Genomic DNA, 60,948 nt, shown 5'->3' on the forward strand with positions numbered 1-60,948 from the left:
TTGGCTCCTGCGTGAGCTTCGGGAGCTTCCACTAGCATAAGTGGAGCTAGAAGAGAAGGCCGTCTTCGACCTTGGTGGTGGCTCACGCTTGTCGCTCTTGCCCCTGGATCTGCCAGGTCTCACATCTCTCAGGTGGATCGGAGCAGATGCTGGCTGTGTAGCTGGCTGTGGAGCGGGCAGTGGAGCGGGCAGGGGAGCGGGCAGTGGAGCGGGCTGAAGAGCTGCTGATTCAAGCTGGACATAGTCGTGGGTAACTTCATAGTCCTCTTCTTCTTCCTCCTCGACTGTCGTCTCTTCCTCCTCCACTCCTCGTTCCTCAGCGGCTGTGTTCTCTCTCAGCGTCTGATCAGGGTTTTCATGGTCATCCGCCTGGACATCAACAGCACCTGGGGGTGGAGGCGGCAGTACGGCTGCTTGGCTGTGACGAGGGAGGCTTTTGGGCTGGCTGGAGAGTTTCCCATCAGGATCCAGGAAGCCATAGCGGTCAGGTGGACGTCTCTCTCGTGTAGGTCTGGATACCGTCCCCTCACTTCTGGTTCCAGCTTGGGGGGCCTTCTCTGGCAACGTCAACTCTCTTGACTCCTTACCGTTGCCTGCCATAATATCACTCACTCAGTATCCGGCTCGAAGGACCATTGAAGGAACTGTAGGGGTGATTTGGTTCGGGGAGAGTGAGTGTGGCGAGCAGACAGGGTCTCGGTCAGAAGACCCAAAGGGCAAGGATGCAATGAGGCAAGGAGAAGGCAGGGTTTAATGCAAGAACCAGTATTTATTTTCCCTTTTGGTCTTGATTATTTTGTGTGCTGCATGAGAAAACAAAGAAACAATACAACTACAATTAAATAACGAAGTGGTCAATCAAACAGAGAAACCAACAATCATGTGCAAATACACAATTCAGAACTAAACAGCAAAGGCAACGAACAAGCAACAATCATGTGTGAATACGCAATCCACAACTAAACAGCAAAGTAACAAACAAGCAACAAACAATTCCCACATGGCTCCTAGCACATGTCTGAGAACAAAGGGATCAGCAAAACTACCACAAAGGCATACAAATGAAACAATAAACAATGAATTGACCACTCACGTTAACTTGAAGACGCACACTTCAGGATATGTGGAGGAAACTCAGGACACAGGGTTAAATTGGTGTGCTGGCAGGGAGTGCAAAGGATGAACTAAAGGGTGAGCAGGCTATTTATAGTCTCCGCCCCTTAGCTGGCAGGTGGAGTGGGATTCAGTTTGGCAGATTCACCATATTAGAAAGATAACTGAAAAAAAAGGACGAAAATCCAGGGAGTCTTTTCAAAAGGTGTAGGTTAATAAAATGATGATATCTGTTTTTTTATGGCTGCCAAAATACAGAGAAGACAATGTTGATGAAAATGTTTTGATGATCATCTCGATCACTTACAAGTATATCTTTATCTTCACATGACTTTTTACGGTGCTTATGTTTTTATCCGTACATTTTTATTAGGATAGAATTAATTTTAGAAGCCCGGAAAACCAGTTCAATTATCATATGCTAATTGCAACATTGATATAAAAGTTTAGTAACTGGAAATAGCACCCACATTAAGTTTGTTTCATTGAATCTGGCCTTTGTCATTTACAGGCCTTGGTTCCCTAAAAAATATTTTCGTAAATAAAACATTGATTGCAATGGGGTCAACCCCTTCCTTGAAATTTTCCCCGTCACTTTATCAACGTAATAAAAGCAATAATGTAAATGTAAGCAACATTTTTTAACTGAACTATAAAGCTTTGTTGTCTAAACATAGCCACATGTTTATTATTTATTAAGATTTACAACATTTTTTCAAAACTTTAACCTTAATGACTGAAAAAAATGCATTTTCCTTGAAATGTAATTGACAGTGCAGTTGAGTTGTGCTTCCCAATTTAATTTAGATGGAGATGACTGCAATTACAGAAAGTAAATTTAACTTTTAATTTAACTTTATGGCACATTTTCACAAAAGCACAACTCTTTCATTATAAGTTAATTTAAGATGAACAGTCATTCTTCATTCAACCCCTCCAAGTCAATATTTGGGAGAGTCACCTTTGACAGCAATTACAGCGCAGAGCCTGTGTTAATCAGCCTGTATCAGCTTTGCACATCTGGACGATTTTTTGCCCCATTCTTTCCTTGTCCTCTCTAAAAATGGATTCAATCCAGAGAAAGTCTGAGGCTGTCTGCTGTCGATAGCAAATCTAAAAGCCTCAATAAGGACATGGGGAGATTAAAACCAAAGGGCTGTGACCATCGTGGTCGACGTGTGTGAGACAACTGAGTCCAAGGTCAAAGTAGAACAGATGAGAAGCCAGTCAGGGGCAGATCACCTCAGATACTAGTTGCACCTGTAGAGCTGAAGGCTGTCAGGATCAAAGCAGCACGGAGAGCAATAAAAGCATGAAGAATCATCAGGTCACTGCACAAAAGAGTGGTGTCAATCACACAAGGAAAATCGAGCCAGGTACTGTCATGCAATTTTCACTGGATTTCTCAGATTTTTGCAAGCAAAAAATAGAACACAGCAAGAGCCAATGGTCAAACATCCCAACTGATTTAGAAGTAATCCAGAGAACATAAACAAACATAACACCAAATGTACGTGTTTATAAATTCACATTTATAAGGCTAAAGGAATATACTGTAGGATCAACTTATCGACAGCTAAACCTGTTGTTGTGTGAATGATTTATAAGACGCTGTTAAGTGCTTAAGTGTTAAATAAATGACTCCTCATAGAACCTTGATTACTTTAGATTGGGACTTACTTCATCAGACTGAGAAGTCTCTCTGCCTGGAGGATGGTGAGGGTGACGTGATTGAACACTGTAAGCACCACACACTGCAACTCTGTGCCAAACACCACTTTCAGAGCTCTTATAATTCAACTCTTGTTTTGATTTTAGCAGATGTATTTAAAAAAACAAATGTACTCCATATTGTACCTGTGATGTGCAAACCTGCTGATTCTGAAACAGAAGTGACTTGTGTGTTTTTTTCGGTTGTTTTTCTGTCACATAACTGTATCCCATTCTCCCGCCTTTATGTAAAGCATTTTGTTTCTTCCTCTGCTGAAAATGTATATTTTACTGTTCTATATTTTTCAGTTATGTAATTTCCTTAGTACCAATCAGTTTGTTAACTGCGCATCTCATTCATGCATAATTTATATTCTCATTTATGTTTCCACCACTGCAGGGAAGGAAACATGAGGTCGTTCACTCCGGCAGCCTTCAGACTGCACTGTCAGTGATGCGGTGATATGTGTTGCTTTCTTTATGTGCAAATGTTACTCTTTATCTGCGTTTGTCACAACCACATATCTCATAGTTACAAATAACATGATGCATCTTGAGAACTTTACACATTGCTCTTTACCTGTTATTTATTGACTTGTCCAGGCATCGAATAGGTGTAATTTTACAGATGAATGATTGAACTGATAGTGGCCTTGCTTAGTGGACTCTCATGGCTTAACTTCATAAATTAGTTCCCAGCTATTTTTATGTTTTAATTTTAGTTGAAAGTCTGTTTCCGCCAGTCAAAATGCAATTATGATTGTTAGATTGCCTTAATTATTTTAATGAAAACACCCACATTTATAACTGCTTTTGAAATATTCTAAAAAGGACATATTATGCAAATTTGTAGTGTTAATATTAGTATTTTTTGCCTCGACTCTGATATTTTTAAATGCATTAATGATCATAAAGGTTTTTCTTTTACTCATCCTGCCTGCGCTACAGCAACTCTTTTCACCCTCTGTCTGAAACCAGAGCCCAGTTTGCTCTGATTGGTTTGATGGCCGTCTCTGGTGATCGGTGAATCGCTTAGAGATGTGTCATTAATGTCAGACCCATTAGCGCATCACATACAATGTGTTGGAGCGTTAGCCTAGCGTGAATGTTATGTTTTACCATTGACATTTATAAATCATTCATGTTATGTTTGTATTAAATTAGTATGAAATGTGTCGTACTTTATGTTTGGGTAACTTTTGCATTCATTTAAAAATATACATGATATTGGCCTCAAGGTAAATGTATATTCTATTTGTTGACAGTTTGATATAGGAGGAAATTATGTTTTCTCATGTTCCATTCACTGCTTATCAAATTTCACTGTGGGGCAAAAAGAAAATTGTATCGTTTTTCAAAATGTTTATTGATATCATTATGTTTTCATGAATTGGACAGTCCCCTTAAACTGCCACCCATTTTGTGGCATTGAGTCATTGACACAACATCAGCTTTTCTTTCTCCTTCCGTGTTGGTATTTCACAATCTGTGTCCACCCTGTTGTGACATTTTGATATTTTTAGCAATAGCAATTCAGCCATAACATTCAATGTCCGGTGAATTGAAATTGTATCTATGGATATGGTAAGCAAATACAAACTTAAAAAAAAAAAAGAAGCCAAAACAAATCATTATTAATACACATAGGAAAGCATGTTTTGCATACGAATAATGTATTTGTGTGATGAGATGTATTTCCAGTAAATGCAATACTTTGTCAGCACAAAAAAGCATGTCGTTGAGACTAAGCGTCATTGAGCATGCTCCTCTGGGGCTTTTATGTTTAGCATCAGCAGATGTGATTCATTCTCATTCCCAAGGTCAGACCGTTTAATCAACCTGCATCAGGAGTTTACCATTTACATTTTTTTTTTTACAAAATGCCAGTAGTCGCAAGCTATGAATCTGCATCACTGTTATAAAAACCGGAGCCCAAGCTTCTTGGTGTTTGTTAATAATAATACCCAACATTTCCATGAAATTACCAAATCAGGATGCCAGATGTACAGTCGTAACAGTGATTATTGTCAATTTGGAATATTTGAGCACCAAGTAATGCCTGGTCAACAACTGTTACATTTTTGGACACATATTTATAAACCCACATAATTTTGGAATAACCCGTGATGGAAAGAATTACCTCTCGCGCATCATCAGCATCAGTTAGACAGGCAAAGAAGGCTGTCGATTCTTGAAACTCAGATCACTTTTTTGAAGAGATACGGGTCAGTGAAGAAGTTGTAACTCATCGTTATTCTAAAAAAAGATGTTCTCTATGAGCATCCTCCAGCAAGCATTTAATCGATTAAAAGATTTGACAAAAACAATGTAATAACAAACAAAGCAAATATCTAGAGGACTGTATTGAGTTTGTGGAGTCAAATAGTTTCTTTAATTAATGATTTAAAAGTTGAACTCAAATGACCAAAACTTGTAGTCAGAATGAAGATGAAACACATTGTTGTTAACGTGTTAACAATGATGTATTGGAACCCTTGACTGAACACACCGTAGAAGTGGCCCAATTGGGATATCTTCTATTCTGATATGGGCCATCCTTATTTATGGTCATAATCAGACACAGGTCTGATTTATAGAGATGTGACCTCGGTCATATCGTAAGTCATAATGTATGCAATGTACAGTATGTCTCTGACTCTGCACACTCGTGCTTTATAAAGTAGCAGCCATTGCTCCAAATATTTTTTTAATTGGCTCCCCCTCTCTCCCCATCCTCGTTATCATCGGCTCCAGATTTAGCTGGCTTCTACCGCACACCGACTATCAATTTTGTGATAAACGCTGGCACTGTAGTGGCCTCAAGGTTTTATTTCTGCACATATGTTTTTTTGTTCTTTGAGTGCATGTCAGTCAAACACCTTGAGAGATGAATCTGATATTGGCTTCATTCAAAAAAAAAAAGTTCTAATTTGCACATAAATTACTCACCTTTTTAGTGGAACTATGAATACAAGATGGGCACATTATTAATATCACATGGTGAGATTTTATTTTCTAACAGATTGATGACGCAGCATAAACATGAAGGTCACCCTCCAAGAAATATAACACATTGTCAGATGGTTTATACAAAGCATTAATTGCTGTCATCCAAATGTGCAATTTATTTTGGTGCCTCTCAGCCTTGGCAAATTTCCAATTCACTCTCCCTGTCCAGTCCTATTTTTCATCCTCATTTCACAGCTGTGGCATCAAAGATACGTTTTCTGTGTCCATTAAGCTTTTAATGCTGAGGAAACAATCCATTCTCTTGCAGCAATGTCCCCTTCACTGTGCATTACCTTTGGACCCTCTCTCGCCGGACAGCTCTCCTGCTGTGATTTTCCAAGTTGAAAGGTAGCGGACTTAACAGGCTCTATGTCGAGACAAAAAAGGGCATTGGTGGATATGACACATTGGTCCTGATAAAAGATAACTACTCCCCTAGCAGTGGGCAGGATTTGATCCACACATTGTTTTGATCTGGCTGCTCTTTATTTGCCTTTAAAAGCATCCAAAGAGATGTGTTTTTGTTTAAAAAGAAGCAAAGAAGAAGCTTTCATTTGTCACCAAGGGTTTTGTTGAAATGTCATGATTGTATGACATGTTGATAATTCCATTTGTGTTATGAAATCTCAGCAAACTAATCAGCAATCAGCAAACATTGTTGTTGGCATTAAAAAGAACAAAACATATTCCATCAGCCTAGTTAACAAGAACACTGAAAGAGAAGGGCAGAGTTTTTTTTTTAGTTCAAGCTTTTATTCACAAAGAGGTGACAAATCTGTTTTTCAAAATTCAACCAAAAACAAAATGTTGCAGCGGGGCGAACCAACAGATTCTCAAGTGAAAGCGTAATTACATCAAATAATGTGCAATCATGCCAAGCTTCTCTCTCTCCCTCTCCCTTAAAACCATTGCGAATCAGTTTTGTATAAATGTGTAATTACTTTTGCTGCACAGTGAAGAAAAAAAAACAAAAACAATTGGCACGCTGTAATATGCTTCCTTGTTTGGAGGCAGAGAACATCTAAAAGTGGGGTTTGTGTCGGCAGCCAGCATTGTCGCCAAACAGTAAAAAAAACCAAGCTGGCACTTTGTTGTATTTCTTCTCCCCGTGCTCACTTCTGTGGGTCTCCAGTGCTTCACTTAACAAAGAGCATTTTGGAAGAATGTGAGTGAAAGATAACAAAATTGGCTTTTCGCTTAATACAAAGTGTGTGTTCTGCTATGTGGCAATCAATTTGAAATAATTAAAGTTTTACTGAGACGAGGTGCTGCTTATGGGTGTTGACTATGTGCTTGTTCATTATAACAGCGCTCTTGACTTCAGTAGAACCTGAAGTGTGAAAGTGTACATGGCTATACGAGAGGATAAATGTGCCTTTTCACCGAGTAATTTGTCAAGTCTGTATTTTACCATTATATAGCTTTCAGGGTCCTTAACACACATCATACAATCCTACCAAGTTCATGGCAATTTTTCGATAAGGTTCTCATCCAAGGCTCACTGACGAGATATGGGCATGTGTGAGGAGGAAATCTGTAACAGCCAGACAGGATCTGTATGGGTCTCGTGGAAAGATGCGACAGGGAACCATGTGGTGTGGATCAAATAGAATCAAATGAAATCCTGTCACCAAAAGTGTCATGTATCAATCCCATAAGGTAGAAGATAAAATAAAGTTATTAATAAAACCTGCCCTGTACAAATGGGGAGGAAAAGTAGCTTTAGACTTTTCTATTTTATTTCTTTGATTTCATTTTCAGTGTGGTACGCATTGATATGTTAATTGTATGTTTATAACATTATTCTTAGTGGACCAAAAATAAAGTCATGGTCTAGAACTTTAAAAGTTCTGAGCAGCAACATCTCGTGTTGTTCCTGTGATCTTTCTTTTAAATGAAATGTTGTGTCTTTGCTGTTTACTGTATGGTGTGGTAGACATATTGCTATCCCTTGTACTGCCAAAGGACAACTTTTGGAGGCATTTTCACAATTCAAAAGTCCAACCTTTAAAATGTTTTCTTAATTTTTTTCTGGAGGTGTTTTTTTCCCATCATAAGTTGTTTTCCAGCTGTATGCACCTTTTTTCCTCTCTGCAGAACATACAGTGGTATGCAAAAGTTTGGGCACCCCTCTGAGATTTCATGACAATTTGCTTTTCCTTTATAATAGAAGATCACAGCAACAACATTTGTTTTCCTACAAAGATGTAGACGTTTTAGTGTTTTCCAGACCAAAATTCTTAGGGTAACATTACATAGTTTTATTATAATAAAATAAAATGCAAAAAATGGGATGTGCAAAAGTTTGGGCACCCTTATAAATAGCATTCATTTCAACACCTGTACGGATTTATAGCTGACAGGTTGCTGCACAAAATTGCTTTGATTAGCTCATTAGACCTTCAATTACAAAGACAGGTGGAACCAATCATGAAAAAGGCTATTTAACATAGGTAATAGCTGGCTGTGCCTGGCCTAGGTTCTTTCTTAGGGAGTGGCAAGATGGGGACCTCAAAACAACTCTCCACTGACCTGAAAGCTAAGATAATCCAACATTATAAATTAGGAGAAGGGTACAAAAAATTATCTGACAGGTTTAAACTGTCTGTCTCCACAGTCAGAAACGTAGTTGTGAAATGGAAGGCCACAGGAACAGTCCGTGTGAAGGAAAGATGTGGTAGGCCGACAAAAATAGGGGAAAGGCACAGGCGAAGGATGGTGAAAATGGTCACAGAGAAGCCACAGACCACCTCCAGAGAACTACAACAACATCTGGCTGCTGATGGTGTAGTTGTTCACCGTTCCACAATCCAGCGTACTTTGCACCAGGAAGAGCTCATTGGAAGGGTGATGTGCAAAAAGCCTTTCCTGAGTGTTAATCACAAGAAGAGTCGCATGAGGTATGCAAAAGCACATCTGGACAAGCCAGAAGCATTTTGGAACAAAATACTGTGGTCAGATGAGACCAAGATTGAGTTATTTGGTCATAACATGAACAGGTATGCATGGCGAAAAAAACACACTGCATTCAATGAAAAGAACTTGTTGCCCACTGTAAAATTTGGTGGAGGATCTATCATGTTATGGGGCTGTGTGGCTAGCACAGGTACTGGAAAACTTGTTAAAGTTGAGGGCCACATGAATTCCTTACAGTACCAGGAGATTCTTGACAAGAATGTTCTAGAGTCAGTCACAAAGTTGAAGCTACGCCGGGGTTGGATTTTTCAGCAGGACAATGATCCTAAGCACCGATCAAAATCCACCAAGGAATTCATGCAGAAGCACAGGTACAATGTTCTGGAATGGCCATCCCAGTCCCCAGACCTTAACATCATTGAAAATGTATGGATTTATTTGAAGAAGGCTGTCCATGCACGGAGGCCAAGAAACCTGACTGAACTGGAGACGTTTTGTGTGGAAGAATGGGCCAAAATACCACCTGCCAGGCTTAAGGGACTTGGCTGTGGCTACAGGAGGCGTCTACAGGCCGTTATTGCAGCAAAAGGAGGCAATACTAAATATTAATGGAATTATTTCTTAGGGGTGCCCAAATTTATGCACATGCCTATTTTTGTTTGAATGCACATAAACATGTTTCTGTTTGACCAATAAAAGTTATTTCACTACTGAGATGTTTCTGTTACCATAAGGTATAACATATGTTAAAATGAAGTTGCTGCTTCAAAAGCTCAGCAAGTGACAAACTGATGCAGTGGTTTTCCTAAGGGGTGCCCAAACTTTTGCATACCACTGTATATGGATACAAATCCATTAGCGATACACACAATGAAGGGTCTTTAATGTGCATACACATCATTTCAGGCATACATTATTTTGAAATGTTCCATGTATGAACACACACAGTATAGACTCCAATATGATGTTGCAAAGTGACATATCTGATCATTTAGTTCATAAAGCTGCTAATACTTCTGCCAATGCACATTATTAATAAAATTGGACCTAGATAGCCCATCAGCATTTTAAATTGTCACTAGTACATTATACTGGAAATGCTTGGTGAAGTGTTATGGTAGTATGACAAGGTGATTTTTTGTATTGTTGTTATGTCTGCACTGTATTCAGTTGATTTGAGACAAGCCGGGGTTTAAAAGAAAAAAAGAGCATGACCTTGAGGAGGCTTCTCTTTTACTGAGAAACCAGATGAATGAAGGGTAGTTAATGTGTTTAATAGTTTTTGAAAAAATAAGAAAATCTCTCTAATATTATATGCTTCCTCAACCTGGAGAGCAACAGTTCTTTATACAAAGAAGCATTTTACCACAAAACATATATAATATGCTTTATCTTTTCTTGATGAAAGATGCCACCACCTTTTTTTGTGTTTTTTCAACAAATGGTATTTAACAGGTTCCCAGCTTTTAATTATTACGTCCCTTAATGATTGGCCGTTAATGTATGCATGCATGGCAGCATACAGAGACACAGCCTAATCCCGCGTTCTCTGATACACATGATCAGGCCATCTGGCAATCCTGGCAAATGTCAAAAGGCTTGCTCAAGGCCATGGCTTGCAGTAAATCTGTTGGCAAATTGATAACATAGGCAAAGAATGTGAAAGCTGCAGGTTCCGGCGATTTTACTGTCAACAACATCATCTAATGTTCAGCTCAATTAAACCAACTTGTGGTCACAAGGTAATAAATGATAGTGAGGTTTTGTTTTTTTGTATGGAAAAAATGTTTTTTAAAAAGGCATTGGCGACCCAAACTGAAAATTGAGCAACAGTTTGAAGGTGACAGCGATTAACACTTTGAAAAGACCAAACAAAAAAATAAAGGTTGAAAAGACGGTCATTGTCCTTCATGTATTTATCTTTTGAGTTTCAAGAACTACATTGAAATTCCTCATCTTGTTTTGATGATATAAAATACCTTTCTAAAATGTTTTAAATTAACTTCAGGGATTGTACTTGAACTGCACATGTTTGTGTCAGTTGTTTGTCGACTTTTTATTTTACTTTTTTGCTGATAAAAGTAATGGTAGTCTTCACTGTTCATTGGCTTGAACTGTGTCACTTTCTGAATGCTTCACGGGATTTCTGCTGTCAAAAACACAGTTATCGAACTGATGAGTGAAAGAGGTGTTTCCACAAAGTATCTGATGTTTCAAGCTCAAGAAAATTACAGACAAATAAAAAGCACCATGGCAAGAACCTCCTGCAACCCTGTTTCGTCTTATGGGCCACTGTGGGAGCAATGGATTTTGGTCTTCTATCAACCAGAAGGTTGTTGGTTTGATCCAAGATCCGTGCATGTCAATGTATCTTTGGCTAAGATACTTATCCCTCAATTGCTCCCAATGGCACGGCCAATGGTGTGAAAATGGTAAACGATTTGTGGTAGGTAAAAACACTTTAAAGGGTCATAAAGACCTGAGCAAAAGTGCTACAGTACATAAGAACAGTCCATTTACCATTTCCATTTTAGGTTTGCTGCACCTTTAAATAATTCTGCTGAACATGTGGTGCATGTATTGGTGTGTTGGGAACAAGTTTGTTTGGACTTCTACGTCAGAAATATCAACGAGCCAGTTTTTTCGACTGGGAAAGTCAGAAGAACCTCACCAACAACTCAAAATCCAAGATGACTGCGCTACTACTGTTTATTAGCACTGCTTTCTTATTTGTAAATAGGTCAAAAAGCACTATCCAACTTCTCTCTGGGGAAGTGTTACCATACATACTGTCAAGGGTGGGGGAAATAGGACCCAAGTGCAGCAACAAAGGGAGGCAGCTATAGGTCCAAACAAAAGGTGAGCTTTATTCCAAAAAGCTGTTAAACAAAAATACAAAGTTTAGGAAATTCAGGACATGAAAAACACCTGACTTGACACATGAAGGACGACAACAAACTGACAAAGAACACAAGGGAAAGCAGGACAAAATACAAAGACACTAATCACAACACAAGCCACCGCTGGGGAGGGGAGTAAGAAACACAGGGCAACAGGTGACAACAATGAAACAATCAGACACAAGGAAAACCAAAAGACAGGAAGTAAATCTACACATGACACAGCAGAGGGAAACATTTCAAAATAAAACAGGAAACAGACACAAAACAAGGATCATGACACATACAATACATCAGAATGCGCTGTTCATCATGTTTGTTATTAAAAAGTTTTGTTGCAGTGGTTAACAAAGCTAACGGTTTTGGTTCAGGAACGCGGTACAAAAGAACATCTAACATAGGAAGTGAAACTAACAACAACTAATGAAATTCATTTGAGCCCAGGAAATGCCCCCAAAAAACACATCCTTCAATTCATTTCCCATTAATATTCAAAATAATGCAGCATGGGCTCCAACCTTTTAATGCCTATGTTCTTTATTGGAGGTCTGGAAGTTTATTTCCTCCGCAAAAGTTACATGTTTTTACAACCTTATTATTTCAGACTGTTCAGTTGATGGATACAATAATAAAGGAAAACATTTACAGAAAATACAATTTAAAAACATATATTCAAATTAAATATGTATATGTTTACAACTTTGGATATGGTTCTTCCCAAAAGGCTTCTGAGAGTAATAGAAGACATAAAAGTTGTTTGTGTTTCAGTATTTATAGAATCAATAATTGTTCTTTTTACAAATGTGTTTTTCACAAACAGAGAGTTAGGAAAGCTTTTGTGCATCCCTTAGAATAAATTGAAGCCTTGCAAAGTGAAGCTAGTCATCCTGATAAAACATATTAAAAATATTGAATATTTCACTGCTGGTTTCTCACCAACAGTGTGGAAATATCAATGGATTAAGAGCAGTTTGATAACGTTAAACAAGCACAGACAGGCAAATTCTACAACATGACGACGATTTATCACAAGAAACTAATTATTCCCTCATTATATTCAGTTTTCAAATCTGAAAACCCAAGTGATAAGTTGCCAAACGTTCCCTCCGTAGGGATACTGGTGAGATGTTATGACAGTTTCAGCAGGGTATTGAAATGGCGCGAAATTGATTAGGAATTCATATTTGTATACTTTCAGTAACTGTGGATGATGGAGTTCATCTTACTTGAAGTTTGGAAAAAGCCAAGAAAGAGAGAAACACTGAAGAGTAGAGACCGGAAGGAAAACGAAGTATCTTTTCTGCATTCCCCGGTGAGCAAGACAAATTGATTGTATTATTCCTGGCTGTTGGCAGTCACTGTAAAATAACGCTATAAAACAAAATACAGCCAGAAGCAGCAGGGAGTTTATGCATCACAAGAAGAAAGTTGATGATTATCATTTTGTGAAGCACATTATACTCTGATCTACCATTCAGTCCACAGTAGCCCTCCTTCCACAAAGGAAAGAAAGGCGTGAATGCAAAAAGAGAATGACTAAGTTGTATTTTTGAAAAAGTGTAAAACTTCTAATTAATGTGATTACAACATGGAAATAACTTCTCGTTGGACTTAAACTTCAATGAACAAAATAAACCTTTCAACTTTTCCCAAAGAAGACAATAATTATAGTCATTATTGTCGCGTTTTTGAAATTTGAATGGATAACTGTGTGAAAGGGTGGCTGGGGTTAACTTTTAAAAAGTAAACTAAACTAAAGTAAAGTAACTAAAGGACTTTATTTATATATTTATTTATTTTTAATAGAGTGAAGCCAGCCAACAAAAACATCTAAAATGTTCTAAATTCTATCATAATTGTTTCTCTTTGATGATTTTACATTATTTGTGTGCTTTGTCAGTTGTAATATTCTGTAATTATTTTTGAATAAAATGATTTAAAAGCAAACCAGAAATAAAGAAAGAGTTTACAAACAGTTTTTCACAATAAAATAAATATATATATATATATATATATATATATTATTATATATTTTATAAATATATGATTAAAAGGTTCATATAACATTAAATAGATAATGTAAAGTAACCATCAATGACTAGGAAAACACATCAAATATCTTCTGTAGATGTAGACATTTATATTGAATTCCTGAGAGTGTCTGCATTGGAAAAATACAGAAACAGGCTGAAATGTTAGGAGATGTCATCAGTAACCTAGCCCCCTTCCCACCGGAGCCCACTTTTGCAGTCATACAGTGACTATATCACACCCTATTAACCAGAATGACCCAGAACCCAGGTGGTGGGGTACTTATTCATCTCACTGCTTCTTATGCAGCATGGTGTAAACTCTGCAAAAAACTGTTATTAAAACACTTCCTGGGGACATCATTTACCATAGGCTGGTGAGCGTGGATAAAGGCCAACGCATTTAGAATCCATTCGCTGCCGGGAAGCCACTGCGAAAAAAGCAACTTTGGGTTGCTGGTAATTGCTACAACAACCTATGAACCTCTTTAATTTTCATACATCCTGAAGGGATCAAATGGCTGCCCTAAGTATAGCGTTAGCGCAAGGGTTTAATGTGTGTGTGAGCATGTTTCTGTGTTTGTCGAACAATCTGTGTTGTCCCTGGTTCTTGTCAAGGGTTGCCATTGTGCAAACATCAGCCCCTGGGAGTCAGCTGGACTCAGGCAGTATGTGGGAGGTGTCGTGGATGAAATATGATTTGAATGCTCATGCTGAAATGGAAAATATCACATTAGAGGCTTACAGTATGTTTCCATGCCCTAAAGATATTATTCATTCCTCATTACGCAGCAGCTCTGATGTATCTGAGAGGATTTCAATGTTTATCGTCTTGGTCTTTCCCTTCCCCGTGACATGTGCATTAATATCACACGGCCTCACTTTTGTTTTTTCCCTCTGAACTCAGCATGCAGAATGGATAACTGTGGCCTCATTTGTCTGCCACTGCTGCTTTCCGGGTCAAAAGTGAAAACAGCGGGTAAATTGTGTCAGTGTGGGATTTTGTCTAATTTAAAAAACACAGGGAATCAATGTTTTTTCTCTATTTTGAGAGCCCAGATGATCTTCCACAATAGACCTGTCGCTAAGTGAGTAGTGTCATTAGAAGGTGGTGAAAAAGATTAGCATTGTGGGTTTCACCTCGTGTATTTTTCAGAGCGTGATAGGTCCAATCAGGGCAGCTTAAGGGGGGCTTACGCTCTCAACGCACCATTGGTACTCCATCAGTGATGAGAAGAGAGAGAGAGAGTCGGGGAGACACAATAGCCTTTTAAAATGCTTTAAAAGCAAGTCTACACAGCATACTGATCAGCCCCAGAACAAAGGGAAGTATTCATCCATTTGGTCACATCCTGAGTCAGGAACTTCTCTGCCATACCTCTCTCAAATCCAATTAAAAATACATCGAAACGGCTTCACTGTCACAGACACTTCTCACCTTAAAAACATTGTACCATTTGATTCCAGAACCTCTTGACAGCCGGTTTAAAAAGCAGGTTTCCTTGTACGCATTATGATCAGCAGAGGATTTGCCGTGGCTAGAATGGTTTCAGTCTCTTTAGAGGTTGCAAAGCTGGAGCACATGCTGGCTATGCCATCAATTTGCTTCGGTCAGTATAACCGTTACAAACCTGACAATTTTTGTTCCCACACTTTGGGCTTCTCCCCTGACACCAAACCTCACTTCCTCTTAGAAACTTATCTCCCATGCCTCATACTATCACAACCCACATGTGAGGCATATATCTGCATGTGTCATCCATGATTTCTAGTGGGAATCTTTATACTGAACATACTTTGCTGGGGCACATATAAAACGCTTTGTCAATATTCATTTCAGACTGCTATCCTGATTATATTTAAAAGGGGCTCTATTATGGTCATTTCTAGCTTGATATTTTATTTTATACTGGAACATGTTTACCTGAAAAACACTCTGGCGTGAACTTTGGGATTGGGAGGAACTGAAGATGACTTTTTGTAATGTTATTTTTCAATTTCTCAAAGGTTAGGTTTTGCAATTATATTATTATGGTGAATTATATTGGTCACAATATTCAGGTAGTGAAGATCTGATCGGCTTACAGCTCTATATGGCAGCAGGGTAGGCCTATAGATATTTTTCAGGAAACAATCGGCATGATTAATAAAGATGAATAAGTGTTTAGGAACTCTGTATGATTAAATTAGTGTTTAAGGAGACTTTTTTTGTTAAAACGTGGTCAAAGATGATTAGATTAAAGCTACAGTATTCAACCATGCTGAATCAGGATTAATTTAGGACAAGTTACATAGCATATAAAGGTCTGGTAGCATATCCTCAGAATTATACATAACATGTAGGGTTAAAAAAGCAATAAATCAGTAATGACATTATAACGCTTGAAAATACCTCTTCACTGGTGGGTCATTTAAGGCAGTGGTTCTCAACTGGTGGGTCGCGGACCCTTTTTGAGTGGGTCGCAGACACACAAGTGAAAAAAAAAAGAAAACACGGAAAAAAATAAAACCCGCTAGGTCTACCCCTCGGTCCCTTCCCAGCTGGATGTGCCTGGAACACCTCCCTAGGGAGGCGCCCAGGTGGCATCCTCACTAGGTCCCCAAACCACCACAACTGGCTCCTTTCAACGCGAAGGAGCAGCGGTTCTACTGCGAGTCCCTCCCGGATCCCAGCCACCCTGCGGAGAAATCCCATTTCGGCCGCTTGTATCCGCAATCTCGTTCTTTCGGTCATGACCCATCCTTCATGACCATAGGTGAGGGTAGGAACAAAGATGGCCCGGTAGACAGAGAGCTTTGCCTTCTGGCTCAGCTCTCTTTTCATCACAACGGTGCAGTAAAGAGACTGCAGTACCGCTCCCGCTGCTTCGATTCTCCGGCCCATCTCACGCTCCATTGTTCCCTCACTCGAGAACAAGACCCGGAGATACTTGAACTCTTTCACTTGGGGTAAGGCTTCATTCCCTACCTGGAGTGGACAGTCCATCGGTTTCCTGCTGAGAACCATGGCCTCAGATTTGAAGGTGCTGATCCTCATCCCAGCCGCTTCACACTCAGTCGCGAACCGATCCAGTGAGTGCTGAAGGTCACAGACTGATGAAGCCATTAGGACCACATCATCTGCAAAAAGCAGTGGTGTAATCCTTAGCCCACCGAACTGCAAACCCCCTCCCCCGCAACTATGCCTCGAAATCCTGTCCATGAATATCACAAACAGGATTGGTGACAAAGCGCAGCCCTGGCGGAGGCCAACCCTCACCGGAAATCGGTCCGACGTGCTACCGAGGACCCGGACACAGCTCTCGCTTTGAGAGTACAGAGATTGGATGGCCCTGAGTAGAGACCCCCTCACCCCATACTCCCGCAGCACCTCCCACAGTATCTCCCTGGGAACCCGGTCATACGCCTTCTCCAAATCCACAAAGCACATGTAGACCGGATGAGCGTACTCCCAGGCCCCCTCCAGGATCCTTGCGAGAGTGAAAACATTTACATTAACAGCAGTTAACATTTTGGCCATTCTATTTTAGACAAAATAAACAAAAAAGGCCAAGAACTTTTGTTTTCTGTGCTTACAAAGATGTAATAAATATGCATTACTTTGCTAGTATGTGATTCATTTATTTCATCCAAAAACTGTGGGTGACATTCAGACATAGACGGCAATGTTCCACCACTACAAATAAGATTTCAGGGCGTATAAAAAAAACATCTTAATCACTCTGAAAAAAATAGCAGGAAGAAAAGAAAAGCCTCAATGAGCAAGCACTTGGCTACTAACTTTTTGATGGTTTTATAGCTGAGTAATTTCATTTAGCTTCATGTACAGTGCTGTTGCAGACTCTCAGTTTTCTGGTTTCTGTAGTTGATTGCGCTCCATAATAAAGTCCAAGTACTCCTGCATGTTTGGGTCCCCACATGTAGCTATTAATAGGCTTGAATCAGGAAAGCCATCCAATTCAGCGCGTTCAATTTAAAATCCACAGTCTCTGGAGCCAAATCTATAGAAGACATAACAGCATTTACTTACATTTAAGTTAAAAATAAGACAGACATTTTAAGATCAAAATCTTTTTTAAGATCAGAATCTCCTTTCATGACAAGCGGCCAAAAAGTTCTCACGGCGTAATGGAAGAGGGAGGCTACATGATTAAGGCCAAGAATAAACGCCCATTTTAAAGAACCGACCTGTGTCTGCGTGGTGAAAGCAGCTACATGTAGTTTACATGTTAGTATTTCAAAAAATCTCAGCCGTTGGGTTTTCAACTTGTCACATTTTTCACATGTGGTGAGTTTCCAGGATTGGCTCTAAGTGGTCTTTTTATTTATTACAACAAACATGTGCCTTTTTTATTTCATAAAGTTCAATTCTGATTCTAGAAACATGGTGACATCACGTATACTTAAAAGTAAAATTATACTTAAGTTCTGTGAACGGATATAATCTGCCTTGCAAGGCATATACTGTATATGTATATACACATATACTGTACATACATATACTGTACATATACATACATATATATATATATATATATATATATATATATATATATATACATACAGTATATGTATATATTACTGCAGTGGTTCAAAACTTTAGGTCATGATTTATTGACAAAGGAAGAAGTGGGTCATGAGGCCTGACCACTTGAGAACCACTGATTTAAGGTAATGTCCTTATTTTTTTTTAAAGAAAAATTGTAGCACTGACAGCCTCTATTTTCTTTTATAATTGAAAGATTTTGTATTCAACCCGATATGTTGAAGTTACCTCTGGGTTTATCATTTTAATTGTTTACATTATTTCTCCTGTAGCTTGTTAGGCGCTTTGCTGCACAGAAATTGAAAGCCTGTGTACACATAAATGACTGCAGTAACATGTTTTGAAACATTTGGGACGCTTTCATTAATGAAGACAGCATGGTGAACTTATAGCCGGTGTATCAGAGGGAGTTGGGCAATCACTCTCCTATCAGGGGGAGATCTAGCCACCGTGACCAGATTACATGGTGGGGGGAACCCAAGAGGCTGCCTTTATAATTACTTTGCTGATTGGAAAAATAAAAGCCTTTAACAAGCTCTGTCAATCAAGAATGTACTGTTTTCCACGGCAACTAGGTAGGGAAAAATACTGAGCCTTTTTCTGTATTATTATACAGCTGGCAGATCTTGCTGATACCCAAGGCCAATTTACCAGTTTCACAAACAAAATAATGGAAATACGTAAACCCTGTCGATTCATGAACAGCTTCAGTGACTCTTTCACCCAACGCTCAGGTTGAGGAGTTGTGTGGTGAAATGCATGAGCCATTGTATGTGTTTTTAGCCTGTGTGTCCAACACAAATCCAATAGAAAGTGTTTGTTTATTCCTTTTACCCTCATTGAGGTTCACTCTCACACTAATTCCTATCTGAGGACTTATTCTGGTCTGTTGTTCCGGTGAGACTCCAACTTGATCGCAAAGCTTGGCAGGCAGGAAGGAAGCCTCTCTGTCTCCTGCTGGCAAGTCATTGCTGCATGCCATTAGGCGCAATGTGTCACAGTCTTCAACTAGCACATGCACGTTTTTTTTTTTAGAAAAGGCGACAAACAATGCAGTGCAAATAAGGGCCATCCTGTGGGATTGCAATCCGGGGGAGATAACAAGGACAACATTCACAGAGGGTAAAGTTTAGCAGTGAACTTAAATGAGATGGTGTGTACAGCATCCATGCAGCTATCAATTCACTGTCAGCAGCAAACAGCTAATTTGTCAACTAGAAATGATACCAGTATTTACCATGATAGCAAAGTGAAAGCTAGATGAATCATGGCATGCTATGTTTACCCAAAGACAACCGGGTATTATGTGTATTTAACATAAATTGCATGGCTTTTTTTCATTCCTCCTCTCCATTTCATCTTCATTAAATGACAAATCAATACATCAATTCAGCCTACAAAGCACACACATGTATAAGCTCTTATATCTCCCTCTGGAGTGCTAAAAATAGCAGCACAAGGATGTTATACCCTTGTAAAAGAGGGTCTTCAGCAGTGACAAAAGGAAAAAAAAAAGTTGCCATCTTCAAATGTTGTCGGAAAGTAATAGAAGCAACCTGGCCCCCTCTGCAAAATTCATATTGTTTTGCGTAAGGCTATAACACCATGGCAAATAAACAAATCAAAAGAAGACAAAATGAGTGGGTGTGATGAAATTGGGCTGCAATGACACGTAATTTAGCCCGAGTGGAGCACTGAGAGATGTGGAAGGGACTGCTCACCCCTACATTTTCTTCTTCTGAGACAGCTGCTGCTGCAGTTCTTACTCTGTGTAGTGTGTGTAGATAAGAGAAGGAAAAAAGGTGCACAAAAGAAAGCAGAGCCTGACTTATTCATGGACAGCCATCAATTACTTTATGTGTGAGAACCAGCAGAAGACACTGAATGTGTAAATATACTGAATTTTCCTTCCAATATGTAAAGAACATTATCATCATTGTCATGGCTACCTGTGCAGGCATGTGGTAAAACTTCAATTCTTTCCTACTAGTTGGACTTCCTAGTTGGCATTTAATTGTTTGGGAAGAGTGACTGGCACATTTTCACTGATGCTGGCTTCCAATGTGAATATACTAAAGGAAAACAAACGTTCGAAAGACTGGAAAGTAGGGTTAGAAGAACTTGAGAACCAAATCTTCAAATGATTATAAAATGTAACATTACAATCTATAGCTAAAATGATTAAACGTAACTGGGAAATAAGATGATGTGTTGAGAAGTTTGTGCAGAGTATATTATCATATGTTTAGGAATAACTGGAAATGGACATAATGTGGAGAAAAGTATAATATTCCGTATAATATGTATGGTATAATGTCTTGTTATCATTTAATGTGAACTAATGTGATGAAAAATGGATACCATCAGGTACTAAAGATCATTGGCTGTGTTCTAGGGGAAGGTGGAAACATTTATATATCTCACAATACATACCTTTTTACTTTAAGTTCAGTGGACGATATATTCAGTATATATTGGTACTTACTTACATTCAACCAGGAAACTGTCAATATACAGAGAACTTCATCAAACACAATTTAATACCTGAAAAATGAAGGCGCTGAATCACATGGCAAAATGCTGTAAATGCAATATTCCATTATTGGTTTGTGCCTTCAAACCCCAATTAAAATAAACAAAAAAAGCTGTCATTTGAAATGGTTTCCACTCAGATGTCACCCTCGAACCAAACATTTTATTCAATTTAATCTGGATTTCGTTTTGCTTAATGTTATAGATGTAATCAAATGTCAGTTGATATTTACATCTGTTTGAAGATCCTACTTGTTGTATGAAAATGCTGGTGTGTGTTGTATGTGTTTTCATCAATGTTCACAGGGGAAAAAAAGCAATATGTAAAAGTGTTAACTCCGGTCAGTGGGTTTCACTTTATGTCCCTACACATGCTGTCAAAGACACCAGGCTTTCTTGCCTGTATTATGCCTCTGATAATGGAAAGGGAAGAAAGTAATGGGGTGAATCTAGATGTGTACATGTGCATAATGTATATTTACCACAACGTACAGGCTTACATTTTAACTGCATGCAAATTGACCAATCCACTGAGCATAATGAGACTACTCAAACAATAGCCTCCATTTATTATAAATAATGTTCCGTGTTAATACAAGCTGCTCAAGCCATTAAAACTTCCAATTAAACTGTACAAAACATTTCACAGTATTTGGACTTACATTTTAATATTTTTAATAAGCCAGTCTGGAATTGCTTCCAGTTGTGAGCTCTTCATTCTTCTGCATGACCTCCATTAGGAAAGAGGATGAAAAAATGGAATTTCTTTATTTTATTTCCACTATCTCTTTTATGGGGAACTAAAACATGTGGGCTCTCTCAGGGAGTCTGGATTCAAGTCCATTTGTGAAAACTCAACTATTCTTCACAACTACAAAATTATTGCAGGGTGTTTGAACAGTAGTGTAAGTAAGTCTGAGCCTAAAGGCAGAATAAATAAATCATGAGGAAAACTGACATTAAAAAACATTTATGAATGTATTAATGCCCGCAGGTTAAACAACACGTTATCAGTACATATTTTCTAATGATAAATATGTTGGCTTTTGATGAAATACTCACAGTTGGGTATTGTTTTCTAATTTATATTCTACTTCTGTTATGTAATCTTACTCCAATCTAGCCTTGTGATTGCCTGCTTTCAGTTGTGTAATAAAAAATTATCTGAGAGATGAGATTACATTAAATCAATTTATGAAGAAGTCAGAGCTTACATTGCTAAAGTCGTGTTCATACAAGCCTTGTTTGGTACGGTTGAAACAAACCCTAGAGTGTTTAACTTGCTGCGGTTCATTTCGGTTGGTGTAGTCCGAGACTTCTGATCTGAACTAAACAACTGGACTCTGGTCCACCTAAAAGAGGTGGTCTCGAACCACTTGCTAGTAAACTCTGGAGCGTTTCATCGCTGGTGTGAATGCAGTCCGCACCAAAACATAGGAAGTGTAGTATTTACGCATCAACAGAACGCGGTGGTCTTAAAAATCTTTTACAAAAGAATGAAGCAGAGTGGATCCCCTGTGTACAACAAAAAGGCCTGTCGTCGGGGAAAAATCGTGCTTACTGCAGAACGTCTCTCATCAGGGCCGGTCATGGGCATAGGCAGTATAGGCGAATGCTAAGGGCGCATCCATCCATGGGGGAAAATAACCTGCCGATGCTCCATGTTGGAAGCTAGAACTTGCCGGGATTTGTGAACAGGATTTCTGTGCACATGACTTTTGTTTACAGTTGAACCAGTGAACCAAGCCGAACCTTCTGAAAAATGAAACAAAGTAACAAACTTGCGTCTATAAGAAGCGCACTATTAAGTGTGAACGGGACCTAATACAGCCCATTATTTTGGCAAAACTAAGGCTGCAGTGGATGATTCTGGTAGCATCATTACCTTATATATAGTATATAGTAGTCAAAGAAAACTATAAATATTGTTGTTGTTGTTTGAGTCTTTTTTTTGGTAATCTGATTATTTAGAAGATGTCTGATTTGTATGCATGTAAATAATCTGCAAAGGCTCAATATCCCGAAGTTCACACCAGAGTTTCTGTCCCACACACTCCCCCCTGGCTCTGAAAAGCCTCCAACGGACTCCTTTGTGTACTTATGTAACAGTGACATCACTATGTAACACTCCCACTTCAATTGGCTTGCACTCCAACACATTGTATGAGATAAGGGGATGGACCTATTCTAAGCAGTTGACTAATCACAACAGAGCTGGCCAGTGAACCAATTAGAGCAGTCTAGGCTCTGGTTTCAGACAGAGGGTGAAAACAGGTGCTGCAGCACAGGCAGTATGAGAAAAATAAAGACCTTGTTGAACATTACAGCATGCAAACATGTCACATTTTGCAAATAGAGGCACACAATACAAATATGAATCTGAACATGAGCATCATTGGGCCCCTTTGAACAATGTGGCATATCAATATTGTCAACAACAATGCTGTATGGTCATCAACTCTTACTCATGAAAAGAAAGTTTGTTGAGGAACATATTCAGTTATATATTGTGTTAATGAAATTAAAACTGCTTCAGAATAAAAGCCCTGCTTTGTCTCTACTCCTTGTTCAGTTGTTACTGCAATAATTGTCTATTCTCATATCGGGGGAAAAGTTGTAGGATGGCAGGGCGGTACAAAGGTTTTAATGGTGAAAGTGCCAGCAGCAAATTGCGACATGATTCACTGGAGTCTGCGAGAGTCTTTGTGAGAGATTAGACTACCATCAAATTTAAAAAAAGAGGGAATAGACCGTTTCAAGTCAGGCGACAGTTTGTAGTGAGAAGAAAATGATTTTCAGGAAAGAAATGAAAATAAATGTTGGCGAGTTATTAAATAAAAAGTCTGAGGCAAATTAAATTGTGTCTTTAATGATTCCAGGGGGGATTTTATTAAATGTTTGAACATTCTATTTTGTTTTTAAATCTACCAAACCTCCACAAGGGTTTTATATCATTTATGCTGCTTTATTATTCATGTGCCTGATAATTGAATTAGTTTAATTAATGCAGAGTCAGGCCTTTTTCTCAAAGACATCCATCAAACTCATGCAGAAGATGAGCAAGACAAATGGACAGCCTAACATCAACTATACACCTTCAACGCATATTTACGCGTGGCACCGTTAGATAAACAGTTGCCTAATTGCACTATTCCACAGCTCATAAAGACTCTCTGTATCCATTAACGTGTGGTAATTATCCTAATTTGCATCATTAAAGACAAAACAATGCATAACTGTTTATGAATACTCAATCAGAGGGTAATTACTTCCTCTCGATCTGCATCTTCAGGCTGGAGAGATGCAAAACAAAAAAAAATATGTAAAAGATGGTGAGGAGGTTTTGTTGTTTGACTGAAGAACAACCTCCCATGCTCTCCCACAAACACACTTTAACAAGCTTTAACAAACCCTGAAATTTGGCTATTTAATTGCTGCTGGCCCATTTTTTCCTCCTTTTTCTGAGTGGAAAAAAAGGAAAGCGCACAACAAAGTCGAAGCTTTGGTCTTGTGTTGTAGCCTGAAAGATGTCGTCTACAGAAAGGCATTCTTCTTTGTTGGCGATAGAAAGTGAAGATCATTAGCTGCTGAGAAGACATAATGAGGGGAGTATACTGGAGAGAGATTTGTGTTGTCTGTGTGTTCACTTTTCAGTGAGGGAATGTTTTCAGTAAAAATGTATATTGCACTTCTTTTGCCTTTGACAGCTATGCATTCATGACTAGGGGCTATTTTGTTTGTTTTATTTCGATGTGTATGTGTGTGTCTATCTTTTAGAAGATGGACCTTTTTGAATTGTGTACTGTTTACTCATTTCAGCATTCAGACATTCACTAATGACTATGATGTAAGTCGGTTTACTAGCCTGAAGGAGCACTATTAACCCTGACAACTGCTGTACAATGTCTGCTATGGTTCTGGGATGCAAGGACATTTTGTCAGGAAGCTAAATAAGGCCATAAAGGTTTGAATCGTAGAGCAATTACATTTCTAACTAAGAAAAATTGGAAGAGGCCATGGTGCTCAGCAGGAAACCAATGGACTATCCAATCCTCGTAGGGAATGAGTCCGTATCCCAATTAAAGGAGTTCAAGAATCTCAGGGTCTCATTCACTACTGAGGGGACAATGGAGCATGTTGGGTCCCGAGAATCAGAGTGGTATTGCAGTCGATTTACCGCACCATTTTGACAAAGAGAGAGCTGAGCCGGCGTCCATCTTTGTTCCTACTCTGACCTATGGTCATCAAGGATGGGTCATGACAGAAAGAACAAGATCGCAAAAAAAAGCAGTCAAAATAGGTTTTCTCTGGTGAATGGCTGACTTTTCACTTAGGGATAAGGTGAGAAGTAAAATCAACGAAAAGGGACTCAGAGTAAAGCTGCTGCACCTTCACATAAAAAGGAGCTAGTGAGGTCTTCCAAACATGTACAGCCTGGAGGAGACAGAGGGGCAGACCAAGGACCAGGTGAAGGGGTTATATCTCCACACTGGCCTGGGAGCAGCTTAAAATACCCCAGTCAGAGCTGGTTGATTTGGCCAGGAAAAGGGAATTTTGGGGCCCTCTGCTGGAACTGCTTCCCCGTCACCCAACTCCAGCTTAAGATGGATGGACCTACAAATATTGATTATATTGCACTACAGTGTACAATAATTTGAATATGTTTGGGTTCACTAATTCAGACAACTAACTGTCAAATATTATAGCAATATACAAAGCTGATTTGAATCCTGCCTTGTTCATATCATTGAATTCATATGTACTTTATCATGCATGAGACTAATACAAGTCATAGGCAAACTGCTCCATTGTGCTAATACATGTAAAATGGTGTAAAACTGTACTATTTTTAATATGTAAAAACTAGTAACAAAAGTCTAAAATAATTATATAGCTTGTTTCTGTTTGAGATAGTTCCTCAAGTGATATTACTCAGGTGTCTCTGCATGGGGTGCCTGCACATTTTAAACATACCTGTGATGTAAACCGATGGGAGTGTGAAAGATGCAGCTGTTAACTAGCACCTGGTTTTGTATTTTTGGAACAAATCAGAGACTGAATGTCAACATACCTTTGCTTCTTCTTCTTTCTTCTCCGTCTGTCTCCTGTGATGCTCCAAATTTAATGAAGGTGCAATGCTAAATCACTGGAGTACTCTTTCAATTATCAGGCTCAGATGCTTCTTTGTCCTGCCCAAACAAACCATTTCTGTGAGTTTTGCCAGACACCTGACGGACAAAAAATCTTTGCCTCTTTTGTTTGTCTCTGAAATCCAATTTTACTGAATTCCCCACTATCAACAGTTACATCTGCCCTGAATCTTTATGGCTATATTAAAAGTTTGTTATAAATTTGGTTAATAGTTCTTAACAGATTTGTATTTTTTTCAGTCCCACTCTGCATCTTTACATTTGCTCAAATAAAGTCTTACTTTGGATGTTTTATTATTCTTATATAGAGGGAAATGTAGTTGCATGCAGAATTAAGTTGAGGTTAATTTACATTAGGGACGTACAGTATCTCCAAAAATGTCAAGTACAAAAAAATAAAATCAAGTCAATTGTCTTGGAAAAAAGGTGCATTTGAATATAAGAGCCAGACAAACACGCTATTTACCAATAAAAGAGGTACGCTGTGTAGATGCTTATTTGGAGTTTCACAGCCTTTTTTAACTTAATATAGGTGCTGCCCACATAGTAGAGGATCATTGCATATGCATAAAGATCATCAGAGGGATTACCCTCCCACCACACACACACACACACACACACTCACACACACACACACACACACACACACACACACACACACACACACACACACACACACACACACACACACACACACACACACACACACACACACCTGCACCGTTCAGACTTGCTTTGATGGATAATTTTAACACTCTGCATGATGAATGTAAATTAAAGAATCAACACACATGCACGCACAGGAACAGACACACACATAGTTTTACATACACACACCTGTCTGCCTACCGCCTACACTCCATCACTCACATCACACCCACCTCCTCTCCACATGAACACCACTGCCCCCACCGTAACCCAGATGGTCGGCCCAAGCTAGAGATCTGTGAAACACTGAGGCCACAGAGCGTCAGTCCAAGGGATTGTGACTTCCCAGCTGAGCTTTTAACATGCGCAACAACGGCCCACGGCCTCTGCATAGTATGCCATGTGCCAGAGAGAGACGGACAAAAGGACAGACAGATGGAAAGAAAGGAAAGAAGCCAAATGGAGAGAGAGAGAGCAGACACAGAGACACAGCTCCCCACAGTGGAGCTGCATTGTACAGTCTACAAAACGCCATTTATGAAACATTTTTGGAAAAACAGCTTTATTTAAATACAAAATTCAGGTATTTCACAATAGCCACTAGTAGTTTGGTTGGGACCCTTTTCAATGATTTGTATCCGTTTTATTTATTGCATTAAAAAAATAGCAATACAGCTCATTATTTAAACAAATGAGCACTTTCAGAGAATATGATGTTAATATTTTCCCCCTAAAAGTATATTATTACATTTTTAATTGTATATCTTTATCATATTTTATATCAAATTAAATGTTGTGTTTTTGCCATGGTGGTGCGTTTGCAATCTGTGAGCAGGGCATGCCCTGTGAGCCTTCTGTCAAACGTAATGTAATTAGGGAATAAGGTCGACACAGCCAAACAGGGGTGAGGAAGGCTAATCAAGTGTCTGAGTCAGTCTCCTACAGTAATCAGACAGAGAGCCAGAGAGAGACGGAGGGAGATTTCATTGATTAAAAATTGAAATCCCAGACCAAATATGTTCTAAGAGAAGTTAATTACAATTAGATTGATCATTTTATTAACTTTTTGCATTCATTTCCCCAGCCTCTGCATTTAGTTTTTCCTTGACCTCTTCTCTGAGAGAACTTTGACAAAGAAATACCATGACATACATTAAACACGAAATGGCCAAAAAGATGAGCCAAAACTATTATTATTGTAACGTATTGTCTTCTTTGGCCATAAGTCTAATTTACAAGACACACTTAGTAATTACAGCCTTGTTGCTTACACCCAGAGTTGAACACATTTCAGTGAAACATGAGTATTGATGACCATAGAATTATTAGTGATACTTGAAGTATACAGTTGCGTATTCTAATGCTTATTATTTAGGATTTGCCATGTGACACATTTGTCAAAAGGAGATATAGTTATTATAATTATAGCAAATCTAGTTATATTCAAAATGGCAATGATTATATTATCTATTTAAAAATCATTAAAATCTTGAAGTGATACTATCTGTTCATCCTTCATGCAATCCTCCAAAACGGCACACACTGCTCAACTTTTCAATAATAAAAAACATCATCATTTTGGCTTGATTTCTGCTAAACAGTAATATCAATGTGTGGTGAATAGTCAATCATCTGCTAAGTAAGCATGAGCTTAATTTGCATTATTCAAATGAGGGATGACCATGGTGAAAATGCATTGAGCTAACGTGTTTCTGGGGGTCTGTGTTTAGATTTTTAAAATGTTTGTATAGGCCATTAGTTATGCAGTAGAATGTTGCTTTGCATTGATTATGAATATCACACTGATTTTGGATTGTGACGAAAATCCCTTTTTAAGGTATTGCCGGTGATGTTCTTAAAAGCATCCTGGTCAGAGTAAACAAACAGCAATCCAATTGAAACTGAGAAAGCATAATCAGTTGTCGTCAATAGGACTTTACCTGCATGGATAACTAAGTGAAACTGCTTTTACAGAAAGCTTTTTATAGCTTGTTCTAAACCAAGGTTGGCATTATGCCATGCATTGCCCTCAATTATCTTCACCAAGCAAATCAGTGGCATCTTCAAATAATGCTATGTAAATTAACTTTTGCGGTACATCCTAATTATCAAGGTCTTTTAAGCAAAGGTCGGTAATTGAGGAGAGACCTTGAAGCGTACTTTCTAAACAGATGCTCTCCCTATCAAGAAAATGCTTTATAATATACCCATTTTACAGTGTGTGTCCTATAAAGAGGGTGAAAAGTGTCCTTCAGCAACTCTCACACACACACACACACACACACACACACACACACACACACACACACACACACACACACACACGCACACACACACACACATTAAACACTCTCATTTGCATGCTTTGAAAATGGAATGCGTCCGAACAAAACACAACAAGAACACACTTACAGTTGTTAAAGGCTCTATCTGAAATGTGAAATATACAATTAATGTGCAACATGCTAATTTACCTGAAAATGTTGTGAATGCATTTCAAGTAGCTGCTTCCATCCTTTCATTGAACCCAAGGTTGAGTGCTTTGCAGTTGCATTAAAATTTGAAAGTATTTCATTAGTTGCTCTCAAGTGACTGTCAATAAATAATTGGCTTTAACGTTTGGCCTTTTATGTTGAATGAATTGAATTTTTGGTTACTTGGGAACATGGACTAAGCTGTTAGCACTTCTAAATATAGAGCTACATTGAGCTATTTTCTTATTAATTAATAATCATGATTAGCATAGTAGCAAACAATTGCCAATTTACATAGACAGACATGAGTATTCATTTACCGTCTTGTTTCTGGCAACCTGACAAATGTTAATGCAACATTTGAGCTCTTGCTTGGTCTGTTTTGATCCCCACAAAATGAAGGGGGGGTTGTGCTTTTTGACTTCTAAAACGATTCCCTGTGCTCACCAGGTGATTGTTGTAACTCTTTCTCTTGGTGCTTTGTAGGTAGTGTATATTGGGTTAATTATGCAAAAAAAAAAAACTAATTATCAACTAAACTGTCTAAAGTTTAGACGGTCCAATATATATATATATATATATATATATATATATATATATATGCGAAAAAAAATAAGGGACCACTCCAATTTTTCATAAATCTTTATCTCTACATGTATGGCAGCCATTCCAGTGTGTGTTAGATTCCAAAACAGAGAAAAATTGCCAGTATTTTATAGAATACAATACAAAAAACAAAACAAAAATTAACTCAAAAGACGTACCTATAAAAAATAAAACAAGAGAAACTGATAATGCTGAAGTGTTTATTTTCTCTGGGGCTGTATATATATATATATATATATATATATATATATATAATATACAGTTTAAAGTCCAATATGCAGCCAAACAGTTTAGACTATAAACTGTTTGGCTGCATATTGTACTTTTGTATTATCTGCTTTCATGCTGAAATGAAAATGAAAACATTTAACCTATGGTTACAGCAGAAATACTCTTGCTATGGTTACATGTAGACTCATAGAATATAGGTTATTAGTAATTAACAACATTTTATACTTGCTAAAATGAACAAATTCTCTCATTGAACATAGGATCGCTTTACCAAGAGCTTGGTTCCGGCAGTCATTTCTGCCTTAAATAGCAGGCCTCGCTGGGTGTAGCTGACATATGTTTCGCCGTGTGTTGTTTTCTGTGTTATGGTTTGTTGTTTGTGTATTCTATGTATACTGTGTACAGTGCTGTGAAAAGGAATTTCCCCCTGGGGACAATAAATCTAAATCTAAAATCAATGCAGTCATAGAACATGTTACACATCTGATGGAACCCACTAATTGGGAACATTATACAAATTCGATTAATTGACCCAAACACATACCATGTAGTTTCATAAAGATACAAATTAAATGTGGTCACGCTGACCCAAGCTGGGTCTGAAGTCTTTTTTTTAAGAGAGGTCATACGCTGGAGATAACGTTCACTTCAGCCTGTCTGTGTGTGACTAACAAGAGAATAATGTAGCTGTTACAGGTGATCTACATACACTAAAGGAATTGTTCAGCTGTCTGCTCATGAATATGAAACATATTTGATGGTATCGGGGAAGCACAAATGTGTGACTCACACAGTCGGGATGTGTTTGAATTTGTAAAACCCCCTCACAGCCAGCCGTTCTCCAACTATGCATATCCAGTGTCTTATTCAGGTGTCTCAATTCAAAGTCATTTAACATGTACATCTGACTCTGACAGCAGAAATTAACACAAAGTTGAGGACATTCAGGAAAATGTGAATACGAACAACACGCTGTTGTGGCAAGAAGACAAAAAACTATTTTCCATCATCGCTAAGTGATAGGAAAACAGATAGGACGCAGCTGAGTCAGTGATGAATACCCCTCCGAGAGCGTGTTTGACAGGTTTTTGTTGCGAACATCATACTCTGCATTTCCAGTGGGGTCATTACGGATGCAAATCCCAGTCGCAGCGGTGTTTTATGACACCTGTTCTTGTTTTCCAGGCCGGCCAGGGAAGGTGTCCCGTCGAGGACTTGCAAATCAAGACGGAAAACGAAAGATAGGCGGACAGGTAGGCCCGCTCAGCTGTCAGCGTTTTCCCTCATCTCCCTCCCCCATCCTCCCAATCACAGCTCTGCCATTTGTGCTCCCATCAGTCATTTTCATAGCCCCATCCCTCTCCCCTTCCCTCTATGTTAGATGAAGATATTGCATCCCACCTCTGCCTGATACTTGAGCATCTGCCATTTCTGCCACCCTTTGTCTCCTATGATGGAGACTATGATTGTCATAGGGGTTTTGTGTGCTCTGGGTCAAAGAGTCTCCTCATGCCAGTCCCCATGTCTGGGTTCCTACATAATCAAAAGTTTCCAATAACATGTTAAAGAAATATAGTGCCATAACCCGAGGTGATTTGTGCAACCATAGAATGCTAAAGAATCCTGAGATACCTGCCAAGAACTGCATGTGTGATAGATTTAGAGGTCTAACTGACATGTTGAAATACAACCCACAGCATAGTTATATTCCTGAATAATAAAATAAAGTTGCAGCAGTGGAGAAGGTCCAATATCTTAAGGTGATGTTACGCACTAGTGGGAAAACTTTATAGAGTTGAGTTCAGGATAGTTGGCCTAGAAATGTCATCTAACTGCTATGGACAATTCTGCACCTCAGGATATGCCAATTGTAAATGAGTGACAGAGTGTGTCCATTATTTAACGTTGTTTAAATGTTTAAATGTTTGATGTTTAGGATGATTTGCATCTAGTTGTAATGCAGGATGCTTGATTTTGTTGTTAATTCCCTTAACTTTACCCTGATGTTTATTTGTCCAACCCTTTCCATTACCAGAATCTACTGTATCCCTCACCATAACAAAGCACTTACTAATAAAGAAAAGGTTGATATTTGACAAAAATGTTCCCTTACTGAGAACAGAGCCAAAAATGTCCCTTTTAAACTATTTCCCAAGCACTTTGGGAATATAATGTTCAGAGCACCACACTTACCATCACATGTTCTATAATCCCTAATGGTAGCTGTAGCCTGAGTTACAGTAGGCTGTTAACAATAACACTAGACCTTCTTTTTGCATTTAACCAACCCGCTCATTTGCATAAATGTCTTGTTTTTTTAAAAATATATTTTCATAAGGTTTGTGTGGATCCAGAAAAAAGAAAGACTTCCAACCACGTAAAGCAACTAGCAGAAGAGGCAAAACTTGTTGTACGGTGGAGGGCATTTGAGGTAAAAAACTAATGACACAAAGTTGACATTTCTGTAAACTGTGTAGGCCTGTCTGTGCTACTACTCAACATGCATGGGCTTGTACCTGTAGGGTTTGTCAAGCATGGGAAAAGAAGCCTGAGAAGTTAAAGACTGTTTTGTTTTGCGCACATTAGATCAACTGTTGGCAGTTACGAAACATACTGTACTTTGGCTGGAGAAAACACATGTTGTAAGTATGAGCTTCAAATTTGGCTTTGAGCTTTGAGAATTTGTACCAACTGTTTGTCTGGCACTAGTATTTTGAGACTGTTGAACATTTGAAAGGTTTTACTTCCCCTCCAGACTGCCTTGTTCTTCGGTAATGACAGACTTTCTCTGATCTTGCTGGGGCGAAAGAATGTTGCTAAAATAAAACTTGGATGTGTTTTGTGGATGGTTCTCTCTTGTCTGCAAGCTTGTGAGCAAGTGTTTCCGATAGGACTCTTTTGATCTCTGTGGTTATTATTGAAAGTTGCTGTGTTTCTGTGTTGCTCCGTGCCTCTCACATGCCCCCAGCTCTCTTCTTTCCTTCCTTTCCTCTCTTAGAAAACATGAAAAAGGTCCAAAGACGAGGGAGAATTTTTTTAGCTCGATGTGCTCTGTGCTCTATGTGACGCAATCTAAAAAAAATACATTGCTACAACGGGATATAGCCTTTTTTTTCTGATGCCTTGTCCCTTACTTCTGAGGGACTTTTTGATAACACATCTCTCAGCTCACAGCTACACTGTTAAAGCTGTCAAAACTCTGGGGCATGTTCATACAACTTTACTGGATGAACAACTTTGAAGCAAAAGAAATGGTCTAATCAAGGCCAACGTCATACCTTAAAGGAATTCAGCCATTAAGGAGGACAGTATTCGGGCAACTGATCTATTGCTCCATTCTAGACAACTCGGAGGTCAGCATCCAAAATACCACACCCGACTGTGACAAACCGAGGTCTTTGACAAGTGTATACTCAATTGAACTGTCATTATCGCAGCCTACACAAGTTTTATTTATTGTTTTAACGTCTTCCCAAGTAACCTTTTTCAAATAATATTGGCATTGTGTTTATTACTTTACTGAGTATACAGACAAATTCACTTGCATTGCCAACCTTAGCTTTCTGTGGTGTTCGATGTCTGACAACTGCTTTTTCAGAGTCAGGGTGGATGGATTTACCCAGAATTTACAATTAATTACTTTGACAGTAAGTGGCATTCAATTGCTTTCTCCAAGTGATTTGTAATGTAGCATTAATCCGTTCAAATTCAAGGATCTAGAAACATTAAGAACGCAGCTTCTTTAGCTTTGAACAATATTTAAAATGGGTTGCTCAGTTCGGGGAAAAAAGGTTGGTAGGAAACCTACATCTATAGACATGCAATTGTGATTGTGTTTTGTATATTCATCTTTTAAAATGTTACCAATTACATATGCATCTATTGAAATCATACCAATGTATGCTTTGCTAGTTATCTGTAGCCCTCCATACTGGTGTGAGGCTCTCCTGAACACCCCCCATCAGTGGCATTGTTCTGCTTCAGTTAAAAGGAACATTTAACAACTGTTTATAACATAAACCACATGAAGCACATTGATTTAAAAAAAATGTAATTGATTTAAAATCTCTCTCTCTCTCACACACACACACACACACACACACACACACACACACACACACACACACACACACACACACACACACACACACACACACACACACACACACACACACACACACACACACACACACAGCTAGAAACAGTGGCTTGTCAGTATGTCTTATTGCTTATCTGTATCTTTTTTTCGAGGACATTTCCAAACACCTTGTCACAGACAAACCCGACTGAATGAGCAACAGAATAAGACAGACTGTGATGGAAAAGTAGCTGTCACTATATCCCTGCAAACTCTGCCAATATTTTTTTTTTTATCATTAAGCCATCAGCTCTAGTAAGTAATGCTTAGTTTGTTGGACACCTGTCACAGCTAGAACTGTGTGACACTCGGCACTCTTTGTCTGATGGGTCATGCAGCTGCACTGTGGTCCCTGAAGCAGTGTTATACCGCCTCTATCATATATCATGTCTATACGGCTTGTGTGACTCCATGATTGTTTTTCCGCACAATATCTGCCATACAACAAGTTCATTATTTAGCAGCTCCTACTATGTGGTTGGCATAAAATGCACTGGTTTAAAGTATTTATCTGTTCACCATCGCTCTCTAAATATAGAAGCTTTTGTATCTGGGCTCTGATGTGAATATGACATATTCTTTAGTCCTTATCCCATCCACAAATCAGATTATGAGAACAACTCTTCCACATCCATTTCAGCCTGCAAGTCTGTCAGTGCAGACACTAGTTTGTTATTTATTTGCTCCAATACAGCATGTTCACTTGCTGTAATTCTTTGTATTACATTCACTGCTTTGACTTATTCTTGTCTGATTCTCTGCTTCTGCTGCAACAAGCCAGTTTCCCCAAAGGGATCGTTAAATTCTCATCTAATTTAGGATTTACGAACAAGTAAACTAATGACAAGGGAATACTGATATTTTGGCTGTTAGCGGCTGCTATGCTCAAATAAATCAAAGTTATTGCAGACAAGCTACAATTAAACTAACAGAAACAGGAATTTAGTGAACTCAATCCCCTCAGTGGTTTAAGTGATTCCCACAGAATATTATAACAATATTATTGTATTATACCATCAAGGTAGACAATAATATGCCTACAGAAACAAAGAAGCATTTGTAATTTAAGCCTGGTGTGTGATTATGGCAAATAACTACTCACTATTCACTCATTTGCTAATTTGCTAACTATGAAGTTCTTAACTTTAATTTAGATATGTTGGCATTTATTAGACCACTACATTTATTAATTATCACTTTGAAGATACCAAACTAGGATTACCTTGTAAAATATAATGTTCTATTGCAGATTAAGCTATTTAACATATCAAGTGCTTGAACATGTGCTTAACCTTAATCAAGAACAACATTAAATGTTGCTTAAGTGTCATTCATGATATTAATAAAAGCTAAATTATATATAACGTGATAATAAAGCACACAGAGTATTGTTATTTAGGAGTTAATAAGGTAAATGATGTAAAAATGTACTTTGTTTTATTTGTGACTCAACATTTTGTACATGGTGGTCAGCATTTTTTACATGGCAGTATGTATTCTGGTTAGACCCTTATTTGTTTATTTCTGGCCACTTGGAGGCAATGAAACAAGCTATAAACATAATGTGGACATGTCCTTCCCTTCCAGATCTTGGTCACCATTGGCTGACAATGATTAGCCCCTGAGGACAAGGGGAAATGTATCCAGTAACAAATGATTGAGCTGTCCTGCTGTTTGTCAGCTAACTTGTCACCAAAACTGTTATTGTCAATGTAGAGGATTAATTAATGAACTGTTTTACCACACATCATTTTGAATGCATATTTAATTGCTATGTCTATCTTCTATTTTCATGGAACTTTGACCCGGAGAAAGCCCTCTACAAGTGAACAAATCTGACTGATCTGATACCTGGTAATCAAATAAGGAGCCACAATGTGAGTTTTCTTTATATTTTTTCCATCTAGAATTAAAAATATGTTAAAATGATGGTTGTCCTTTTTTTTTCTTCAATTAGTTAAATTGAATAATAGTTTTATGAAAAATGACAATAAACTAAAACGGTTACAGTTTAGGACATCTCTTCACTCTTCTCATGCAACACTTTTGATTATATAATAACTCACTGACAGGGATGCACTTCTGTCTTTTACACAATATGTGTTTTTCAAGATACACATTTTATGACATTTTTGCTCTGCAGGGTTCCTGTTGATGATGCTGTGGCATGGGGAGAGTCACTCGACCATCTCCTGGAGTGTCAAAGTAAGCTCACTTGTGAATTTATTGCACTCATTCTTATGTCAAAATGCCGCTCTCTCAATTCTCCAACCCCCCCCCCCCTCGCAAAACTCTGCTGCTCAACGCCTCGTATTATCTTCAATTGCCCTGGGGCTTCTTTCAGAGGATCGAGGATATATTTTGCCTTCAAGTTCATCAAATCCAATTGGAGATATATTAAAGGAGAATGACACTGGCAGAGATAAGAGACCTAATCTGAGCTGGCAGGGTAGATAGGGTGATTCCAGCCAGCTCTAATTCATTTATAAAGCTGGCACTCACTGATGGCTTTCACCTGTCCATATTCCCGGCCTCTATTTGAAAATGACTAAACGGGCAGATGGGTTATTTCTCTCTCTGCTGTGTCTCCTCTCTCATTACTTTCCTGAAATGAATTCAGCTGATCTGTTATATCTCAGACTGTTGTCTCCTGCTTGAAGATTAACTGTCCTTCTGAAGATACATTTTTCCTTGGATCTTAGTTGCTCCATTTCCATTTAAAAGAAATGCGGAGACACATATGACAAATTGGTAAACAGTATAAAAAAATAAATAGCTTGGCAGTTGCAAATTGATGGCATTCATATACGTTTACATCTCGAGTGATAGTAAAGAGTCGACTGTGTTATGATTGAAAGCTCAGATATAGGCGAGGAGTGATTTATAGATGGAAACAAGCGGCCCCCGGACATATTTTGTTTCCTGTCAATTACTGTCAGAGCACCAGCTGGGATTTATGCAAAGCAATGTTGTGTGTATAACACTGGTGATCCCGGTTAGCTGTTTGTTTGAGTTCCCAGAAGACGTGCTAAGTATTTTACACCTGCGTAAAAATCCCGGCTCAATTCATACTCCAAAGGACATGGTTGAAGATAACAAGAAAACTATCTGTGCGCAATTATATGATGCAGAGGCAGTGCACATAGGGATGCAGGGTTTGGTTTTGAAGTGAAAAGCGCCTCTACACATCCATCACAATACCTGGCAGTTTGCTGCACTGTCTGTTTGTCTACCGACTTAATTGAGCTAACAATGACCATGTTGGGAAGAGTGAATTACTTAACCTTTAGCTAAGATTTTCTCCGGAAACACCCAGATTTTTTTTAGAAAAGCAGGTTAGTTTACATCGATTTTCCTCTGATTTGACCTCCTCTGTGCGCCCATGCGAGGTTGTATTTCTGCGGCGAGAAGACCATGATAAAGGCATTTTTCCGTAATCAAGGCCAGAGACAATAGAGATCTATTAGTTGCGTGAACGTTCTTTAAACTCTTGAGCTTTGGATCAGTTTGTCTGGTAACTTTTTTTCCAAACTTCAGCCACATCTCATGGTCTTCATCATTGATGAATCATGATGGTGTTACATGATTACACCAGACCCAGTTCCAATTGCTGATAGACTTTGAAATGTCATTGCATTAATCTTTGTAAGGTCAGAAACATCTAATCAGTAAGAATTTTGCCAAACAGAATTGTATTTCTAACTATAAGTGCACATTCTACCTGGAAATTATGATTGTGGTTCTATTTGATTGTTAACAAAAAATAACGTTATTTTCAACAAATTTTGACACTAAAATGAACGACAGTAAAATATGCAACAAACCAAAATTGCAAAAGAAATATTGTGCTCACCAGGTCATCGTCCTTACGGTTTGCCAATACCAAGATGTCTCATAGATGTAATCATTTCTGCGGGCATATTCCAGCACAGCAATTGTACAGTTCAGTAGACGTAAGACATTTTTCGGACAGCTGCCTCAGCCTCTCATTGTAACATTGTCCGTTGCACAAGAATATTCTCTGATCTGATATATGCATGACTGCCACATCCTATTTTGACCAAGTTGCATTTTAATGAATTTAACGTCATATACAACAATTACCTTTTTATTTATTTGACTGTCAATGCTTTAATTGTTCCTGGTCATCTTACACCAAGGCACAGCTGTACTTTTCTGCTGACTTCAATGCAGCCGTGTTACTCTTGGAGAAATGTTTGTGCGAATAGAACATGCCCACCAATGGAGCAGGTAGCTGTTTGTTAAAGACAATTATGCAAATTAGGATATCTCACAAACAAGTCCTTATGAACAGCTGCCGTTCATCCGACTAAAATAAGCAATTTACAGAAAAATGTACACAGTTAAGAAAGTTTAGTGAGAAATGAGAATAAAATAATGAGAAACTAGCAGAAAAGACATTTCAGAGAAGTATCCAAGAATCTTTTTTGGACTCACTGTCTCCATATTTCTTTTCACAAAATGGAAATAATGACCACAGTTTAATACAATAGCTATAATGTTCATAGATTGGATAAAGAAAGGGGATTATGCATTTTGGCATTTATGAATTAACATGAATTTGTTTACAAAAAACTGCTATGGTGCTATGGAAACCATTTCTTCATCTTTCCCCGTAGTATTCAATGGCTGTAATTATTGTACATCTTATTTCATGCTGGACATCCTGTAATAGAAGAAAATAAAATAATGAATGTGGCTACCCAGGTTGTTAGAAACTTCTTTGTTTATTTCCCTTGAGGTAAATGTTTAATAATGTAACTGTCCCGGTGTCATAGTGTTTGTGCTTCTCCTCTGCAGCAGGCCGGCTGGTGTTCGAGGACTTCTTGAGGACAGAGTACAGCGAGGAGAACATTTTATTTTGGCTGGCTTGTGAGGATTACAGGAAAACAACCAGTCAGACAGAAGTGATGACTGCTGCCAAAAGGATCTATGCAGAGTTTGTCCAAGTTGATGCGCCTAGACAGGTGCGGCTTTTGGTAAAGGGTGACATGAATATAGTCAGACCTGTGTAACTCTAGATGAGCTTCAATGATGATGTCACTGCCATGCCTCCACATTTTCAGTGACATTTAATAATGCACTTCCACTTTCTTTGTTTGTCAGTTCTCAGTTTATTTATTTTTTTATTGGAAGATGCAGCTAACTGTAAAATTGTATTAAAAATTATCTCCGAACAGAAAGAAGTCATGAGTGAAATAAAAAGTTGCTGTTTTCTGAACACAGATAAACATTGACTGTGTGACCAGAGAAGAAATCAGTCAAAACCTCACCCAGCCGTGGCCAAATTGCTTCGACAGGGCGCAGAGACTGATATACGGTCTGATGGGAAACGACTGTTATCCTCGATTTCTGAAATCAGAAATATACCAAGCTCTCCTGGAACAGGCTGAACAGCTAAGAAAGGAACGTGAGGCTAAAAGCTCGGCAGACGCCTCTCCGAATGATTGATTCTGCTCTTCAGCCAACGTGTCTGTCAGAGGAAACAGAAGTGAAAGCTGATGCAGAGCTGACGATATGACTACTGACAGGATCTAAAAGCCAAACATAATGTAAATAATGTAATAAACAGCTCTGAAGTCAGTGTATGTTTGAACGGTTCTTTTGTATTGCAGAAAAAAGCCTGTAAAATACAAATATAAAATGGCTGACATCAAGTTCTGAAAGATTTGTTTTGAAAGGCATGGGGCAAAATGTTGATAATGTGTGTGTATAAATAAATCATTTGTACCATTAATTTCCTTTAAATCAAGAAATGCTGTAAGAATGTTCAAAGATAATTCTCATTTAATTTAAATAATGTCCATGTCATGTAACCCAGTGATTACAAATGCATTAATGTGTTCTTACACTGGACAAGCACACCTTTATCTAAGTTGGATTTCTGTCCACCTTTTTTTTTAATAGCATCCAATTTTCCATCAATAAAAAAATAAACAATTGTACCCTGAACCACATTTATGGTGCCTTAAAATCTTAAAAGATATCATGATTGAAAGAAGACTCTAGCTCATGTAATACATTTAAAAATGCACAAAAAATGAAAAACGCATGTTGTTTCAGAAAATAAAATAGGAAATATAAGTATGAATTATATTTAAAAAAAACAGCAAGCGAGTTTTTATTGGTAATTACCATCTCAATGATTTCAGTTGTCCCCGATGTGCTCTCTCCTTAATGACCTGCCACACCTGCTCCACATTCCCTCGTTAGCTTTCCCCATTGCTGGCTGACCCAGGTGTTACTAATAACTGTAACGATGCCTCCATTTTATCAAGTGTCCTCGTAAACCATGACATTGTGAAAGTTAGCCAGAATGCAAAGTCCCAGGACCCTGAAACTGGAGCCGCAAAGTAAGCCACAGCATTTATTCATTTTATTCTCTACAACAGTAGGAAACACCTGTGTGTCTCCAACTGTGACAAAACTGTATTATGTGATAAGCCTTATTGTGTGTCTTCTTCCCGTAAACTTCTTCAGCTATTCTGACTGCCTGCTTTCAATAAAGCTTTCTGTTAATGCTGACATATTAAACTTTAATTTGACTCAGCTTTTAAGTGAGTAATGTGCAAAATGAAGGGACTCAAGGGCCTTTTTTCAGCCCATAATATTCCCAGAATGAGTTTTTAAGTGAAAACGTTTAGTTACATGGACAAAATTTGTTTTGTAAAGTGATAGTAAAAATGGCCTAAAGATTTCTCAAATCAGCATGATTTCTCTTACAGCTGGGCCGGATCTACCATATGGGCATTGTTTGTTTGTTTTGTTTGCTGATAAGATGATATGGGCTTACAGTTACAGTATGTCCTAATATAATAAATTCCTATAACGGAAAATATCTTCTTGCTTTACTTACATAGTTTATGTTCTTCTTTTGTAGACCTTTTTATATAGTAACCTATGTCCATGTGGTTCTATTTGGATGCTGGATTGGTTTATAACAGATAGTTTTAATTAATTATGTACATTTCATATTGTGTATTCTTTAGATACTCTATATATTTTTTATATATATATATATATTCTATTTTTTTTCAGAAGTACATTTGTCGAGCTGGGCTGAGCCCCAGATCCAAGCAACACCCCTGGTTCAGCTGGAGCAAATTAATTAAGTGGTCATTGAAGGAGCTTTTTATATGATAAAGCAGCTGTGTTCTGCATTTACTGTAGGAATTACACACAATTATTCAATAGTGCAGACTTATTAATGGCATAATAATGCAATTAAGATCACTCAAAAACATTATCCCAACGTACTCTAACTTTACTTAGGGTGCTTCCTGTTGTTTCATGTTGGACAACAACATTCTGTATGTATCTTGGCAATATTAGTTTTCTTTGATGAGATACCACTGCACTCTTATAGTTCCGTAAAATATGAAGCAGCTTAACTTAGTGTACATTTTCACAGTTTGGGATAAATAAAGCACTTCTGAAATACTGGAAGCTTGGTTATGCTAAGGCTAACGTCTAATGGCTTTAGCCTCACGTTGAATGGAAAGACAGCGAGTGGTATCCTCTTTCTATTTAAATCTTGGCAAGAAATGAATGGGCAAAATGTCACACTAATCACTCACTATTTTCTAAAGTGAAATCATTCCAGTTCTACAGCATGTTGTTTTCCTGAACGTATTGATCAGCATCCAGTCAGACATCTTAAACCAAACATCCAGGGTGACAGTAGTCAAAATACTGTGAATGATGTTATTGTGAATGAGCCACAATGTGTGGTTTGATTAATTTAAAAAAGGTAGCATGGTTTGAAATGTATTTATTAATTATCTAAAAGGTTGGGGTAATATGCTAGTATTTATGCTGTCCCAGAATTATTGTAAAAGCAAGAAAATGGTGGGAAAATAAAAGACATAATGTTTTTACATTTATTCGGCCCATTCTTTTCTGCGTGCATGTCCTTGGATGCGGTTTTGACCTAGTGTGTGCATATTTGAAATCCCCATGTGTGCATCTGCAGACTAGTCCCTCAGTGCCAGCGATTCTGCAGAGAACTAACTCCTGCCAGTCTGATTGGAGGTGTAGCATTATCTGATTGTATTTCTGCTCCTGCTGGACCTCAGCATGGGCTTAATACTGAAGATAGGATAGGAAAGTTTTGGTGGGGAAGGCAACTGCAAAGATTGTGGGAACAGACAAATAAAACCATTGGAGCATTAGAAGGGGAAGGGGAGTAGAAGTAAGGAGAAAAGGGAAAAGATGGGGTTGGTAATGAGAGAAAAGAAGGATTTGTAGAGAGGGGACAATGAGGAAAAATAACAAGATGAGGGAGGTGAGGGTGTTAGCAGAGGCAGGAAGGATAGGGAGGACTAAAGAAGGAAGTTAAGTCAGAGTGCAAACATTGCAGGAAAGATTGGATAAAAGAGGGGGAATAGAGGCAGGGAAGCAGGGAGTGATGAAGGAAGAAGCAAAAGAGGAGACGGGGTCGATTGGATGGATGTCTGGATAGATGGACAGGCAGCAGTGATGGAGGGACTCAGCAGGTCAGCGTCATGTGAGCAGCAGAGGCTTAGATAATGCCCCAGGATTTCGGGCTCTGGGAGATGCAGGTGGCAGAGTTCACAGTGGGTGGGAGATAAAGCACCGGAGTCTCTGCTGACGGCCACAAACAGTTATTTCTTCCCGACTGGGGAGGAGAAAATTTAACACCGTCTCAACACATTTCCTCCTCCTGTGGCAGACTTCAAGTGCTTTAATACGGGGCTTCAAAGGTATTCGAGGAGTGATGAAACACTGTTTTTTCCACCCTCTACTAGTAGATGCACAGTGTTTGTCTTCCAGTTTTTTAACCCCTAATGCTAAGGAGCTTTAGGTTTTTGATTCTAACATTTTCACAACCACCCAAATGTTTTACACTATGTTGCTGGTCATCAGATCAACAGTTGCAAAGAAGCAGTGCCATTAAAAAGTAAGGAAAAAAAGGTTGCAAACTAGCAGATAAAGAGTGCAGGATTAGTAATATTTGTATAGATAGATATAATTACTGTATTGATCCCAATTTGGGAAATGTTTTAGTTTAAATTAATAGATATCTGTGTCATGGCACATGTTTAATGAGGAGAAAAATACATTGAATGAACAGCAGAGTTTAAGGTTTCCAGAATTACTTCTGCTGAATGTTTGCTTACAAGAAACGTTATAGGACACTTTGCTTGATTTGTAAACAAAAACATGTTTAAGTTAATTGTCATTTATACAGTTGACCATTTGCTGGCTCCTGCCCCTGAAATGTTACGATTTGCTTCTTTTATCTTTGTTGTGCTGAATCAAATCTATTTTTGGTTGAGATCTGAAGGTGTACAAAACAAGCAACAATAAGTTGGGTCATTTAATGCATAACAAAGTTGTTATAACAATGTTGTTAAATGTTTTCAGTTGCATATACAGTTGTATATGAATATGTAATGAGTAGAGGAGTATTTACCACATAGGCATAATAACAATAAATGACGGCCTTAAGGGTGATATTCTTATTTTCCTTTTTTTTTAAAGTGGCTTTACATACATGACAAGGCCTTAAGAGTAGTTCATATTTAAGGACATTGATTCACATGGTGCTTTTCACCGACTCTGCAGTGCCCTCATTCACTCTATACAGTGCTTTGACTTTAAAGTGTGTGTCAACATGACCACTAGATGGTAACAAAGGCCTGGTTTTATCAAAAGCACAGTAAAGGCATCATTTGAAAAAGCAGCAAACCAGGAAGTTCAACTACAGGTGTCAAACTGTGGTTGAAACACAAATACAGATGTATTTGTGTTTTTATCTTCCAATGTGTACCTTTATGATCTATATAAACATGGCCTATAATTAGCATTATTTGTGCTAGATTCTAATTAGTCCCTGCCTAAATAATCTGATCTCTGGATAAAAGATTTCCATATTTGCCATGCTTTTAATCCATAGTCATTCTAATTTATATTTTTTTGGCACATTTTGAAAATGATCATCCATTATTAAAGTACAGTGTACAAACAGGAACATGTGGTCAGTGTCATGATTTTAGTTTTGTGTCTCATCTGTTTCCTTTTGTATTTAGAAAAGTGTTCTCACGCTGTGTTATATCAGTTTTTTCACAATCTTATCTTTGTGTGTTATCCAATTTCCTGTACACCTGCACTTTATCCTTCATGCTTGTATTTAAGTCCTGTTTCTTTGTTCAAAGATCTGTTTTGTCTTTGGTCGGTTAACCCTAAAATTAAAGTATATCCTGTAAAAAGTTCCTGATGCCTGCCATCTCCTGCCTTTGGGTCGACCACAGCTTCACTGTGGGACATTTAGTGCAGTGTGTTCAGGATTTCTGCTGACTGTGGCAGGCCAGTCAACCAGTCCACAGTTTGAGGTTTGACGCTTGAGCCAGGGACTTCTGTCTGAAGACAGTGGACGACATAATAGGAACCTGTCAATCTGACTTCCCATGAATCTGACCCGGCCTCACGTCCATCAGTTACTGAAAGCTGTTTCACTCCTACACAGGCTTCCAGAGAAACAGTTGTGACACTGATTCCTAACACTGCTAAGCTGAGGGGACAGCAGAGCCAACTCAACCAGGGATGACCAATCTGAGGGAGAGCATGCCGAGAGATTCATTAAGGGAAAATAAATGAAAACCCATTTAACAGCGAAAATGATTCACCTTACAATCAGTAAAAAAGAAAATTAAACCAAAGTTGTACAGAACTTCAAAGGGACAATTCTAGAACTGTACAGTAGCAATACAAACAGTGGACCTCAACGTGATGTCAACAAAATACAGCCATCGTCCATCAGACCTCTACAACCAAGGGAAAAAAAAGGAGGAAAAAAAAACCTAGACAAGGACTTCCTTTAGCAAATGACTCATCTAACGCAGTGATATTTTCCTACCTAAGACTTATTCACGGCACTACATTATATCATTCACAAAACAGCATTTTCTTCATGTAAAAAAAAAGAGTACTATAAGTCCTTGCTTCCTTTCCTTTAGCTGGTCACTTTCACTTGTCACTCATACAGATGAGATGTATAACATTGCCCAGCGTGATGGTAAAGCTAAATTGAGGGATCAGAGAGATGACCACACAGGGTCAGACTGACACTGTAGCTAGTATTCTTCATGAAACCTCAACAAGATCAACAGAATGTGCGGGTAATGCCTCTACCTTTCCTTGCTAGGGTAGCATGTTAATGCTTCACCCTGAGCATGATTGGATGCGTAATTAATCCAGGAAAAACATTTGTTTTGGGTCATAAGCATTCATCTGGTTTACAGGAAACATTTCTTTAAGAAAAGCCTTCTTTAGAGAGAACAGTACCTACAGTTTAAAAAAAAAAAGGCAGTTTCCTGATGATGCGATTGCGTGTGTGGTGACAAAGTTAAGAAAAGTCTTGTCTCGTTTTGCCCGACTCACACAGACAATCATTGGAGCTATATTGAGTTAATCTGCACTTGGATTGATGAAACATAAGTCTGTCACGTTAGATAATCAACTGCCCTGCACAGACGAGCCAGAACAGACAACACAATTAGAATACAGTGTTAAGCACTAAGTATGTGATCAGCCTGATTTGTATTTCTTATTTTATAACTATATTGTGTTTCAGTGGAGCTAGCATGTACACTTCTGTGTTGCCAGTACCACAAAAGTGAAAGTGCCTAATCTGCCTTTCAGTATAGCCTATCTATGCTGCAGTAAGCATTTATATCCCACAATGCACATTTCCTGTCAATCAGCCACACCTATTGTGATGAAATAGTTCATGATTCTCCATTATTTTGCAACACTAATGGCACAGCAGCTAAAAGTTAGAGTTTTGTTGTAGCCTGACGAACGGGGGTATTACAGAGAATTGTGGAATTAGAATAATAGAATAATCACCTGAAGATCTACAGTTCCAAGAACACTGACCATGACATGGCTTATGTGGCAACAAGCAAGTAAGTTCTTGAATAAAGAGTTAACATTAAACATATGTGTGAGATTTGCCAAAGATATGATTGAATTATAGTGGCAAAAATAAATGTTTTCAAATTTAAACACGCTAAATCCAATTAACCTTAGGCTCCCTGAAGAAGTTTTATGAGATTAGTTTGAACAAAATGATAAGGAAAAATGAGCGAGTTACAGCAGCTTTGTATGCTTTTTAGCTAAAGATAGGTTACAAATCACATCATCAGTGGAAACTAAAGCTGATTGGTTTACCCATAACAAAACCCATTAAGTAATGTGACGATGCCTCTTAATAGTAAACACTAACCTATGACCAACTGCTCATGCGCTTATGTGAAAAGAATGACAAGAGATTAAGTTCATATCTGTTCATGAATTGTAGCACATCTGATCATTATGTTGTTTCTTTTTTTAACCACGGTGTGTCAGGGGAATATTTAATCTGATTTGAAACCATTCAGATGACTCATTTAGTTTGTCTTCCGCATGTCAGCGCTACATTTTTTTCTGAATAACATTCAACTGGAACAAAGCTTGTAACTGCGGTCAGTGCACTTCTGCCATCTCAAATGGAATGACCTGGAAATTGGATTGAAAATTACACTTTTTAATAATAGAAATGTTTAAGTGCACAGATTAGTTCACTGTTCTTTTGGAGCTTATTTCTAATGTATATTTTATAGAGGATAAAGAACAGGTTGGGTATAAATTGGTGATTTGCAATCCAAATACATTTATTGGAAATCTCTGGACTGGTAATTTTACAGCATTAATAAACTATGGCTTGATAATGGATCTACTAATAATGTAAGAAATTGTAGATTAATGACAAATGGAAATGTTCAACTAAAATGCCAAAGAAATGTTTCACAAGAATGTCACCTTGACCTGTTTATAGTAATTACGCCCGTTTTCCATTTGAACAGTGACTATTTAAATACTTTCATTCACACTGTTTCCAAGAGTGTCACATGGTTAAACATAAGAGTAGTTTTGATAGGCGCACACTGAACTGTTTAGTGAAACTTGTGCTCTCAGTGATCCGATATCAGTGATAGTCCTTGAATAGTTTCCACTTCTGTGTAACGCATCATAAGAAAAGGATAACAACCCACAGAGTAATGAGAGATGATGACTCAGCAATACATCTTTGACTCAAGGATCACCCAAAATCAGCTTGCATTACTTCTGTACTGTCTGATGGGATGCTGGATAACCTTCTTTCTTATCTTTCAGCTTTTCCTGGTCTCTGCATAGAATCGAAAATAATTTCTGTTAATACGCAAAAATCTAGACTTGAAATATTTTCAAATACAAGGACGCCCCAGACCTGCCAAATAGTTTGTCCACCCTTGGTTCAGGGGTCCCAAAAGGATCACCAGATAAATCTAAGGGGTCTCAAGATGAATAACTAGACAGGAAGGAAGAAAAATATCTCTTTTCATATCTGGTTCTTTTCTTTTGATATGTTTAAAGACTCTTTATCTGTATATTGTATCTGAGAAGAAAGCCTGCTCACAACAGAGAGACACTAAACCTGTTCCAAAGGGTGAAGATGAGGCAAGGTTGTGGGCTGAATGAATAAAAAAACGAAAACGTATCATATCATTTGTACATTCTTAAATTGGAATAAACATATGAACCTGCTTATCTCAGTGATCCACATCCGTAGAGTCAAACTGTGTTGTGTGTAAAGTGAACACAGGAAGTTGACCCACCCGCTCTTATTACGGGTCTATGTTGGATGTCATTTTCATTGAGAAACCAAGTAATCAATTACTAACAAACTTCATGGTGGGAACATGAGTAAAATATGTCATAAGGCAGGTGACAGGCCACTTGCATGTCAGGATTAATGGCCCTATTTAACAAAACACAAAATGTACCTTGCAGTGAAACACTGAGTTTCAACACAAGAACATTAAAAACTAAAAGCAAAGTTGTCTTGATGAGTTTTTACAGCAGTTCTACAAAATATGGTAGTCCTAAATGAAGCCAAAGGGCAAAACAAATCTATACAAGCTGAGATATATTGTACCAACGTTTGTCAGACGCCAACAGAGAGTTTTACTTGGTATTAACTGTTCGGAAAGTAATGCCACTTATGTTGTTACAACTGTCCACTTTTCATTCTGGGATTGAACAAATGCAGTTTACAATGATAACGTTAAAGAGACACATGTAGACTGAAATGGCAACTGTAGCTAGCAGAATTGATTAGCTTAAGCTATGTAAGCTAACGCTAGCTCCATCAGATGGTTTAAATGGCAGTCTTCCACCATTGATCTGGCAGTTGTTTTTATTTACCCAAATTAGTTTTGCACTTTCTGAACTTTCTCACATTCCTGATAAAAAGTAATGCTCATCAAAGCATGCAATAACAAGGGCGTTGCTCGCCGAACCTCCCCTGAGGTCGCGTGTGCATCCACTGCAGCTCCGACTTCTTGTATGCAAAGTTTGAAATAAAGCCACTTCACCTTTCTCTTAGCCACAAACATACCACTATACACAATGGTGAGAGCCCTGAGGGAATCTTGTAAAGCACCACACACACACCCTCATGGACATCACAAACTGCAGGTACCAGCCTTGTATGTTGTAAATTTCCCATTATTATTTCCCATTGTCATAGAGGGCCTCGGAAAAGAGGAACCATGGCATGCTTATTTTCTAAATGTAATTAAGGTTGAGAAAAGTTTTTACACGATAAGCCGGATCATAAGTGTCTGATATTAAAACTAAGTTGTTCGGGGGAAATCCCTTCCTTGGTTTTGGCCAGAAACGTTCCAACTAACTTCCTGTGCTATGTGTCACAGCACTGCCCTTATTCAAGTCAGATTAGTTTCCATATCTGTTTGCATTTGTTCTGGCCTTTTGAGATTCAAGAGTATTTCTGTAAACCCAGTGACAATGCAAAATCAGTTTGCCTACAGTAATCCAGTACAAAGGGTATACTTCCAGTGTGGTCGCAATCTGACGGTTACTTATAACCCATACTTTGATAAACAAGTGTCAAGTGTCGTACAATCATGCTTCGATCAGTCAGGGAAACTTACTGTAAGTCAAATTTACCTCATCTGTATTTCATTTAACTCAGAATACTGTTATTGTCTTTAACCAGGTCTAGATCATGAATCTGTTTTGTTATTAAGTTCAAGATGGCATCACATTCTTGCTGTATCTTTTACATCCTTTAAAAGATCAAATTGGCAAAACAAAAAGAAAAACCCTAATGTGTTAGTTAGTCTTTCAGTCGTTTGTCAACTTCCCTATCAGATTATACTCTATAATATATATATTTTTAAATCAATTTAAAACATAATACTACCCAAGATTCAGATCAGCTATATTCTCAACTGCACCTAATTTCTTTCTTTTCTTTTAAAAGGAAAGGGAAACAGTGGCTGTAGCTAGTTAGCTCAACACTTTCCAATGGCACTTTTAATGTCACTCTATGGCAGTCCTCTCTGAGCCTTCTTCCTGACCTTGACACTTAAGGAAGCCTTAGGCACCTGAAACCAACCCTACAGAGAGTTATAGAAGACTGAATGCTAGCATTGTGTCTCACTGCAAATGAGAAATGAGTGTCACATACTGTGATGGTGAGAATACAAGTCTACACATGTTACAAGATACACATCTTTTATTAGGAATTCACTGAATACCTGAACAATGGAGCTCTTCAATTTGATGCTAAAACCTATATTGCTATATAGATTGCTGCATCAGTAGAATGGTATAGCAAAAAGGTTAACACCTTATATTTCAGTTAATCTCCCTCCCTTTCCTGTATCTTCCCAAATCCTATCCCACTGGAAATTTTTCAGCAGTGAGTCAGTAACAACAAAAGTGAGTCTAGGCAGCAGTCGGATATCTGTACCTGTATCAGCAGGCCCTCAGCGTCATTGGTATAACACCTTGCCTGTAAAGTTAGGTCCTAGAGGGAACAGTACAGTTTACAGGCACCACAAAGGATTATTGTAACTCCGTCCAGGAAATATACCAGGGATGTTAAAATGCCAAAACTTTTGTTTTCAAAGATGCGGTTCTATACAATTAAAGATCTGATGCAAAACGTGAAGCGACCCAGAAGGTAAACCTAAGAGTCTAATGATCAAAGTAATTGTAGGTATGTGAACAGGCTTACTATTTTACACTGTTGAATTGTGAAACTTTACAACAAATAGTTCAGCTTCAATTGTTTTGCAGGTCGGATGTTATTCTTAATCGAAATAGGCGTAAAAAGGACATCCAGTGCCACATGGTTCAAAAGATGAATGATGAGACATATTCTTCAAACCTGAGGTACACTACGTGGCACTTTGATTGATATCTCAATGTTCTGTTTTTCATAACATTTAAAAAATGTAATTCTTAAATCCCTTCTTATTGCAGTCTTCAGACTGATCATAAACTCTACCCGACTTTGGAAGAGTTGCTACGGGATAAAAGTAAGAAATGCTACTTCTCTTGTAAATATGAGAGGCTCATTTTAAGATATATATACCACAGCAATCATTATTTGTATTGTTGTTGTTGTTGTTGTTGTTGTTGTTGTTGTTGTTGTTGTTGAAGTGTTTTAATCTTTGTATTGACATTTTTTAAAAAATGCAATTTTCCCCAGAGTATTTAGCAGTGTTCCGCAGCTTCCTGCAGTCGGAGTTCAGTGAAGAAAACATTGACTTCTGGCTCTCATGTGAAGACTTTAAGTCGACCGCCTCGATGGACGACCTTGGCTGGAAAGCAGAGGGAATCTACCAGAAGTTCATCCAGCCCTCAGCCTGTAGAGAGGTCAGTGATTACAGAGTTCATGGTTCAAAAAGCAGGGATGAATATTCAGGATTTTATTTTACTTGAGAAAAAATATATAGATTTTTTTTATTTTAGAAAACATTATACATTTTTGTATTCAACATCCAACCAAATGCCCCCTCTTCATTCATCACACAGCTTGCGGAGGAAATACATTGACAACTATTAGATAAGAAATGATAGATATCTGAATCATTTATACATTATTGCCATAAAAAAAGTTATTTTACAGGAGGAAACAACCCAACACACACAATCACATTGTGTTTTTAACTGGCTGCAAACAGCAAATTGACTGCTTATGGCTAAAACACATGGATTTCAACACAATAATAAAGATCCCATGATCCCATTTTTAGAATTTAATTCCCTGTGGTCAATATCAATAATAAAGGAAACATAAAAATATCATGTGTCTTAACTGTTTGTTAATGATAATCTTCTGGCCCAAAAAATCTAAAAAGATGCAGATACAAAACCTCCCTTACTGCAATTACACCTTTAGGTTATTTAGTTTGGTGTTGGTAAGGATGGATCAAATCTATTCTGTCTGGGCCCAGGGGCCGAATGTTTCAGCCCATGTTCAGATGGTCTGGTTTTATCACAGTCTTGAAGCACAGCACTTAGTTTTTTTGTGAGGTATATTTAATGTGAATGGCACTGTATTCAACACAATTTACAATTGTTTTTCTTTGTGTCTCTTTCTCAGATCAATGTTGACCACCACATTAGAGAGAAGATCAAGAGTACTTTGGAGCAGCCGAGCCTCTCCTGCTTTGATGAGGCCCAGAAACATGTTTACCTACTGATGGAAAGAGACTCTTACCCCAGATTCCTTCACTCAGATGCCTACATGAGTGTAAAGAACAAATCCAGGACTCTCTGGTACATTTAGGTCAGAACGCTGTATCAAAACTGCTTTTCTAATCCTTGTTTTATTTTTTCTAATCCTTGTTTTATTTTTTCTTATCCTTGTTTTATTTTTTCTTATCCTTGTTTTATTTTTTCTTATCCTTGTTTTATTTTTTCTTCTATTCGGCTGAATTTAAAAGTTATTTCACACTGTAAGAGATGTGAAGCTTGGATCAAACCTGAGATGATGTATTGATGAAATGTTGCAGAAGATAATGAAGAAGGAGCAGAGAAAAGTGATGCAAGTAGAAAAAGAAATAAATGTAAGTGGGGTAGAAAGAACGCTGTTTGTATGCGTCAGTATAGTTTGGATTTGTTGGAAATATCGTATGTGTTGACGAAAAGTTTTAGTAAGTTATAGAGCAAAATACAAATGACAAGGAATGACTAATTCATAGTTTCTGATATGAACAATGAAACATATAGTTTTCAGAACTTTACTATCCTTGGGTACATTTCAAGAGATAAGTTGTTTTCTTTCATCATCCATAACTGTTATTAATGTTCTTACTTGTTTCCATATGGTACGAATTTTGAGACATTGATTTATATTTATCTAGCTAGGGGGAGCGAGGAGATTCTGTTTTTGGTCACATGTCTAATGTATCCTTTAATGAGGAGCAGGGATGACTCTATACACCAGCAATAGGGTTTACCAAACTGGAAAAAACTAACCCGCAGTAACCCTTGATCTCACTCAGTTCTGTAAATGGCCTTATTCCTCAGAATTGTGCCTTAAAAAGGAGTACCGAGGCAGCTAATAATAACTCCAGAGGCTTAAACGACAACACTGGAGTCATCAGACAACCTGATACGTAACAGATCAGGCTGAATATGCTGCCTTGTTAGGGGAATAATCTCATCGCCCGCAGACAATGATAGCAGAGATACACAGCTGCTTTACTTGGAGAAATATAAAGCAACAAGTTTACTTTTGAAAAAGACCTGACTGTTTAAATACAAATATTAAAGTGGAAAATAAGCTTTTTACGTTTTACTGAAATAAAGATTTTTTTTATGGTTCAAACTTTGGAAGCTTGATTTATTTTAGTTTCCACCAAGAAGTCAATGGAGGAGTAACAAATGCCATAGTGGTCATTTTTACTTTTTGCCCACAAAACATTGTTCAGAGTTCGGAGAAATAGGAATAGGAAAATCTTAGTAACAAGGTTTGGATAAAACTGTTACCTGCGCTTTAAGATATATTCTTGTTCTACACCTTTACCATCTGTCCTCCCTGATAACTTTAAACTAAAGCACAAAAGACACGTGCTGTAACTTAAAGAAATGTAAAAGCTACATTCAATTTGATAACCATCAAATTTATCCTTTCGTTCAGAAATTCCTACTAATGAAGAACACTTATTTTGTGTGTCTTAACACCAAGGTCCGCTCACTATAACCTCACTGTCTTCAACCCTATAGCTACTGCACAATGTTCAGTAAGTTGAGTTAGTGTATATAAATTATGAGGCCAGTGTTTCATGGTTGTAGATGGGGGGGAGGTGATTGTAAGCCCCATTTCGGTCCAATGGTAATTTTTCCTGTTTGAGTTTTTTTTCGTGGCATGACTTGAATAAATAGATAGTCCTAAGACCCAACCCTAACCCTAAATAAAAAGAACAGCCACTCACTTAACAACTCTATCCACTACTAAGTTGTGTTTCTACCACAGGTTTTGAGAGGAGAAGTAAGGTGTTGTGGTTTGATTTGGACAACAAGGTCCTTTGCTAAGGTTTGCAAAAGGCTGTGGTTCCCATTAAACACTTCCTGTCTTGTGCTCCAGATCACTGTTGGCTTCTATGATACATTTTACCAAGACCAACCGCACCACTTTCTCAACCTTAGGCAAGTCCATTTAGTCAATAAGCATAACCATAAAAGAGTTGAATGACGCTAAAGTTGGACATTGTATTTCAACAGAAGGTATTGTGGGATGAAAAAAAAGGAAAATGTATTGATAATTTTAAAACTATTTGAAGGTCTGAAGATAAACAGCTTCATGTGTTATTTCAAAGTCAACGTCAGTAACTCTAAGTACATTGGGATGTCAGGGGGTTGTTCCTGATAAAGGTCTCACATTTCCTTCATCACATGGTGCACTATTCTTCACACACTATCTGTCCGTGTTTTTTCATAAACCAGAACAGTTACCATGGTAGCGAAAAAGGAAGTGAGTATTGTCGATGGCACCGTGTTAGTCAAGTCAGTCACACTTTGGGAACTTCACTAACAGTTCTTCATTGATAGATTCTATGCTGCTGTATTCCTCATTTAGCAAGTGTTAAGACACATTAAAATATGAAAGGACAGCTTCGCGTTCACAGTGTTTGGTGATTCTTCGTAACACCTCAGTACTTAGAACCGTGTTTGGGCAAAAAAAGAGGGAGAGCAGCATCAGTGAAGGCAAGCCAAAAGCAGAGTAGCCTGGGGTAGAAGAGACTGGTAAAAACAATATATTCAGTGAGGTTTGAAGTATTTATAATTACCTTCTGAGCACTCTTTTTTTTTCCTTTCAGAATCTTCTCTAGGCCTATTATAACTATTGGCAGGCAAACTGAATGTAACAGCATTAAAGCTAGTAGCACTGGATTACATTTACCCCTTATGGCTTTGTCGTTGACCATTGAATTGAGCAAATTCACTTCACCTTTACTTAATTACATCCTGAACAAAATTACTAAATCTGATCATTTGAAATCATATCTACTAAAAAGCAGATCCTCGTGTGAGCGTTGACCTGGAAAAATGACTGTGAGTGAAATACATTGTCAATGCAACTGCACACCTTGAATGTAATGATAATGTCATATATTACCCATGGAACTGAACTGAATTGATAACTGAACAGTAATCCCAGATGCTATTATTCGCTAAAATTAAGTTGGGAAAAGAAATATGATTGCAGTGTTAGGTGAACAAGAAGGAGGGGAATTATATTGCAAAATTAAACGTGTAGAAAAACCCATCTGACTAATGTGAAGTAAGACGCACATGGTGTGACTCTGCTCTGTCACACTTCTAGCCAAAGCTTGGCAGGGAGGGAGGAGAAGTGTCTACATTTGCAAGTCTTTCCTTCTTAACTTATTACCGCAGCTTTAGACATGACTTTTACGCCAAGTGACTGTACATCTGTTAGAGGAGTATGCTATGAACAGTGATGGGGTCGTTACTCAAAAAAAGTAATGTATTACACATTACTCGTTGCTTTAAAAAAGTAATGTATTACTTTACTTCTTTACTCTCCGCATAAAGTAACTTGTTACATTACTCTATAAATTACTTTTGCGTTACTTAAATATTTAACATATTAAATCCAAAGTGCTGTCAATCTGAAAAACTTACTCTTAGAGGATGTGATTGTTGGCAACATGTCCTCCATTTGAGGGTTTTCGGAGCCTTCCTTTACTTTGAAGATGTTTTACACTATGTATAAATTATAAAAATACAACGCACAGACTTGTATATTCTGATATCCATATAAGGATTTCATCGTACAGTTTGAGCCAACAAGAAGGGTTTGTCAGGTGAGTATTACATTTTTTGCACTGTGATAATGTGACAATATGACAAATTCAAAGACTTCCTTTCTGTGTTGCAATCAATTTGTCGTTTCCTCTTTTCGCTTATGGCTGTGGCTTCTTGTTGCATGTATGTAAGCCACAGTTTTGAATTGCTTATTTAATGCTTCAATGTAATCACAAAGGCAACATTTCACACAGAAAGTACAGCAATCCTTATTTTTTTCTTGACAGGCTTGCCATTTCATATGGCCAACAAAACACATATTGTGCAAAGGTCATAATTTGCCTATCACAGGAACATGTTACTGTCATTTGCATCAGTGCTGCGAATCAAACAATCATGTGAACACAGCATCATCCTGTTTGGCTCGTCCAGTCAGTAAGAGAGGGAAGGATCTGCAGGAAAAGGAAGCAGAAAGACATAATAGGGAGTATAGGGCATCAAGAGGGGGGAGGTGTACATGCAGTGCAGTGCGAGTATGTGTTGTTTTTAACAGGGAGGTAGGAGGAGAGGAGAAGGAGGAGGAAGGGGTGCTTCCTCTTCAGTCTGGGCTAAGCTGCTGATGTATCCCAGCAGCCCCTGTACACAGCAACAGGAAACCTTGGTATAAAAAGCCGCGTCGCAGGGGGAACCCTCTTAAGTGTCTTTCAGCTGCAGCATGACCAGGACCAAGAGCCTGAGAGTGTGGACTTAACAACACAATGCCCAGCCTAATCGACGAACCTCAACACTTCATCATGGACCAAGATGACAGGAATAGAAACAAGAACATGTGAGTGAAACTTTTACTGAGCTGGTGGTTTCCAATAAATACGCTGACTTGAGGTTCAATGAAAAACAATTCATGTATGTTTTTAATACTTCATAGATTGCTTTTTGTGTTCTCGTGTCAATCCTTTTAGAGCAGGAATAGTATGGATGCCTTATGGTATCTCCTGAAAATAGCACAAGTTAATAATATTGTCTAACTGTACTAAACCCCATGCTCTCCTTTCATTACTAACATGCCCAACATGCTTCACTGGAAACTAATTTAACAGCAAATCCAATAGGGATATATTCATGAATTTCTTATCTCTACACAGCGGAAAGAACTTTATGTGCCGACTGCAGTGCATGTTCTCACACTCATCAAGCTCTGAGAGGTAAGGAGACTTATGGAGTGTTTTGCATACATTTCAGTTTTAAAATAGCCAGCCTGTTCCTATCATTTCCATCTATGGCATCATGAAAGGATTCAAATGAACTAGACACACCATGTTTGCTTTGGCAAAGAACGCATGCACACCAACGTAGCCCATGGTTAGACATTTTTCATGAATTTGATAAGCACATCTGCTATGCTTTCCTTTATTAGACAGCTTCTGCGTCCTTCTTCTCTCACAGTTGACCCGATTTTTATTTTACCCAAATGTTTTTCTGTAATCTAACATGCATTTTCTCCCAGCAGGCTAAGTTTAGAAGATACCCAACAATGGTCACAGTCACTGGAAAAGCTTCTCGATTCTAAATGTAGGTTCCCTTTCCCTTGAGAATGAGAATACCGTTAAAACAGAATACTACATTTGGGTGAATAAGAGTTTAAGGAGATTTATTTTTATTTTTTTTACAGATGGATTGGCCACTTTTCGCAACTTTCTCAAATCTGAGTACAGCGATGAGAATATTGACTTCTGGCTCACCTGTGAGGACTACAAGAAGATCAAGTCTTCATTCAGAATGTCCTCAAGAGCCAAGAAGATTTATGAGCAGTTCATCAAAGCAGAATCTCCTAAAGAGGTACAACCAACTTAGAAATCATCATACAATCATACACAAACACTGTAACATATACTTATCTTTTATGCTGCTATATCGGATAAATGAGCTCGGAAAGTAATAAAGGAAAAGTGCCGGCTCACATGATAAGCCTGAAATCTCTCATTCTTGGCTCAAATCCCCTCATTCCTATCTCTCTGCCTCATTCCAGATCAACATTGACTATCACACCCGAGAGCAGATCAAAAGGAACGTCAAGACTCCCACCATGCACTGCTTTGACGATGCTCAGAAGATGGTTTACGGGCTGATGGAAAGAGACTCGTACCCGCGGTTCCTCCGCTCGGACATTTATAGAACTCTCCTGGAAAACCTTGCCGCCGACGCCACAAAGGGATGAATACTCGGTCAAGGAGAGAGAAAGAGAACAGACTTTAAAACCCATAACTGGAAATGTTTGAACTCCTTTAGGAGAAAGGCCAACAGCAAAGAAGGAAGGATGGTGGAACCCAGCATGCCACACGAACAAATGCAGAGGCTTCACACTTTTGGCGTTGCCACATAAGTAAATGGCTACTTAGTCCCGTCCCTGGAGGAACACGGAGCATCTGAGGACTGTGTTACAAAAAGAAGAAGAACCACAAGCAGCCTAAATGATTATGACCCTGCAGTGTGTGTTTGTACTGGATGATAAGTCTGTGTATGCAGACGAATTGAACACTTTTGACAATGAATGAATCAGTGAGGCGCCTGACGCCCGCTCTGACTGTGGTGCTGCGTAAGCAAACTGTGCAGCGGACCTCCTTTGGCCTTCTTTGCAGAGGTGTTTCCTGTGCAGATTAAGATAGAGGATGTGAGATGCAACGGACATACTCCAGGTGTGTGTATGTGTGTGTGTGTGTGTGTGTGTGTGTGTGTGTGTGTGTGTGTGTGTGTGTGTGTGTGTGTGTGTGTGTGTGTGTGTGTGTGTGTGTGTGTGTGTGTGTGTGTGTGTGTGTGAGGGAGTGGAAGTGAGTATTTAGCTTGAGTGTTTAACTGACACAGGATTAGCTGTCCCAAAAAAGATTTGACCAATTATCTAATGACAGAACTAAGGAAGACAACATATCCAAAGCAGAGAGTCAGTAGTGATCTGTCATCCTTTAGTAAAGGGTTGCAGAAGGCCACTTAGTTCTGCAAGAGGCATTCTGGGATACTTTAAAAGGAGTGTTTGTTTTTTCTTTTTTTTAGGTTGGACAGATATTTAGCAATTGATACAGGTTTTTTTTTTTAGATTTAAGCTGCCTTTCAATGCAAATGATTTATATAGCATAAAATATAAAACACATTAATCCAAAATAAATAAAAACATTTGATGATAACAAACGTTATCATGCGCATTAATTGTGTGGAATCTGAAATAATTCTGCTCTACAGAAACTAAGAAGTTCCCTTTTGCCAGTGGCTTCTAATTTATTCCCTCAGCAGACGACTGCTGGTCGTTCTCTTAGTCTAAAAGAAATTCTTAGAGCACTGACGTGTCAAAAGTTGTGATTTAATGTAATACATTTTTGAGTGGAATTATTATAGAGATTGGATGTTTCACCTTGCATGATGGGATGTCAAAACCTCGTATATATCCTGCGAATATGCTTTATTGTTGCTTTTCAAAGCACGTTGTTGTAATGTATTCTTAGGAGATACTAGTAAAGTAAATTAAAGGTCAAGCATTGATTTATTTATTGTTAAATATCACTATTTGAGTAAAATGTTTGTTGCCGTGTTGAAGTGCTTGTTAAAATGTTAGTGATTTCAACAACATTAAATTATTTAAGTTTCTTTCTTGGAATTGTGACAGTGACATTGTTTTATTAACACACACACACACACACACACACACACACACACACACACACACACACACACACACACACACACACACACACACACACACACACACACACACACGTTCCTGGTCCCTTATTTTTCACATTACAGCATTTTGTGCTTTGTGAAATGTTTTAATCTTTTTATATAAAGAAGACAGCAACACACTTGAAATAGAAATACATCCTAAAACATAGTTTGAAGCAATACTCCGCCGCATAATCATGCAAACATAAAGGCTCTGGCAAGTTCTGCTTGGCCGAAGACTGATTTTCACTGATGTGAAGAAATACTACAGTGCAGCTGTTGGCAAGACTCAACAATCCATTCTACGAATAAACTAAATACATATACAGTATGGTTATGTATAAGTAGTGCTCCTGGTCTCTTATATTAAATAATTTTTAGCATTTAAGATAAGAAAGGACAGGGTTTTCAACATGAGAAAGTGAGTACACAGGTAAAAGTCAATTTATATTAAAAGCATTAGAGGTTTTCAACTTTCTTTGTCCCAACTTTATGGGAAATTACATGAAAGTAAAAATGCTCCTTGTGATGTCCAACAAAGGATTTTCAGTGATTACAGTTTCCTGTTATACTTTTTATTATTACTTAAGGGCATATGTAGCTGTGGAAATAAAGTGATTTGTGCTGTTTCAGAAACAGGAAGGCCTGGACTTCCAGTTTCTTATGAAATAAGTCATTGTGAGAAATTAGATTTTTCTAAGAAATGTAGTAACACAGTTATATGAAACATTGTACTATTCAGCAGAAGTAGATGCTTGAAAGAGTCTGTCTTTGTCATTTCTTCTGCAACCTCCAATATAATATCTGAAGGAATACTATGTTGAGAGTTTTCTTACACATTTTGAGCTTAAGCACTGACAGAATAATTTATATTTTTTTAATCACCAATTAAAAAGGGCTCAGGTAATGAGGATACAGAAACAATCTAACAGCAGGAAGGGTGAGAATGGCTTCTGTGATAAACTGGCTCAGGAAATGGGATCATAAGGGAGTCAGTTTATTATTTACAAGGCTATAAAGCTGCATCCATTAATCAGTGAATGACCCTCTCATGTTAGCTGATCACTGCAGAGATATATTGACATGCGATAAGCAATCACCTCCTGCTCAAACTACAAAAGGTTTGGTTGCAAAAGTACGTCACATATTATGGAAGTCTATGAGAAAATTATCCTACTTCTCAGTTCATTTATAACCTACTGTTATAAAACACTTTCCAAATGAGTTACGGTCTCAATCCATATTTAACTGTGTGAACTACAATCCCATCTAAAGTAAAATAAAGATGATGAGCAAGTGTAGGATTTAGGGCTATACGTTAAGAATAACAGATCACTTACCCTGCATTTTGTGTTGCCATCTTACAACTTCAACTCAAGTGTGTTTTCAGTTCATGAAAGTTAATTGTGACGTTTTGATTGCCTTAAAATGGAATGTAATTCTATATTCGGTTGTACAAAGTTTCCCCCTTAAATATCACTTCTGATTCCAAAAAACAAATAAAACAGGGCGAGCAAACCAATGGGTGGTATCAGGTTGACTGTGTCCACTTTATAAATATATAACTAGAAAATTCCTTAACTATATGAACAATAACGATGCATTTCCAACAAAAAAAAGGATTAGGCTTGTGTAGAAAGTTTGTAGTCATTTGGGCCTGCAATGCGCCACTAATATATTTAGCTAGTTGTGTTTACAATTAACCAACACATTATTTAACAACATGTAGCAAGCTGGTATACTTAATGTGTCACAACAGCCACATTAAAAGGCTTTCTTGCACAAACACAGGCAACAGAGTTAGCATTGGATTGTAAAAGCCAGCCAGTGCTGCAGGTGATTTACTGTATCGCGAGTACAATCTGTAATTAATTAAAGAAGGTGTCATCTTAATTAAATGTGCGATTTAAATTTGATTTACGTTAACTTTTTGGTCAGGCTCTATTGACAATGCCTAGCACACAATGTTTTCTCTTTGTTGAGATAATATCTGTAAAACACTTGTGAGTCTATACTGGCGGGAGGTCTGTTCTCACTGTGGATTATTTAAGATCCTCCGTTTCTGTTAAAAGAGAGGTTCC

At 38.1% G+C, this 60,948-nt stretch overlaps 3 protein-coding genes across 13 annotated transcripts; all 3 read left to right on the plus strand.

Annotated features, from left to right (window-relative positions):
• The first annotated feature begins 32,376 nt into the window (after nucleotides 1-32,376).
• Nucleotides 32,377-39,607, plus strand: LOC134869923 (regulator of G-protein signaling 21-like). 5 transcript variants are annotated; one of them, XM_063891881.1, is made up of 5 exons: nucleotides 32,377-32,507; nucleotides 35,819-35,880; nucleotides 36,147-36,208; nucleotides 38,803-38,991; nucleotides 39,251-39,607. In XM_063891881.1, exons 3-5 carry the CDS (start codon nucleotides 36,158-36,160, stop codon nucleotides 39,473-39,475), a joined length of 465 nt encoding a protein of 154 aa, XP_063747951.1. In that variant the 5' UTR covers nucleotides 32,377-32,507; nucleotides 35,819-35,880; nucleotides 36,147-36,157; the 3' UTR covers nucleotides 39,476-39,607. The 5 variants fall into 5 exon arrangements, with proteins under 5 accessions (XP_063747951.1, XP_063747953.1, XP_063747954.1 ...); XM_063891883.1 differs by having other exon boundaries at nucleotides 38,825-38,991; XM_063891884.1 differs by having other exon boundaries at nucleotides 32,413-32,507; nucleotides 35,815-35,880; nucleotides 38,825-38,991.
• Nucleotides 39,608-45,766: 6,159 nt separating this feature from the next.
• On the plus strand, nucleotides 45,767-52,718 carry LOC134870198 (regulator of G-protein signaling 21-like). 5 transcript variants are annotated; one of them, XR_010166518.1, is made up of 7 exons: nucleotides 48,583-49,024; nucleotides 50,008-50,060; nucleotides 50,177-50,272; nucleotides 50,363-50,418; nucleotides 50,592-50,758; nucleotides 51,489-51,726; nucleotides 51,769-52,718. XR_010166518.1 is itself a non-coding variant. In XM_063892272.1 (6 exons), exons 2-6 carry the CDS (start codon nucleotides 50,008-50,010, stop codon nucleotides 51,672-51,674), a joined length of 558 nt encoding a protein of 185 aa, XP_063748342.1. In that variant the 5' UTR covers nucleotides 45,817-45,954; the 3' UTR covers nucleotides 51,675-52,718. The 5 variants fall into 5 exon arrangements, 4 of the variants coding, with proteins under 4 accessions (XP_063748343.1, XP_063748342.1, XP_063748340.1 ...); XM_063892272.1 differs by lacking the exon at nucleotides 48,583-49,024 and adding an exon at nucleotides 45,817-45,954 and having other exon boundaries at nucleotides 51,489-52,718; XM_063892270.1 differs by having other exon boundaries at nucleotides 48,586-49,024; nucleotides 51,489-52,718.
• Nucleotides 52,719-55,544: 2,826 nt separating this feature from the next.
• On the plus strand, nucleotides 55,545-58,802 carry LOC134869977 (regulator of G-protein signaling 1-like). 3 transcript variants are annotated; one of them, XM_063891964.1, is made up of 5 exons: nucleotides 55,545-55,988; nucleotides 56,302-56,361; nucleotides 56,667-56,728; nucleotides 56,829-56,995; nucleotides 57,186-58,802. In XM_063891964.1, exons 1-5 carry the CDS (start codon nucleotides 55,918-55,920, stop codon nucleotides 57,372-57,374), a joined length of 549 nt encoding a protein of 182 aa, XP_063748034.1. In that variant the 5' UTR covers nucleotides 55,545-55,917; the 3' UTR covers nucleotides 57,375-58,802. The 3 variants fall into 3 exon arrangements, with proteins under 3 accessions (XP_063748034.1, XP_063748035.1, XP_063748033.1); XM_063891963.1 differs by having other exon boundaries at nucleotides 55,566-55,988; nucleotides 56,664-56,728; XM_063891965.1 differs by lacking the exon at nucleotides 56,302-56,361 and having other exon boundaries at nucleotides 55,551-55,988.
• Nucleotides 58,803-60,948: the final 2,146 nt, after the last annotated feature.

The sequence above is a fragment of the Eleginops maclovinus genome, chromosome 9, assembly GCF_036324505.1.
Source record: "Eleginops maclovinus isolate JMC-PN-2008 ecotype Puerto Natales chromosome 9, JC_Emac_rtc_rv5, whole genome shotgun sequence".
In the NCBI taxonomy this organism is placed as follows: domain Eukaryota; kingdom Metazoa; phylum Chordata; class Actinopteri; order Perciformes; family Eleginopidae; genus Eleginops; species Eleginops maclovinus.

Bases quoted from the DNA above. Each gene is read 5' to 3' on its own strand.
- LOC134869923 (XM_063891881.1), top strand. From the start codon at position 36,158: ATGATGCTGTGGCATGGGGAGAGTCACTCGACCATCTCCTGGAGTGTC. The intron at 36,209-38,802 runs GTAAGCTCACTT...CCGGTGTCATAG, and splicing joins CCATCTCCTGGAGTGTCAAA to TGTTTGTGCTTCTCCTCTGC. The intron at 38,992-39,250 runs GTGCGGCTTTTG...TTCTGAACACAG, and splicing joins AAGTTGATGCGCCTAGACAG to ATAAACATTGACTGTGTGAC.
- LOC134870198 (XM_063892270.1), top strand. From the start codon at position 48,773: ATGTGTCACAGCACTGCCCTTATTCAAGTCAGATTAGTTTCCATATCT. The intron at 49,025-50,007 runs GTAAGTCAAATT...TTGTTTTCAAAG, and splicing joins ATCAGTCAGGGAAACTTACT to ATGCGGTTCTATACAATTAA. The intron at 50,759-51,488 runs GTCAGTGATTAC...TCTCTTTCTCAG, and splicing joins AGCCCTCAGCCTGTAGAGAG to ATCAATGTTGACCACCACAT.
- LOC134869977 (XM_063891963.1), top strand. From the start codon at position 55,918: ATGCCCAGCCTAATCGACGAACCTCAACACTTCATCATGGACCAAGAT. The intron at 55,989-56,301 runs GTGAGTGAAACT...ATCTCTACACAG, and splicing joins AGGAATAGAAACAAGAACAT to CGGAAAGAACTTTATGTGCC. The intron at 56,996-57,185 runs GTACAACCAACT...GCCTCATTCCAG, and splicing joins AAGCAGAATCTCCTAAAGAG to ATCAACATTGACTATCACAC.